Here is a 72,089-nt window from a genome sequence, read left to right on the forward strand (position 1 = left end):
TGAAGCACCTGATACCTGCTAATATCTCATAAACATTAGAGTTAATAGTAAATGAATCTATCTGTATCTCTATTGCGACACTTGTTTTTATACTTCTGCTGCATGCTATGACAAATCAATTTCCCCTCTGGGATTAATAGAATTTCTCTGATCTGATGTGAATACAATGTAAGACGGGAGGTTTGAATACTTTATAATACAGCCTGCACCTCCTAATTATAATGTGGGAAGAAGAAAATGATTTGCCTTTTTTCAAAATCCCTCAGAGGCCTTCATAAACTAAAACTAAAATCATGATATAATATTTTTAATTTTCAGACGCAGAATGATTGTGAAGAGTCACTCGAAGAAGCGTCACATAAACATCTGTGTTTTGCCTTCGTTTTTATTAAATAAATGATGGCATGTTTTGTAGTTCTTCTGAGGCTGCCCTTACCTTATTTGAAGATCTGCTAATGTCCTGATGAGAGCGTGGGCTTTGTGTCCCTCACAGCAGGCATGTTTTCATGCTTTTTACTGACTTCCAGCACTTTGAAAACAGGAATATTTCCATCGGGAACAGCTAACGATGACGGGAAGCTTCAGAGTATTCCCGTGTAGGTGAGAAAATGATTTGAATCGGCTGTTAGATTTTAAGGGAAAGAACCTGAGGAATGAGGAGGAAGTGCCTGCATCAAAGAAAAAGTATGAGAAGAATGAAGTGTGGCGTTGAAGAGGGGCATATGTTCCATCCACAAACTGACATAAATCTCATCCCACCTGTGCTTCACCAGGACATACGGGAAGTGAACGCAGCAGCAGACCTCATCTCGTCTTTGCTGTAAAAAAAAGAGGTTGGGGGTGGAAAAGTGGGGGAAGAGTGTGCAGTGTGACTAATCGTTCTCTCCTTGTACCGCATCTTCAGGAACGCCATCCTCTAATAGAAAGCTGTGGATGTGATGGAGCAGGTCGAGCTCTGCATCCAACTCGCATGCTGAGCGATGGCAATGATGGATTTGGTGGTTAAGGTCAAAGTTAGACCTCAGTGCGAGGAAAGATTGAGAAACCGTGTGGAAACTTGTTAAACAGCCTCCTGTGACAAAGTATCTGGGAATGTGAGAGGAGGAACTGATTAGACTAAATGTCTCGCCAGAATGTACATAGGCTCTGATGGGAGTGGACAAGCAGCAAATCATATCTGGATACACTTTTCCCCCTCCACCAGTCTTACACACTCCGAGTCAAAAGAGTGGATTTCCAACAAGACTTCATGCAGAAAACGACTGCCTGCGCTATCATTTCCCAGAGGATTCCCAAACCACTTTCCACACAAAGCTTCATTTACCAAACACAATCACACTGGTGAAACTGGACAGTTAAAGATCACAAACTTGATCTGTGTTAGAGAACAAAAGGAACCTTAAAATTAAATATAAACTCAGTGGCCTCTTTATTAAGTACACAGTGTTAGCACTCTTCAGACCTGCCTCACAGACTCAACGTGGAGCTGGAAACTTTGTCGGCTGCACATCCCAAAGGTGCTCGATTGCATTGATATCTGGTGACTGTGGAGGCCATTAGTGTAAAAGATACACTGTGACAATAAAGGGATGGGCAGCCACAGGTCTCAGGTGGGTTGTGGCATTTAGTTGCTACCACTGGGCCAAAACGTGTCATCTGAATTTTGCAGTCCTCAGATCAGTTCCCAGTCTTCTGTTGTCCCATTTTGGTGAACCTGTGTGAACTGTAGCCTCAGTTTCCTGTTCTTAGCTGACAGGACAGTGGCACGTGGCATGGTCTTCTGCTGCTGTAGACTCAGAGATGCCCTTCTGCATATTTTGGTTGTAATGAGTGGTTATTTGAGTTACTCTTGCCTTCCCAGCTGACCTCTGGCATCAACAAGGCAGAGAACTGCCGCTCACTGGATGTTTTCTCTTTTTCAGATGGTTCTCTGTAAACACTAGAGATGGCTGCGTGGGAAAATCCCAGTAGATTCAGACCAGCCATGTTTACAATCATTTAAATCTCATTTCTTCCCCACTGTGATGCTCAGTTTGAGCTTCAGCAGGTCATCTTGACCATGTCTACATTCCTAAACTGCAGTACTGCCACATGATTGGCTGATTAGATATATGGATCAACAATCAGCTGCACATTTGTACCTAATAGTGTTTTCTCTAGTCTCGAGTCTGCCTAGGAAGACAGCTGCACAAACTGGAAGTTTTTTATTTAATGGTTTTTGGTTGATGTATTCAATATGAAGAACAACACGGGTGAAAAATAAGTGTTTGATGAAAAAGGAATGAAATGCGATGACTTGTCATTGAGTGAGCGCTGCTGTCTGTTGTTTCCGGGGTTCCCAAAAAACAATAATAACTTGTAGTTAAGAGAAAATGGCTCTCTAAACTCTGACAGTTTAAAAAAAACTAAACAAAACCTCAGACACAAAGCTCCACCCACCTGCTGCTCAAACCTTCTGTTTGTGAGGGGCAGCCAATAAGAAAAATGTTTGCTTAAAGGGAGAGGAGCTAACACAGCTTGTTTCAGCGGCTGCACTGAGGCAGAGTATAAATAATGATTATTCTGAACTGTGAATCGTGTAAAGCTACTTTAGCAGAGTCCAAGAATAAACACGTGAGGCTGAAAATGTCTAACAGATGTTTGTTCTACATTTCTATTTCAGCCATCTGAATGAGATTTCCTGAGGGAATATAATTAAAGGACTCTGTACTTGATTGATGGTGCATCTTGTCTCCAAGTCTCTGGGCTGTGGAAAGGAACGGATTTTCAACACACGACTCTGATATCCTGCTGTTCCTGTGTCAGCGGAGCATTCCTGAGGTTAGCAGCTGATCCGTGGATCAGTGCGATTGTTACGGATGTTTAGGGACACACAAAATTTCAGGTTTGTCAAACAATCAAGCAGTTACACTGATTTAATTTAAAACAAACAAAAAAATAAACCCAACGAAAAAGTGTTATTAGGCGACATAAACCAGTGGGGCAACACTTTATAATACGGCGCATGACTAAGGGCATTACTAGCCAAGACTTCAATGTATTTTATTTGAAAGTACATGTGAAAGTATTACATTAGAATACTATAAGTAATTCTAAGTACTGCGTGACATCCTGGTAATTTCTTACATTGTAAGTACGCTGTACTTCTTGGGTGTGGGCCATATTATGGAGTGTCCTAATCTTGCCTAATTTCCAGGTATTTTACAGGAAAGGTGACAAATTATACTGCAAGTAATTGTAAGTTACTGTAAGTATGTATGGCGTAACACATTTTAAGTAGTGCATAATTACCTGGTGATTTTGTGGAAGAACAATATTTCTCCATTCTACATTGTAAGTATGCTGTATGTTTTGGGGCGGGGCTATATTATGAAGTGACTTGACCATGATTTTTTACATCGTTATTTAATAGTCGATGATGTGCATGGTGGGTTTTCTTTTATTCAGTTGTCCTTTCTTACTTACACTGTACTTAAATATTTCCCTGAAAATACCCAGAGGTTAGACAGGGTCCAGCCACTCCATAACACAGCCCACACCTTAAAGGTACAGCATGCTAAAAAGATAAGATGAAGTATTGTTGGTTTTTCTGCTACATTGCCAGGAAACTATACAGTACTTAAATTTAATGACAATTTCCTGTAAGAACCTGACTTGTTACCTCCTTATTCTAGTGTACAACCTTTAAATATTTGTATCTAAATAGAATTATCTCGCAATTTCAAATAAAATGAACTGAAATTCAATATAATAACAGGGGAATTACACCCTTAGTCGCAGCCGTATTATAAAGTTTTACCCAAATATGTTTAATACATCAACAGATTGAGCTAAAATTCTCTTTTCAATGCTGCTGCAAAACTGATTGTTGCAGGTTTTGAAAGCTTTGTGGACTGAATGTCACTGACTCATAACTGGACTGCTGCATATTTTGTACTCACAGCAGCACAGCAGTCCTACTTTCCACACACACACTTTTAAAAAGAACCAAATGAGGTTCATAAATTTATGCACTTGATTATGGACATTTTTAGAAGCAGCGACTACCTCCTCTCACATCACATGCCCTGCAGATTTATCAATTACTCATAGCGATTTTCACCGAGGCAGTAAATGCTCAACACAGTGTAAATCAGAGCTGCATGAATCCGTGTTTGTTTGAGTGTAGAGCGAGTCTGACGAGGTCACTGATCACTCAAACTTTTCTGTGCTTGTAACTGATCCTGTGACAAACATAGTCTGACTTACAGTTTTGCCTTCCCTGCTAAACACTATCACACAAAATAAGGCAGCAGCTAATTTTTTCCTGAAAGCACACTTCCTCACCCCCAGCTCGCGTTTACCATTTGCACAGCAGACAGACTGTAGCAGCAGCTGCTGAGTGCACAAAATGTAAACCAGTTTTAATGTATGGGATTAGCAAGTCCCTAGACCCAAGCCCCGAGTGAAATACAGGCTCAAATAAACACACGCGCTCCAGCATTTGATATATATGTTATTTTTATTGTAAGGACTGAAAATTATACAATACGAGAATGTAAAACATTCCTCGGGTGGCAAATGAGGAGCTAGAACAGGAAAGGAACGTGTCGAAGAAGCAGTCGAGCGGAGAGGTGGATGGATACATGGATGTGGAGGGGAGACGCTGAACCAACATGCTGGGATCTCTCTTCTGATGCCTGAGGAGGAAGGAAAAAAGCCATTACCAGTACGTCACAATAATGCCCCGCCCCCGTCCTTTGATTAATAAAACAACGTTAGACAATCAAAGACAATTCAGGGCTTTATTAATTGAGCTGAAGTCATTTAATCCATAGAAGCAGTAAGAAATGACACCACTGCCCAGCGCTCTCCCCGTGGAGCTGCAATCATATCACACGCAGACTGAAAAGATTCTCGTGTTTACAACATGTGAATGTTCACATCACTGAACAGCTCCGTGCTTGTCGTGAGGGATAAATGCACAATAAGCAGCGTATCCTTTACATTTGGGTTCAGAACAACTGTATTCAGTGTGGAGAGTTGATGAGATTGATGATAAATAATATGTGGTGGGCTCAACACACTGTCAGCAACAATAGTATATGATATAAAACATCTGTGAGACAGATGTGTGTAGGACCGGACCCAATCGGAGCGTGCCTATTCAAATGAGGAATTTCAGAATGACGACAAACACGTGGAAGCAAACGTTCCTGAGGGAGAAAGCTACACTTGAGATGGCCTTTAGGTGTACGACATTCGATGACCTCCCTGTACCCTTAAAGACGCGTTTCGACACCTCAGCTTTTATCCAAGATGTGGTTTGACCACCATTAGAACAGTTTCTGGGTTTTCCTGCAAACCTCTGATTCAAACTCAGTCATTTTGTTCTTTAAGCAGGTCTGAAATATGACAGAAACCACTCAGTTTAGAAGAGAGCTTCAAGGCTTACTCCTAGTAGGCTTTCAATTTATTTATATAACGCCAAATCACGACAACAGCTGCCCCAAGATGCTTTATGTTGTAAAATAAAAACCCTACAATCAGATGCCCCCCTATGAGCAAGCACTAGGCGACTGAGGGAAGGAAAAACTCCCTTTTAATAGGAGGAAACTGGACTTTAAGTCACCAAACAGGCACCTGTGTTTGCCTCGCCCTCACATGCTTGTGTCCATGGATGTAGCCCTTCGCTCCATACCAGAACTCCAACGTCAGGACCACATCACTGAGTCAACCAGCAACTTTGCCTTAGCTTTGATAGGTGGGACATGTCATCGGCATTGGGAAGAAAGGAATGCTACACAGATTAGGCCAAGACCAATCTCCACATACTTCTGGAGAAGTATGCTAGTGACGGACCACGCTGGTGAGCCAGTCGAATATCTATAACACAGTTGTGGGAGAAATGGTGACCAAAGCTCACTGCAGGCAGCAGGGGGAAAAAGCCCCAGTGCAGCACCAGCAACATCACAACACCTACTTCCAGTTAAAGTAGACATTGACTTTGCACGTATCAACAAGGACGGCCTGACAAGGACCTCTGCAGCGTTTAATCTTTCACAGCTCTCAGACCTCATACGGGACATGACATAATACGCACAGAGGCCCTAATTTGGTCAGTGACACCTCATCGGTCTCATCGCACTAAATCGCGCACACTCCTGCAGCCAATCCAACACTAACACAACAAGCAGCAAGTGATCATTAGGCGTCCAGGTTCACTGGGTAGTGCAGCGAGGGGGTTTGCCCTCTGAGGAAGGAGGCGGTGATGTTTACATTCCTCGGGCAGCGATGGGTGAAACTCTGTGATACTTTGACAGAAACGCAGACCTACGTTGTGTGTTATTATCACACAACGTTACTTCCTACGAAAACACTCAGACAGCTATGTGGGAGTGTGCCAAAGCCAGAAAGTTGTCTAGAGAGCAGTGACAAAATTAACTGTAGTTTTAACTTTTTTTTTTACTCTGAGCAGCTGCATTTCAGTCCAGCGGTTTGATTTGCTAGCTGTTAAACTAATGCTGTTGTGATCTCTGCGTCTGCTTATGCCAAAAAGAAACATGACTTAAAAACCCACTGGAGGGTTTGGGGCTGGTCTATGTCAGCTGTTAGCTCACTGCATGGACAGGCGTTGCCTCTTAAAATCATTTAAAGCCACCTTTGTCAGTCATTCTTTAACGCTCGAAAAGTTCCAAAGTTCAGAAATGATCAGCATACCGTCACTTCGGGAGCGTTTCTACTCGTCAATGTACTCGAAAGGCTCGGGCGGCTCAGGCTCCTGCTCTTCCTCTTCAATTTTTGGGCCGTGAGCTGAGACGGGCTCCACCAGCTCCTCCTCCTCCTCGCTGGTGTCCTTCATGATGATGATCCCGCCTGTATGGAGCTGGTGACATACGGAGGGAAATTAGCACAAGTCTGGAGTAACAGGTTTAAGGTTTGTATACACTTAGTAAAGATTAAAAAATGGGTCAAGCTCAGTGAAACTAAAAACTCAAATAGGAGGCTACCATGGCAACGAGCAGAGCCACCGAATACATGCAGAGCTCCAAATCTCAGCTAGCATTTGGGGTAAGGTTGGTGGTTTGATTCCCGGCCGCTCAAAAACTGTGTGCTTGGAGCTTCATGGCATCGGCTTCCATGACCATACATGTGACCCAGTACTTTTGTCCATGTGGTGCATTATATGTACTTAATACACTTTTACATATTTTTTGTCTTTAAACGCAGGAGCCCAGTACATGACAGAGTCCCACAGTTATGTACGCAAGTCCATATTACAGATGTGCATCCAGTTTCAAACAGAGGGTCAGACACAGAAATGTATTTTAAATTCTCTTCAAGACACATTTAATGAAATATTTACATTCAGTGTAACAGTACATCTATAACAGAAGTGTAGGTATATCAGAAGTATTTCTAAATAAGCAATACTTTTGAGGATTTGCATAATTCAAATTAAAGGTTTACATATGCGCCCAAAAAAGTAAAAGATTACACACAAGCCAAACAGAGACCCAAAGACAGGAAGTCTTGTATTAATCTCCATATAATAAGCCTCTTAACACTGAGCAGATTTCAAGATAAGTCCTGTAAACCTCCCTTCACTTCCTAAACCTGCTTTTGGAACCTAAAACAAACCCTTAAGAGGAAAGCAGCATTACCAAAACCTTAGACAAGCAGGGACACATGTACAGTGTAGTACACCGAGCTTCGCTCGCTGGACAGAAAAATCAAACAGTACTTCCTCTTTACAGGACTGGGGTGAGTGCACGCTGTCCTGCCGTTTACTGTGGAAAACTGTCAGCGTTTACAGGAGAACCGCAGCGCTCGGGTTTATGGGCCTGGACGGGGGAGATTCTGCACTTTTTAATCGAACGAGGCCAAAATCAACCCGCGGCCTGGATCTTAATTTGAACGATTTATATTAGAGGAAAATAATCAGAGATACTGTTACACTGTTAAATTCTGCTCTCTGATGCTTAGCACTCATTTAGAAATATCACGTGTAAATGCTGTGACTCAGGGGACATCTGAGACGTCACAGAAGCACCGATGCTGTAAACAATAAAAAATGAGCAGAATGATTACATTCAACAATCTATTTGGGTGCTGTGTTGTGGTGGAGACCTCATGTTGTTATACTGGAAATAAATTTTGGTGTAATCTGTACATGAAAATAATGACTTTGCTGACTTTATCAGTAAAAGAAGCTATGTTCATATTTTCTGAGAGGGGCCTAAAACCAAATGACTCAGATATTAACAGGAGTGACGGACCGAAGGGGCTTTGACCTTAACTCGATTTGTTTTGTTTGTTTTCTGAAGCATGTCATGTAAAATCTGAACAATCAAGTTCATAAAAAACAGAAAATGTGGATCTCGGTCCACATCTGGTGGATTTTGAGTTACCGGTTTGAAGGGCTGGTAGCGGCAGGTCTCTGGCATCGTGAGGACTTTGAGCTGAGCTGGCATCACTCTGGCTGGGTTCTCCAGGAGCTGGAAATTTGGCTCCACCTCCTTTTTCTTCTCTTCATCCTTCTTCTCTTTCTCACCTTCTTGGACCTCCTGCGAAGGAAGAATGAGGATCAGGGCCACTAGAAGTACTTACAGTATATTCATTTACTGCTTTGTCTGAACAGATCTAGTCCCTGACTCGGAATAATTTCTTTCTACTGTGAATTGGACATTATTGAGGTGTCATGGGTAATAAATTCTACCCTCCCCCCTCCATCTTTCCATTTCTGTGAATCAGCCTGCTCTTCCTGCTCTGGCACCGCTGATGGCAAATGAATTGTCGGGCTGCTCAGCAAATGCTGGAAAACTACGAATGAGGCACAACGAGTACTGATGGATTATGAATAAGCAAGTGAACCGTCTGACCCCAGTTTTAGTGGGTACCTTTCCTTCAACCACCATCTTCGAGTTAAGCCAAATAAAATCAAAAGCCTGAGATGTGAGCGCGTAGGACGTTTCCAGGCTCGTCTCTCAGCACCAGAGCTGAGATGTAGCGTGGCAGAGAGGATCAAACACACGGCCTACACTCAGAGAAAATCCCAATGAAAGTCATACTGGCTCTTTACTGACAGGGGTGTCTGAACGCTGGCTGTGGATGAGTGAAAAGCTCAAGAGACTTTAAGAAAAGAAACAACTGGGTGTATGCTGCGCTACTCCATTCATTTTTCATACAGCTGTCATTTGATTTGACTAACAGGAAAGTTTTCATTTGTTTGATGACAACAAAAGCTACAGGAGAAAAAAAAGCACAAATACTCTAAGTGCAAAAAACACACTAGTAGAAAAGATGGACTGCTGCGTGGTGACTGAAGCCAAAGGCGAAAAGCAAAGACAGACACTATATTATACGCTCACTGGCCACTTTAGTAGGTACACCTTACAAGGACCAGGCTGGACTCGTTCCTTCACAGCTGCCTAATTCTTGGTGGCAAAGATTCAACAAGCACCGCATAGATGCTGCAGTCCAGTTGTGTACAGTGGGATCAGCGTTATGTCTAAGAAACCAGTTTGAGATGACTGGATCTTTCTGAGCATTATCCTGCTGGAACCAGATGGACAAACTGTGGTCATAAAACAATAGACACGGTTAGCAACAACATTCAGGTATGGTGTTTAAATGATGCTCAGTTGGTAGTAAGGGGCCTGAAGTGTGACAAGAAAATATCCCCCACACCCTTACACCACCAGCACCAACCTGAACTGTTGGCATAACTGAGTGCTCAAGTAGAACAGTGCTTCACACACCATGCCTCAATCCCCCCGTCGTTACAAGCACTTTTTCCTGCACCTAAATGCTTTCTAACAGTCGCACTCTGATGAAAATATTGGAGAGCAACCTGGAGTTCAGTATCTTGGCTAAGCTTTCATGTTGTTTACAACTAATTCTGATCCTACCATTTGAATGAGGCAGCAGAAATTGAGACTCAGTCTAGGCCATATTTTTAAGTTTAAACTTTAAACTTGACCAGCCCCAGTGGCCTCAGTTTGTTGCTCCTGGCTGACAGTAGGACCTGGTGCGGTCTTCTGCTGCTGCAGCCTATCTGCTTCAAGGGTCAACGTGTGGTGTGTTGAGAGATGCTCTTCTGCATGCCTCAGCTGTAATGAGTTTATTGCCTTCCTATCAGCTCCACTTTGGCCTTTCTCCTCCAACATAAACAAGGCATTTTCACTTTTTCCAGAATCATCTATAAAACCTAAAGATGGTTGAGTAGAAAAATCCAAATAGATTCTGTAAATAAGCTTCAGACCAGCCTGCCTGGCACAACAACTACGCCACATTCAAAGTCACTTAAATCATTTTCTTCGATATTCTGATGGTTGGTTTGAACTTCAGCATTTTAATCTTAACCATGTCTACAAGCCATCTGATTGGCTGATTAGCTTTTTAACAAGCAGCTAAACAGGTGGACAGCGGCTGCAGCACATCTCGCTACAGCTGAAGAGTTTCACGATTATAAAATATAATAAATGCTTTAACTTCAACTGCAGAAATGAAGGACCTGAGTACCAACAACCATCCTTCTGTTTTCATTTAAGAAAAGCAACCTCAGCGTGGTTACGGTTCGATTTTGTTGGATTTTTCTGTTCCTGGAGGTAAAGCTGCTTTCTCCAATAATAATCAAAACAACTACAAAAAATAGTAATATCTTTAAAAATTAATATTAAACAGGGAAAAAAAAAAACACAATACGATTATTAGCAATGAATCAGGAAAGTTGGGTTGTTTTCCCCACTCACCACTTCCATCTTCTCCTCCTCCTTCTCTTTCTTTTCCTTCTCCTTCTTCTTGGCTTTGGCTGTGATGGAGAGAACAGCGGTGGATACCTGGCATGAGAGAGAGAGAGAGCGAGAGAGCGAGAGAGCGAGCACAGACATTTCCACGACGTCAGACGTTACCACAGACATTAAGACCTTCTACAAACATGGCTTAAAATGTACAAAACTAGTGAACCACAAAATAAATGTCTTTCATTACATTCTCCAAGGGCAGGATTGGATTGTGAAATGAGCAACTGAGAAAAAAAAAAAAAAAAAGGCCAGAGATTCTACAATAATAAACACGACGGGCAGGAAGATGATGAGTCTTTACAGGGAGGGTTCGAAATTATTTGCAAATCAATACGGAGCGGGATCAGCTTTCCTGAACTAATAATTTCAGAAAAAGGGAAAGCAAAACAAGCTGATGTGCTGCGGCGCCTCAGTGCTCACCTTCTCCTTCTCCTTCTCTTTGGGAACCTCCAGAGCTGGTGGGTAGGCGAAGGTGGAGGGCTTACAGTTGGAGCGGTACTGCACCTTAGGCATCTGAAAAAGAGAGGAGAATAAAAAAAACTTTGTAAACATGTTTCATATGTTCACAGTGTAACTGAAAATGAGCTGACTGACGTTCTCGCTACAGTACAGAGCACCTGTTTGAAGCACCCTCTAAGAGACAGCCACTTAGCGTCATCTATTACAGGCTGTATTTTATAATCCTTCCTGAATGATGTTCAAGGACTTGGCACTTCCTATTCCTTCAGTTACTTCAAAACAGACACCTTTAAGCAAGGGAATCCTCTGTTACCTGAAAAAAAATGCTTGCAGAGAGGTTGAAGCTGGAGAAAGCCTGGCTTACATTAGCTCGGTCTGAACCCATTTGAATACTTGACCAGTTACACAAGAGGGGGTTGCTTGTGACAGTGCTTTCCTCCTAATAGCTGCAGACTGAAACTTAAGTGAAAATGAAGAACTGCTCTGTCGGATTTGGCTAGACAAACATTAAAGAGGATCTCCAGCGACAGCAGCACCAGGTCCCTTCTGTTCAGTGTAAGCCTTCACATTATAAAAGCTCACTGAAACTAAATGATTTAAACTGTCTCGATGGTCCAACAGAGCACCCCTGCAGCCTTTAAAAAACACAGGGCAAGTGACAAGGATGTTGTTTTCACCTATGGTAAGGCTCAACGTCTGTGAAGGCTTGTGCTGTGCAGCAGAACTCGACCTGACAAACCTTTCCGGGGTGCGGCGAGTCTGTTAAACCCCGCTGTCCCCGGCCCTGGTTATTCAGGGATTTACACAGAGTATATTCTCTAGTGCTTTGTAACGTTGGGAATTCACAAAACCTCAAAAGGCTGTCAGTGTCCCAGGTGTCCGGTGCTGCTGATTCGGGTAGGACAGAAGAGCTTAAGCTCATCTAATACCAGTTTAACACCACAATATGTCACGCTGATCCTTTGGCACCATAGTGCGAGTGGCAGGCGGCCAGAACAGGCAAAAAGTCAGGAGAGCCTTGTTAGGAGTCGGCTGCTGGTTACAGTTGTTCCCAAGACAAGAGGCTAAATATTTCCTGCACGACATGCAGCAATAACTACAAGCTCAGCAGCCATATCTTAGACCTCATGTTGCTGTTTCCTACATACAAAACAAGGCTCACCTATAAACACATAATAAACACATAGGTGGGACTAATCTACCAGACACCATAGCCCACTTTAAACATGTTGAGGTTGAGGCTTGTAAATAATAAAATGCTTCGGTACCTTGAGGTCTTTGTTGAGGCCGATTATAGCGGTTGGTGTGAAGGCCAAGGACAGGAAGTGGGAAAGAGGGAACCAGAACCAGAACTGAGTGAAGACCAGCAGGCCGACCACTGACGGCATGTGAGTGTGACCCGTCCTGGACTGCAGGAAGATGGACACGTTACGTCCACCTGGACGACAGAAAGCACAAAGGTTAGAGAGCATTTCAGTAAAATGAGACAAGAAAGGCTTAAAGACCATGATGGCAGGTTCTCAAATTTTCTGTCACCTTTGACCCCCTAAGGAAGAACCCCTGATTATGTTAACACTGATTTAGCTGGTCTGGACTCCGATGTTTCTCTATGTTGGAGTTAATACGTTTTTAAGCTGCTGGTTCTTTTTTGATCTTCAGACGGACCCACGTGTTTACAATCATCTCTAATGTTTCTTATGGGCCAAACATAACATGGTCCGCAGCACTGGATATAATTTGCTACCATCATAGCCTAGTGCTAATTCCAAAATTATCAGTCGTACATTTCCAAAAAGACCCCATTTATCGGTGCCCACAACATAAAAGACACACTCATTTATTATTGAACCTACTTCTGCTTTATGTGCTAACCACTGATGAGAGGGAGCTCTTGTCTAAATTACAGGCTCTTGCATAATATCTGAAGGTCTGAAAACAAGGAGAGCACTGAAAAGCAGCAAACCTCAAGCAAGCCGCAATGATACAAATGAAATGCTGAGCGCCGCTGGCCGTCAACACCTAACATAAACAGACTGAAACCCAGGTCACGGGCTAAGTCGAGGGGAAAACGGAAAAGAAAAGGAAACTGTGCTTTGAACAATAACCAGAATGCTGATGGCGAAAACAGCTTTTTTCTTTCATGTGACACAGTTACAGTTGATAGTGAAACACATTATTTGAGACTTGGCAGAGTAATCAGGGAGTAAGAGGTTAACAGGGGTACAGACCAGGATGTTCACCACCCAAAGGAGCTTTGTCCTTCTGGCTTCATTCTGTGTGATCCGTTGATCTCAGGGCAGAATATAAAATATGAGGATGTGCATGGCAAGACAATTACATCCAGGAATGCATTGTCTAAAGCATCCTGCATGACAGGCCTCATTCATTATCATCCGATTTGAGCTGGACATGGCATTAATAAGTGATCTACATCCAAAGAGGTGTCTGCCATCCTGAAAAGATCCCAAATGCCTTTTCCATCTACATCTGAGCAGTTACAGTTTATACACAGCTCAGTTTAATGTTCACCAAATAATAAAAGCAAAGAGTTAAGAGCCTTCCCCTGAGTAATTACTACAATGATTATTATCTCATGCAGCAAGTAGCTTCTCATTTATTAAACAGCCATGTTGGAAGACATCGCCCAAGGAGGTGGGAAAGATGCAATTTGTTCTAGCAGGGTCACGTAAAATGCAAAGACTAAACAGCAGCATTGTGTGGCGAAAAACAAGGTCACCTGACTGTCCGAATATGGTGAATGACCAGATTTTCCTCACGCCAGGTTTCATGGACCGGTTTCCACAGAGCCCACAACTTAACCCCACTGAGAATCTTTTGCATTGTTCTGGAGGACATTTCAGAGGTGCTACTCTCCCATCAATAACACAAGAACTTGGCAACAAAAAATAAAGAAACACTGAAAGGAAATATTATATAATTTTTTAAAAAAATTTTCTTTGTGCAGGCAGTGTATCTCAGCTTGAAGGTTCAAAAACATCAAGATGTTCTGCTGACTTCAACAAAAAGACATCTATTTATATCGTATTTTATTTTTATCTATGAAAATGGCTAGAAGGGTGATTAACAGGGGTCAAGGGTGTAACTTGAAAGAGCAAAAGAATAACAGCCCACCCAAGCAATTCTTGGATAAACAGAAGGGAGGGATGGCAGAAGACAGAAAGAGGAGGAAGAGGAAGCGCAACCAGGATGAATTCATCATTTCTATAGAGATAAAGAGAAAACCACTTCTTTTTTTTAATGACAAGGTTACTAGGGAGTAGCCCTTCCAACTAAAAGTAATATCAGCCTAAACAATAGCACTTAAATCATCTGCTGCCCTCTTCTCCTACAGCGACTCTAACCTGAGGTCACTCGGATGATTTAATTACGGGGCCTTATCTTCAAATCTGAGCCGGTGTACGAGACATTCCAGTCCCATGGGCTCAATGTTGGCCAGAATGAGTAACGAGGCTAGCTCAACGCACCACGAGCGTGTGCTTGAGAGTCTCTTAAATACTTAGAAGAGCTCGAGTGCACTTCAGTAACAGGTTCTCCCCCACCCGCTGTTTTCGCCAACTCTCACTTTGGTGGGCCAATTTTCATTCCAAGGAGTAGGTGAGAGAGGTGCGCAGATCCACTGCGATCCCTTAAAAAGGTGTAACGTGACTACATCAACAGCCGGCCTGCATGTTTGGGTGTGAAGAAACAGCTCCATCGAATAAAAACAACAAGACGTGGCATGATTTGGTTTTTCTTCTTGTTTTTTCTTTTTTTTTTTTTTTTTTTTACATAAGAATGCGAAAGCTAATTACACTTGATTCAGACTGCATCAAATACTGGGAGAAAGCCTGAAAATACAGGCGGGAGGAAAAGACGTGGACGCAAAGTGAGAGAAGGAAAGCAGGAGACTGACGGCTTTCAGGGTAATGAGCACCAGTTATCATGAAACTGAGCTCTAATCGCTTCCGCCAGTCAAATTAAATACAATTACCCCTGCACCTCAAACACTCCCAAGGCCCTGGAAGGACGAGAATACTTAAACATTCGTACCGCATGAGCCTGAGCATGTCTGACATTCAAACGGGAGTAGTGTATATTCTGCACTGAAAACAGGGCTAAGCAGCTTGTGCAGGAAAGAGAGCTGAGGGTGGGAAGAATCAGGGGTTTTGGTCTCAAGCAGGGACATCCTGGCCTGAATTTATTGCGCCTGATCTGAAGCATGATGGAAATCCTGTCGGTCATCAACATGGATAATCTACCCAGAACAAAATGACCGTTAATCAGAGAGCAAGAGGGGCCGAGTTAACAGCGAGCCAATGCTGTGCTTAATGAAGAAAAGAAAAAAGTGTCATGTAAAGGTGCTCGGGTTCACTTTGTGAAGAATGCAACACCTGAGAGTGTATTTCAGTGTGTTTCCCTGCTATTAACACACATACTTGTATTTAGATGAAACCCTTACACTGGGGTTTTCTTTTTGCATACATACGAGTTCTCCATGTGATGATATGCAGCTCTGTAGGACCTCACACACACACACACACACGCACACACACAAGCTGCTTGCTTGTGTCTACAAACAGCCGCACAGACACACAAACACAGAGACTATCAGACAAACAATAATTACCGCAGGGAGACCGACGGGCCATATGGCTGCGAGCAGAGCGGAGCTGAGGTACGGGCTGGCAGGCGCTAATGCACCTTTAGCATGATCTGTTCCAGAAACGCAATGCACGGGTGGTCAGCCAAAGGAGGGGGTTACTGTTTGCTCGAGTGCAAAGGAACTCCAATTAAGGCGCACACAAAACCACAAACCCGCCTAACATGTAGAGCCGTTCACTTGTTTTACCGTGTAATTAAGAATTACACATCTTTTTGTACTCCACTAAGTGGTGAAGGCATGTGAGGCAGGCGGGACCGCATACCCATTCATTCTCTCACTCAGTGACTGACATGGATAAACCCACAGCAACTCTGTTTGGAGACCGACCTGCATCGAGGATTCCCTGGGCCAGGATGGCGCCGAACTTGGCCATGACGTCATCGTGCTTGTCGTTGATCACCTTTGCGTAAAGTTGCCTGAACTGGTTCACCTAGAGTCAAGATGAAATTAGGAAAATTAATTTAAAAATACACTGCAATAAAGCAGGAGGTGCTCAACATATAAAGGAAAGAGCAAAGATTTTAAACGCAGTCGTCGCAGGCTTTAACGCATTTATCAGGTTCACTCAGTATCTGCAGAATATTAACAGCACATCAGCTTTGTGACACCTGTGGTGATGATGATGTACCTGTCAGAGTTCCAACATCAAGAACATAAAGTTTTGTTTTTGCAAATAAGCTAAGTCAATGCTCTGCTAGGTTGCTTTCAACATATTTGGCCTAATTTCACCACCCGCAAACTATTGGCCTGTCTACAACTCCACAGCAGAACTGGAAATTACAATGGTAGGAGGTTGTGTTGGGGGGGGGTGGGGGGGTGGGGTCATAGATATTCAGCTGCTAAAAAAGAAATAAACAACTACCTCTTGCAAAATTCTGCATACTGCCTCGAGGCTTATAGACCTTTGCTGTGCAGATGAAGACTCTTTGAAAATGCATCTGGTATTTCTTAACCGTCTATGACAAAGTATGCGGTGATTCAAGGGTGAGTGCGTGCAGTTATGCTGGGACTAGTCACTCTTCAGTCTTCCATGGCACAGACCTTATTCCTTCTTCATTCACAATACTAATACTTTCTGCTTTCAGTCAAGTCTTCCCACCTTTTTTCCTTCTCACGGTTTATTCAACAAAACCTCTGTCTCATTGGTATCGTATTATGAATCAGCCAAGACCGGCGTGCAATAACAGAGCAGTTTTGTTTTTCTACTCGTGTACATTTTACATCCAAAAGGAAGTTCCTCTGTTTTATAGTTATACTGAAGAGTGCAGACAGTCTCACTGAATGCTGGTCCTGCCAATTACGCCTGCTCACTTACCTTGGGACAGGTGACTTCAGTCTGTTGGACCATGATGAGGGCAGAGGCGATGAGGGCGCCTTGTCTCACGTAATTTACGGGGTCGTTGGTCATGGGCTCCAAGAGATTGATGGCCTCCTGTGACAAGAAACACAGAAGAGTAGGAAACATTGGTTTAAATATACAACATTTTCACTTTTTTCAAACTGCAGGCCTGGAAATTATTCCTTCATATTTAACTCAAATTCACGATTTAAATGATAAAATGTTCTTAGAGGAGCTTTAAGCATTTCTCGAAGATTGGTACTGAAGATTAGACTGTTAAGACAGATGTGACGGTTTTGCTTCTATAAAATAATAAGACAATTTTCAAAAATCAATGGACCGAGCCTTCATAATCTTGAAGGTCTTTTATAATTCAGTCTCTTGCACAGAATGATCTGTAGAACCTCACTGTAAGTTTTAGGTCATCAGGCTGAAAATGCCTCATTTATCTGTTAAAGCCCAAACAATCAGCATATTTTTATGCCGTAAACTTGAAGTACATCATTTTTCACAAAGAGGAGTAAATACAGTGATTTTTGTTAACACGCTAGTAGATGACATCAAATATTTACAAGGAAAAAATGAGCCATGTTTCCTAAAACAATTTAGAGAACTTCTGTGACCTTATTTATGCAGTATTTCTTTCTTTTCCAGAGAAAAACCCAACAACAATAAAATCACCTCTCTGATTTCTTTTGGAAAAAATGCATGCAACTTTTTATTTTAAACTTTAAATGTATTTTATTATGAAAAAGGGAAAAAATCCCAACAGGAAAGATCAGTGCAACAGGGATATTTCTGTTTGGTTAAATACGGGAGAGGCAATTATCAACAGAGGCAACCAGACCTCACAAATTAATGACATTAGTGTCATTCATATCTGGTTGTCCTTGACAACTGTCCAACAATCAGTCTCCTCCCATGATTACTGTGAATGAATGAGTGAGGCAGGACTACCTCGCTGCCTCCTCCTTTCTGCTCTCCCCTGTGTTTTTCAGACAGTCTATCATTGTTACTTTTGTTTCTCCTGAACAGAAATGACTGTAACCTACACCAGCAGGCTCAGAAGGAGGCGTCAGCTCCACCGAGGAAAGAGAAACAAACTAGGATGATGACAGTGGAGGTAAAATAAACCATGTTTCATGAATGTCTTCAGCTCAGCTGGGTGAGACACTCGTGCACCAGGATGATATGTTAAGAGTGGAAAGCCAACACTAGTCCACCACATCCTGCCCGTGATATGTTCTTGGAAGGACATAGTGGTGGGGTGGAGGCGGGGTAATTAAAAGTATTTACTGTCAGATCCAATCAAGTGCAGCGGACTGGTTACTTAAGATCACGTTAATCCATATCCAGGGTTTTCTTCATGTTTGAGCTCCAGTGTGGCTCAGTCTTTAAATTAGATTCATTTGAGCTCTGCTAATAACTGTCTGCAGGCTTGTGCAAATAAATAGAGCAACGCAGAGCACGGTCTAACGCCACGTAACTTCCAGTTTATTACACACTTATAAAACAGTATCACATGACAGGTCTCGTTAGTCTGCTTGGTGTTAAGATTACATTTCCACACATTTTTTTGGTGAACGGTGTTTCCATCAGGTCCACCAAACAAAGTGAACTTTTTCTTTTTTTTAAAGAAACTCACAAACAGCCTCGGTTAAAACATTCCTCAACTTTCCAGTTCATATCTCCTCCTTCAAGTATATAAACAGATCAGGAGCAGCAGCCCAGTAAATATCATCAAACTCCAAGCTGTAAATGACAGCAAACAAATGTGCATCCTCTAAATAGGTGACCCAGTTCTTTGGTCACAACATCATCACTCCTCTAACGTACTCGAGTTCTTATTCGAGGGAAAAACCAAGCGGTGGAGCTTCGGAGCCGATCACGCCTGCAGCACGCCTCTGCGCTGACTTGGTCCAAAATATTCTCCTTAACGCTCGAGTCTCAGTGAGGAAGAGGGTGCAAAGAGGATGCTATCATTCTGCTGTGGCTGCGTCACCCAAGACTGAGCAGCCAACATCTCAGGGAGCGACAGCACTCCTGTCTTCTGTCCTCTTCCCTCCCTCTTTTTGGAGAAGCCAAACAAAATGCATGCTAACTCATCTGCAATTAACCCTTTTCCCTCTGTGCTGAATAGGAGTATCTACAAAGCAGTGTAAGGAAATTGTGGCAGGACATTACTGCACTCTTGAAACAAATGAAGTTCAAATGCAGTCTTCTCCCATGATCTTGGTGTAATTAGTTTTTTGACAATGCCATAAATTTTAGCATTTCGTCTTCTGCCATCATTCTGTGTGACATAAGAAAGCAGACAAGCTCTTGTAGATGCTCCTGCAGAGGTTACAGACGTCAGTCTGTACTCGCTCACCCCAGCCCCACAGGGAAGCTATCAATTTAAAGAGAAACTGTTCATTCAGCATAGACAATCTTTGCATCGCTGATGCACATTACGCCAAGAGGAGAAAGAAGCCGCATGGGACAAATGAAGTCAGCAGGTGTAATGCTGCGTTTGTGGTAAAGGAAATACTATGTAAGCTTTTCTTTGACACATAGTTTAAAAAAAATATTAATTCTAGCTGTGATTACCAACTCCAGGAGGGGTAAGTGCTTTGTAAAGACATATTTAAAAGAGAGAAAAAGTTCAGGTCTAGTTCTATGCTTAAATCAATATAGTTCATAAGACACAGCTGGAAGACTGGACAATTTTTAAAAGGCTGAAGCCCTCTATTAACCTCAAGTAAAGAGAAAACCAGCGACACCATTGTAAGATATTTTCCTCTTTTTTTATAAAAAACATGTTGTTGATAACATATTAGTCTATATTCTAGTGCAAGTCCGGCTAGCAAAATCCAATGTTTCCTGCCAGTTTTTTATTTTGAAGTATTGCAGTATGTGTTGATAGCAGCTGCTCAGAAACAAGACAGAAAAGATTTTTGGAGCAGAAGAAGGAAAAGACACTGACCTTGTTGCCTGTCCCTGCACAGCAGATGCCCAGAGCCATGGCAGCCCCACAGCGTACATGAGGGTTGTAACTTTCTGACAAGAGAGAAACCACACTGGGACACTGCTCTGGGGTCCTGGAGACACAAAGGGGTAGAAAGAAGAGGCACTTGAAGTTAATCACAGACAAATGTCATTAATCAGTTCAGATTGCTGCTGGACTAATCACAGCTTTCTGGATGCTGTGATTTATCAAAGAAAAATTAAACAATCAAAAACTCTCACAAACTTCCCCAAATCTTTACATTTGGTTCTCACTTTGATTAAAAAAAATTGATGTACACACACACACACACACACACACACACACACACACACACACACACACACACACACACACACACACACACACACACACACACACACACACACACACACACACACACCCCTTAGTGAGGACATCCTAACCAAATGGTTTGGGTAAATTGTACAATATTAACCACATGGTAAAAACATTACAAATTCCTACAAATGTGAAGGAATGTGCTAAATAAACACATATTTACCAGCACCGCTTTAGTCATATAGGCACAACCTGCAAGATCATATCAAAATTTAGCTCAGCGGGTGACAGTCGTTATTGTTTTCTGAGTAAAAATTCTCTTAGTTAAAAAAAAACAAAACTAAACAAAAATCACTTTGAAGCAAATTATGCACGGGCACACGCAAACGCACAAAAGAGGAGGGAAAAAACAAAAACATGATGTTGAACATTATCTGATAATTCCCTTGTGATAACAACGGCTCTGCCCGGGCTTGAATTGGTAGGCTGATTGGTGAGATCACGCAGAGTTTTGCATGAAGAGTTGGTCTGCTTTAAACTGCAAACAGATGCCAATCAGTGACTCAAGGATCACAGAGAACGGCCACGTTTAACTAACTGACCCAGCAATGCTATAGTGGAAATAAAGAGGCTGTCCCTGTTTCTCACATAACACTAAAAGCTCAATGATCCACAGAACAAATAGAAAAGCAGGAGAATGAAACAGTGGTGCTAGTTCGTTAAAAAAAAAAAAAAAAAGGCTTTAAACTGTGTTTGTGTATATGCCGAATTATTCTACAAATGTGTTCACAAATTATATGAAAATTATGGTATAAGTTCAGTAAAAACAGTCTTGGAAGCTTTAAAGCTTCACAAAGATGACTTACTTCACTACTGACTGGATGAACTACACTGGGTCCAATAACTGAAGCTATAATCACCTCGTTATGAGCCTTACAACTATAAAGCATAGAAAGAAATGTTTGAATCAGTCTTTTTACTCATCATTAAAAACAGTCGCGTTAATGGACAGAATATATAACCTATTCAACAGAAGTAGAAAACACTATAGACTGGAAAAACTCCATCTTGGAATTAATAAGTTGCCCCTTCAGAAAAATATGTCATAATAAGATTAACACACACACACACAAAAAGCCACAAACTCTTAAACTGTCCATCAATATGGAGGCATGTCCGCAGTGAGTAATCTGCACTGGTCTGTCTGGAATTAAAAGCTAAGCTCGACCATTATATTAGGATTTAGCGAGATCACAAGTGGCAATCACTGAGAGATTTGGATCAGATTTCAGCGTCACCTCCAGAGGGTTTTTTTCTATTCCTGTAGACCGACGGACGGTGTCCTTCAATCTACATTTGGGTGAGAGCCAAACTGTAAAGGGCTCACACAGAATAAGCATTTAGGTTAAATAAAAATATTTATGATGCTTTTTTGAAACTGACTGCACAATAGCTTGAAGCACACCTTGAGAAAACTTTGGCGATTGGTTATCTGAATAGCTCAATCTGAAGCCTTTTCAGCTTTTTTCAGTAAAAGATTACCTTTAACCACCATCAAAATAGAAGAAGTGAGATGGAGAGAAGAAATCAATATTCAGCATTTGTTTCACATGAAAGCCTGTGAAGCTGTGACGCCTGGAATTCGACTTCAAGTTCAATATCCTGGTAATGCGTGATGGACTTAAAAACCTCAGAATTAACTCAAAGGAAAGAGACAAAAAACCGAGCACCAAGTTTATGACTCCACTCAAAGTCAAAGTTGCAGGTGTAGAGCAAAGAAAAAAAATCTTAAAACATGTAATTTTTCTGCATGAAATGTGACTGGCAGTCATTGATGTGGTCTTGCTGTATGACTGCAGATCACATTCGGTTGCTTCCTGTCTGTTACAGGAAGCAGTTGTAAAATACATCATGAAAAACACCTGGACAATGTTAATTTTAGACAAGAGGTCATGTGGCTTTTATAGTTTACGCTAAAAGGTAATCAAAATTCATCCAAAGAGTAAACAAAACAAACACGTGTGAGTATACTGCTATAATAATAAGTGATAAGCAGCTGCCAAAGGGCAGACTGTTAACTTGTTAAACTGCTTAAACTGGGAGAAAAAAAAAAAAAAGTGTCACGTCTAATGGTACATAATGTTTTTATTTCCTTTAATGTTGCAGCAGTTTAAAAGTTGGCAAACATGCAGATCCCAAGAAATAAGATTAGTTATCATACTGAAAACATGTTCGGGTAAAAGCAGCTGTTGGAGAGATAGATGCTGCCTCTAATCACAGTGCTACACCTGATGTGATGATTTAAGCATTTAAAAAATTTCAACTTCTGGGACTGAAGAGATTAAACTTCATTAAAGGATAAGCAAAGTAAAAGAGAGCAGATTATCTTATGCATGTACTGCCACCTTGACAGAAACAAGGGGCATGTATCATCTAAAATATCCAAGGGTACACTCTGAACTTCTCACTTAAAAAATAAATAAATAAATAAATAAATAAATCTGCTTTTAAAAGCAAAAAATCAAAGCAACATCATGACTACAAGCAAAAAAAATCTATAGAGAAAACAAAAATATACATAAATAGGGGATAATTTCTTAAAATCTATATCATCTATTAAAAAAAGGTTTCCTGAGATTTTCTCAATGTGAGCTCACTGAGGACAAAAGGCTTTAACAGCTATGTAGTATAAGTACATTTTCAAGCATGTACCTCTACACAAAAGGTTCCCCCCATACAGTGCTCCTACCTCCCCTCTTCTTCGAGCAGAGGAGTGAACAGAAAGTGACAAATATAAACAGTAGGACGGCGGTGTTGAAGGAAATTACCTCCCAGAACAACTGGCATGTTGCCATCATGAAGACATTCATCTGTTTTGTATAGAGTCTGAGTCACTTGCAAGCAGAAGGGGGAGGGAGGGGACGAGAGAGAGCGAGCGTGAGCTGATCGCAGGCTGCAGACGAGAGGCAACGAGTGAGAACGGGAGAGCACCAGAGGAGCAACAACATCTGAAAGTTTTAAACCTGTGATCGCGGTAGGTGACGCGCAGCGAGACTGGAAGTTCCTCCAACATGTGGAAGCGAATAAATTCCACATCACGGACCGCTTCAGACTAAGACAGATTTAGGATTCGCTGCTGAGGGAGGGCGTTCTCTGTCACATTCTTCTATGGGAAGGGAAGAAATTTAAAGATGAGATAGGAGACATTAAAAGAGACCAAGCTGTCCCACCTTACAAGGTGTGCAAAGAGTGAAATGCACGGGGTGTCAAGCGGCTCTCTTTTCCCAGCTCAGAATACTGTTTTAGTGTTCAACAGCGTTAAGACGTAAAGGTTTGGGAAAAGACTTAAAGAGCTGAAAACACAAAAGGAGAAGGACAGCTAACATTACCTTGGGAAACAGGTAAGAAACTTTTGCAAAACTATCACAATACTAGTTTATTTTTTTTATTTGAAAATGGGTTTCGACATCATTTAAACCACTGCTTTGGAAGGTATATAAATTCAAAATCCTACACATTCATCTACTAATTTTAATCAACAAATATCAGCTGAAACACTGCGTACAAACAACTTGCATCTTTTATTAACCTTTAACTGTATAACAGAAGAAATCTGAAAAGCTTTTAAGCCATCACTCTGTTTTCCCAGCTTGGCATTCACATAACTCATGAACTGACTGTCTTTGCTCTATTTATTACTTACCATTGCTGCATTTTGTCATTATTCGGGTAAAGAAAATGACTAATCACTACCCCTTTAACAGACCTATTTCTTCTTTGAAGTGGATGTCAAGAGTGTCAGCTGCCTGGGAAAGTGAGGACCCCTGCTCACTTGCGGAACATCGCACTGTGGAGCTACTAATCGTGTTGGGATTATTGCCAGCTTTGGATTTTATAAGAACAAAGACCATCTTCGTTTGGCTTTTACGGGATGCAGGATCTTGTGTGCCGCCCCTGAACTGTCTCACCCTACCCTGTGCCCTTGCCTGTGGGACCCAGTGACCATGCTGACCGAGTCTCCCAGACCAGAAAGATTAGAGCCCCGACCTACACTCAAGCCCGCTGTATGCTCAGCAGCACCCTGTCTCAGCCAGCCATGGCACAGCTCGAGGCTAACAGCTCACACGCAGGCAAAGTGTCTGAGCTTCAGCTGAAATGGGCTGCCTTGCTCATTGTCATGGTCATCATCCCCACGATCGGAGGAAACATCCTGGTCATTCTCGCTGTGTCGCTGGAGAAAAAGCTGCAGAATGCTACCAACTACTTTCTAATGTCACTTGCTGTAGCCGATCTGCTGGTGGGACTCCTAGTGATGCCCATTGCATTGGTCACTGTTCTCTACAGTAAGTTTAGCACGGAGCTTTGGCTTTGACAGCTTCATTGCACATATACTGCATATGCTTTTTTACATTATATGGGTAGTATTAAAGCTGCACAGGTAAAAATCCTAGAAACCCAAGCATAACATTTCTTATTTTTTCCCTTTTAAAAGGTCGTTTACATTTATTTAAAAAAAAAAAAAAAAAAAAAAAAAAAAATCACAATATTTTTTATTATGCTTACAAAATAAACAGTATTTAAACTCCAGACGCTCCCCCAGCAAACAACTGCCAACATTACCTCACCCATGTCTAAGGTGTGACTCTGAACAAAGCACCATTGGAATGATTATATTTCTTTCTTTAATATAGTAAATGGCCTGTATTTGTATAGCGCTTTACACATCCAGTCACCCATTCACACACACAGACACTGGCGCCACCGGGCCCTCTGACCACCACCAGTAGGCAACGGGTGAAGTGTCTTGCCCAAGGACACAACGACCGAGACTGTCCAAGCCGGGGCTCGAACCGATTACAAGGCGAACGCCCAACTCTTGAGCCACGATCGCCCCGACAGATCATAATCTGTCATAATATCCAGAAGAACACTGAAAATTGATGTCCAAACCACCAACAAATTTTGAAAACAATTTTTTAAAGTGAGTTCAAGCGTGACCGAAGTGATTTAATGAAGAATGTCCCCTAATTCACAGCAAACTTGTATTAAACCTTCATTAGGCGTTAATATCTGCATAACGACCAGAAGACTTGGGGATAACAGAAGAGGAGAAAAACAATTTGAGAGGCAGTATTAGATCCAATCAAGACTATCTCTAAACAAATTATTCTAGATGAAATAGAACGAGAGATAGTGGACGGTGAACAGTCTACTTTCTCTGGCAAAGGTTTGGTGCCAGGTCCACAGCTTGGACTGAACGACTTGCCTCTGGGACTATTACCAATGGAAAGCCATTTTTCCATTAATTCCATTAATAGTGTTGTGCAAATACAGCTGCACAGGAACTGATTTAGACTTGTATCATCTTTTTTTCCTCTTCATACCACAACAAAATACAGAGCTATGGCAAAGCTCCGCATTATTCTCCATTAGTTCAATTGAAAGATAATGAGCTGGATTATAATTATGCCTAACACACAAGAGCGCAGATGTGGATGTGTCACACTGAAAGCTGCACAAGTAAGATTGCTCAGAGATGCTGCTTAAGCGCTTACCTTAATGCAGAATCTAATTAAAGAAGGGCTTTACAATTAATCTGCCATTGCATCTATTTCTGTAACAAATCTGTGTCTGGAAACATGCTATTTAAATTCTGACTGGATCGCTGGATTGAAAAGGATACCAGCTATAAGGGTTTTACATCACTCTCCACATTAGAAACATATAAAGCCTGTTCATCAGTCTACCAGGAAGCTTAATCCCCTTTCACATTGCTATAATTGAGCACACTGAGCCCAAAATTCACCCAGTAAACCCTCCAAAGAAGTTTTAGTCACAGCCAAAGGAGAAATCATCAGTAAAATTAGTATTTTAAACCACACTTATTTTGGGTTCATCATCAAGCATAATAAACAGTTTAATTTATCAAACAGCCACATATAACAACAAAACTCACAGATTTCTGTTCAACAAGCCTGTGCAGATTTTGTCCTTTCATATCATTCATTTTTGTATGCGCGCTTAAGTAGACACCGAAAGGCCCATTCTGATCCATGAAAAACCTGGGTATTGAGCTAAAAGCAGCTGGCTTTGAAACATAAAAGAAACTGAAAAGGTATTGATTTCTTTTTTCTTTGTTCAAACCATCACTTCAATACGGCAACCTCTAAAGCAATTTATCTAGGCCGAAAATATTTAGTCCTAAGAACTAGTCCAGTCACGTAACTGAGAGAAAACACCAACTGTGATTAAAATGTATTTCTTTAATTTTTCCAGCAGTATTTCTATCTGCTAAAAGGTTACAAAGGTCTACAAAAACAAAAAACAGACTCCTAAAATATTCTCTGCTTTTGTGAAATATATTTTAAGACCCAGGCAGCTGTCATCCTCTCCTATTTAGAGAGAGATGAAGCGCTGAGGTGAACTGGAAGAGGTCATGAGGACACAGACAGAAACAGTGTGTTAGTGTGAAGGATAGCTAACGACGGTGCAGACAGTCATGCTGTGCCAACAACCTTTAGCGAAATAAACAAAGTCACATAGACAAGGTTATAGTACATTGGTACACTAATACCACAAATGTCAACACAACTAAACTAAATATTTCAGTGAAATCAGTGATACAACTGTAAGGTGGGGTCGATGAGCTGTGCTGGGCTTGAAATAATCAGAAACAATAAAAACACATGTAAGCTGACAGACTAATAAAGCTGTGCGTGTGTTGTGTAAATTAAGACTGTTATCATTGTTAATTAAGGCTAGAGATGTGCTGGTCCGGTGTCCAGAGGTGTTTGCTTTGTAGCCGTGTGCAAATGATGAAGGTGGTTGAAGTCCAATTTATCTTTTTAACCTTTATCCCCCTTCTTATAATCTAATAACAGGTGAGGAAGGTGCAGAGAGGCTAACAGCTAGTCCTTTGAAGTTCGTTAGTTAGTTACATTTCTTTTTCTTTTCAGCTCTATACAATGTCACTATAATTATTAGGCCTTTACCTTTAGCGATCCAATCACATATAAAACAAAATTGATTTCTCTATTAACCAAAGTGTCTCCAGTTGAACAGCTATAACCTCCTTTTATCTTTGATCATCCGTTCAGACTTGCTCGTGGAGTAAAGTAGTAGGGCAGGTAGAGCTGGCTGCAGCTGGCAGAGAAACCCACTTTACTTTGAATTAAAATATATAGGTTTCAAAGAAAAGATGATGCAACACACCCAATCCAGAAAATGTTTCTAGTATTCAGCCACTCTTCCACATCTGCTGAGCAGAAGTATACAGACACCTGGAAAATGTAAGAGGTCCTCTTGTTTAAAATATGAGCTATGTGAACAGAAACTCTTGTAAACTTAAAATAAACCAACTTGTAGCCAAAAAAGAAAAAAGAAAAGCCTAAGTGAGAAGCCAGCTCTCTACTAACCAATAATGTGGTAATTTAATACATTAGATTTTCTGAACTCCTCTATTCTATTTTTTTTTTTTATTTAAAGAGATGTGGATATTGTAGCTGTTTCTACTGTGCAATGTGCTATAAACACATTCTTTCTTATACTTGCCAGAAATGCAAATTATTCTTATTCTTTTTTAAGTAATAACACTTCATCCCCATATTTTTTTAATAAAAGTCCTGCACTGTTGACTCTTAGACACCCACATCTGTTCAAATAGCAGTTTTGTAATCCTTATAAACCAAAAAAAAGAAAAGAAAAAACATTGCAAATGACTTTGAGGTGCTGACACGAGCCTTGTATAACTAGGAACTACAGGAGAGCTCTGCTTTATGCTCCAAGTTTTTAATGGGCTGCCACGTGGTGGAACTAGGATGTTTTCAAAGGCAACCATAAAACAAAAAACTATAAAAAAAAAATAAGCTTACAAGGGCAGGATTGCTTTAGTAACATTGTAAAACTAATATAACAAATAAACACTTTCCAAAAGTGTCAATCATTTGTCATTTGGGGGGAGAAAAGCTTCCATGTCAAACTTAATCAAAACAGAGTACGAGAAAGCAGCGCAGTAAGGAGGCGGAGGAGACGGGCATAACACAGGAAAATTCCAACAACTGTCTTTTACTATGTTAATGGATGACGAGACAAAAGCCAGAACAACTACTTGCCAGTTTTATACCCAGAACTCAAAATAAACACTACTGTTGAGCGCAGTCTCTGCCACATCTACATAAAGAGCTCCGAGCTCCATAAACACTCGGCGAACCCTCCTTTTTCCAGTAAAGTGATTCCTCACAGATAAACAAACAGCAATCATTTGCACGAGTGCTACTTCAAACCCGTTGCCATTGTCTGATATCTACCCTAACGGGCAGAGAGTATGACCGCATTCTTTTTGGCAAGAAAACGAGTTACACCACAAGTATATTAAACTATCTGCCAACTCTAATTTCCATCTCATCTTCTCTTTAGACTCTGGATGGCCTCTTCCTGAGTTTCTCTGCCCCATCTGGCTCTTCCTTGATGTGCTTTTTTCTACTGCATCCATCATGCACCTTTGTGCCATTTCACTGGATCGCTACATTGCCATCAAGAAGCCGATTCAACACAGCCAGTACAAATCCAGAGCAAAAGCGCTGGTCAAGATCGCACTGGTGTGGCTCATATCCATTTGTAAGTTTGTCAGTTCAGCCTTCAGCTCTACAGCAGTCTTTAAAGTCAAAACTCAAAACATAAAAGCCCCAACAAGACCTGGTTTACACTCAGAAATGCATGCCAGATGACATAAAACAGCAACATATATATAAACAGCACTGATGTGATTTAAAGTCCACTGTGACTTTTTTACAGTAAGCTGTAAACACAAAGATGCTGCAATCAGTCATGCCTTGTTATTGGAGACACGTTTCAGTAAAAGCAGCTCTTTCTCTCAAATGAAAAATTACTGCATTTGCAGAAAAAACAAAACAAATGCAAGCCAGTAAGCTGTTCATCCAATGAGTAATAATAATAATAATAATAATAATAATAATAATAATAATGGATACTTTATTGATCCCCATGGGGAAATTACTTGTTTTTCTCTGCATTTGACCCATTCACTCAGTGAAGCAGTGGGCAGCCCACTAAGCAGGCGCCCGGGGAGCAGTGTGGTAATAACCAGTGTTTCCCAGTATTTAATGTTGTTGTCGTTTTTCTAGGTATTGCAATTCCAATTCCTATTAGGGGCCTTAAGAACTACCACCTTCCCAACAACATCACCTTCAACAGCAACCACACGTGCCTGCTGAAACCAACCACCTTCTGGGATTTTATCATATTTGGCTCTTTATCAGCATTCTTCATCCCTTTGACTATCATGATGGTCATCTATCTACTCACTGTCCATGTGTTGCGCAAAAAGGTTTATTTGCTCAGGTCAAAGGTCACTCAGCGTTTTAGCTCTCCGGCGGTGTCCACAGTTTTTCAAAGGGAGCAGTCTATGGCTTCAACTGAAGCCGAGCAAATGAATGTGCTGGAAAGCAGACTTCCCCGGATGCAGGAAAAGCCAAATGCAGGCACCACGATCGCTCACACGCCATACGAACAGTCCTTTCGCAGGATGTCAACTATGGGCAAGAAGTCCATGCAGACTCTGAGCAACGAGCAGCGTGCATCCAAGGTACTGGGCATAGTCTTCCTCCTGTTTGTAGTCATGTGGTGCCCTTTCTTTATTACAAATATCACCTCAGTGCTATGCAAAGGGTGTGATCCCAACGTCATTGCCCAGCTCATGGAGATCTTTGTTTGGGTGGGTTACGTGTCATCAGGTATTAACCCGCTGGTCTACACCCTATTCAACAAAACTTTCAGGCAGGCGTTCACACGTTACATCACCTGTAATTACAGGAGCTGTGCCAGTAACCTGTCAGGAGGACATCTGAGGCCATCAACTGCAGAGTGGACTCTAACAAGGATTTCAATCAAATCTTCCATGGCAGAGAACTCTAAGCTATTCATGAAACGGGGAATGAAGAACGGCATTGGAGCTGTGGCCTACCAAAGTCCGCTGAGGTGTCGGCAACCACCTGTACAGTCATCTAGTGGTGTTGTGCTAGACACAATACTTCTGACTGAAAATGAAGATGATAAGCAGGAGGAACATGTTAGCTGTGTATAGACTATGGACACGCAAAGCAAATGAATATAAATCGGGGGGGGGGTGGGGGGGGGGGGGTACTTAAAGTGGATAAAATTTATGTTGCAAATTTGAGTTCTTTCAAGACAAAGGCTTGTCACGAACAGATGTTTCTGTCAATTGGATACATTTAATGGCAAGACAACAAACCCCAAACTGTTCATAGTCTTTTGTAGCGCACACCTAGAGGGCAAAACACCAAAATGCTGGCTAACTCAGAGCATCAGAGCACCAGAGAACTCGTTTTTAATATGTTACAAGCTGCAAATGTCCAGATCAACTTTCAAAAACACTGATATTTAAAATACTGCATGTTTTTCCATACTTGTAAAGTGTACATTGCACAAGCTGCAGTCCATTTGGCAATATTTGCAATATGTAACAATATCCCCCCAGTGCACTTACACTGCCACCAGCACATACACAAAAAACCCCAAAACAAAAACAACAGTAGGTGCAGGTGTATCTATTTTTGATTGAGATGGGTCACTAATGCCACGTTTGGAAGGTGAAACTCATCTGTTAAGCTTATAATAATGTAATATAATTTAGCCTTTGGTGGGATTTGGCTGCTGTTTTTGTACGGCAGCCTCAGGAGAGGTGTGTTAGCATTTAGTGCCATTATCTTTACTTGCCCAGCAGCTGTAAACAACTGAGCGGCTTGTGAACATTAGCTGGCATTTTGGTTTAATAACTCTGGTGAAAGTAAAGCACATGAAGTCTAAGGAAGGCTTGTTTTGCCCTCCAGGGTTCAAGGTGGTGACCTCACTTAGAAACTAGTAAGTGATCGCTAATGTTTGTTTACATCAGTTACACAAGGATCTATTTTCAACTATGAACACTACATCCACAAAGTTCAGGACATCATGATGACCTGGAAACTCCCTGAATGCAGCATACAGTACATTTCCTATTCTGATGCTTTCAACTTTTGCTGTCTAAATATGCTGTAAACCATCTACATGCTTATATTTTGTCAAGACAACACAGACAGACATAAACGCCTTGCACTCTTGAAACGATACTTAATGTATTTGCTGGACCTTTGAAAAGCACTCTTGTACGTGTATCGCAGCCTGCTGTTTTGACATGTTAAAAAGATGTCCACTTAAAAAGATTGTACATAGAAAATGTTCACTTTAAATGGAAATCTACATGTGTTTAATAAAATATTTCTTGTGTTCCTGATAAAAAGGCCAAATTCTAACTATCTGTGTGTTATGCTGTTGATCTCCACATTCATATGTTACTGTAATGTGATCGGAAAAAATGGCCTCTATCATAAATAAGGGCTGGGCAAAACAAAACACAGCATAACAGCCACAGTAAGACAAACAAAACAAAACAAAACAAAAAAGGCTATTCACTTTTCCCCAAATCATAAACACCAAAGCAGATAACAGAGTTTGGCAATAAAAACCACTGCTATTTACACTGAAAAAGAAAAATACGAATACTGTAACGACAGCATATTTAAGGAGCAATTCCTGATTTCTCTGTTTAAAAATATCCAGGAAAACATTCAACTAAACTAAAATCCTAATTAGTTATATTCCTGTATAGACTGTGTCACTGTTAAACAAAAGACAAACAAACAAACAAACAAACTGGAACTCTGCTGATTTAGTATGAAAAAGCTGAAACGTAAGGCATTCAAACCTGGCTCTTCTTGTGAGGCGGAGTGCATGCAGTTATTCTTAAGGCATTAGGGTGAGAAATCAGAGAAGAGCAGGCAAACTAAATAGCTCTGGTTCACAAGTCTTTCTAAACACAGAGAAAATTTACACAAGGTTTATGTAGCGGCCGATTGATCACAGGATATCACATGGCCTTTTTGGGCTTAAAAATGCACACCCTGATGTTTGTGAAGTGGCCAGGCAGTCTGTTTAGCACGAGCCCTGCTCTATGGTGGGTAAACACTGATGTTAGTGGGATAAATGCCTGTAAATAACTGGAGAAGACAGTTAAAGTGATAAGGACCTCAGTGGTGTCATTGTCTGACAGAGGAACATCATTCATGAAGACCAGTAACTACTACTAAACTAAATTTTGACAACTCATTACACAAAATATAAAAAACACAAGGTCAGCCAGGAAAACTGAAGCAAAAAAGAAAGAAAACCAAACTGTTTCTGTGTCAGTAGTGACGTAGTGAATAACAAGAACCTGACTGGTTAAAGCCAACTAAGCTCCAGGACATCTGCATGGAAATGACATTCACTGGTTTCATTCATTTGCCAGCTGCTACATTAACACTTTTGTGTTAGCCAATCAACCAACAACACTTCACTTCACAAGTTAAAATCCCAAACAAGCTAACTGTAGTAAAGCTAAATAAAACTCCCACAAGTAACCAAGAGATCAGCTGCTTGTAATGATGGAAAAACTGGTAAACTCCCTGTTCTCCTTCTAGTTTGTGGGGGACACCAGAGTATCCACAGGTATCGGCTTTATAAAGTTACTGTGGCAGCTAATGCTATTAACCTTAATACGGATGGCTATAGTTGTGCCATTTTCTTTTGCCGTAAGCATTCTGCAAGTCTTTTTTTAAGGTAATGATTTTTATTTATTAATTTACATATAACAAGCATCTAAAATCACACTGAGTTTCTACTATAATGCACGTGCCTCTTTGTGGAGGTTGTTGTTCGTGTGCCAGCTGCGTTTAAGATAGACAGCCAGTTAGCGGCAGATGTGACACACACTGAAATCAACAACCATAAACCATCTAGCTTTAATTCTACCTCCCCTCAGCAAACAAAGATAACTGTGCAACTGTTTAAAATAAACGGACGGACAGCAAACTGAGCACTGGTTGGTTGTCATTATATAACTTTTTTTAAAACTCTTCAAAAGATTAACATAAAGAAGCATCATTTGTAATAACAATGATATTTAGAAAACCCTTCAGAATACCTTCCTTTTACCAGATGCATGATTTGATCTGCTCAAATAAGTATGTCTTTGTTCAAAGGTTGTGTTTTGCATAAAGCTGGAATTTTGGCACAAGTATTGAGGTTTTAAAGAGAAAGGCCTTTGGTGCATGCGGAAAAAACCAAAACAGAGCGTTCATAGTTTAAAGAATGGGGTCTGGCTTACCTGAACAAGATGAAGCCAATGGACTCGACAGCAGCCCGTCTGACATCATCATTCACATCACTCACCTTAATAGACAAAAGAAAGGCAGTCAATTAAACGGGACTTGATTTAATCTTAAAAATGCACATCCCCTACTACTCAGAGTAAAAGAAATATGCTCTACTATTAAGCTGTCTAATAAATTCAGTTAGCACCAAGTGCCACCTGCAGGACAAAAGTGGTTCACACCTCTGCAGTGATTTCTGTTAGCAAAGAGTTTTGCAAGATCATCCCTGAAAGAATACAGTGCTTTAAATAACTGGCACTAGTTTAATAACAGCAGCTACTAAAGCTTTGAAAAAAAAGACAGATTAAGGGAGAAAATAAACAATCATACTTTTGACAATATTATGACTAGCAGCTATTATGAGGCCGGCCATTAGTGGATCTTCCATCCGCTTCAGTGCCATCATTATAAACCTGCACTCCCTTCAGTGACAGTGTTGTAAAGAAGGAAAAAAGGAAGCACTCACAGCGACATGTAGCAGGCGTCGGATGGCCTTGTTGTTCCCAGAGCCACAGTATGCCATTGCCACAGTGTACATACCAGAGCGCCGCAGGATGGGGTCCTACCGTAGACAGTGAAAGAAAGCAGAGCTTTAAGACTGTGTCTGGATACACAACTAAGATCAACATAATTTGAGTAATTTCCCACATCTAGATCTTGGCACAAAGTACAGAGGAAGAGTCTCACATGTGATGGGAAATACACACAACCTGAGGTTCAGTAAGTGCAGACGGGATTTGATACATCAAATATCGGCACAGTGAATTGTGAGCTTTACGGAGAGTAGTGACCTTTATGAAGCAGACTGAGATTCTTTCCATTAAAGAATCAAACTTCTATTATTTTCTAGATATTGGTAAGTTGACCCTATGGCAAAGACAATTGTCACTTTTTTGACAGAAGTTTCAACCTGATGGTGTACATAATTTGATTTTTGAGTGTTTTTTAGTCATACCTTGTCTCTACAGAGGCTTTCAATGAGGGCATCAGCCTCCTCCATACGTCCATACATGACCATGGCAATTCCTACTGCCAGGCCACGCAAGATCTTCTCGTGCTGCGTCTCCTGAGCGTAGCCCACCATGTCCTCGATCGCCTGAGCCGACTTGGAGCCCAGCATGACGAGACCAAGAGCCAACCCTGCAGCTTCACCTGGGAGGTCGCAGAAGCAGAAAAAATAAACAATAAACATGTGGAAGAGCATTCAGCTCTAACTTTATTGCACACACACAGCTAGGCCTCTGAGAAAGGGGGTGACAAAGCGGGGGAAATTCCACAGGTGTGAAGCCTTTTGTTCTGTGTTTTTGAGGATGGGGGAAGAGACAAGGGGCAATCACGGTAAGAAGAGATAAGGTTATAAAAAATCTCCCACATTCTGGAGAGGGTTAACAGCTGTGAAAGTACTTTTGTCTGACTGTATTTAAACCAGGGCTGTGCTGTTCATTGGTAGAGAGACTGCTGTCAGTGCCCCATGATGGCAGCTCTCTCCAAGCATGCTTGTGTTTATTATTAAAAGTTGTTGGCCTACTGCTCACTGTGTCTGTAGGCTTTGTTAATTAAAATTCCATAACACATCACACAGGATTAAAAACAAACAAAAAACCCTGCTTTTTTTTGGTCCACATACAATTAAAAAACATAACAAAACACATATTTAAAACGTCTGAAAGTTCTACTCTAATAAGGGACGTAGCAAAGATGCTCAAAACAAACAAAAATAAAAAACCAAATCCTTCTTTGTCATATTTGTAGAAACATTATTATTAGTAAGCAGAACAGTAAAAAGCAAACTGGGGCTTTAAAATTCAAAAAGCCCCTTCACTGACAGGGCCTACGTACCAGTGACAGCATCATCCTGGTAGAGGTTCGACTTGAGCAGATCGTAGACATCCTGCCTAGCCGTGCCCAATGCAGCCAAGCCCAGGCCAAGAGCACCGCCATGACGGACAATCTGTGACCGTGGAACAGAAAGCACACCATCAGTGAGAGCATAAAACTGACACAGAGACTTAAACTAGCTCCTGCTCTCTAAAAAGCTTTAGCTGGGGCACAAGTGTAACATTTATCTGACAACCAAGCATGAAACCAAACCTAAAAACTCACATCATTGCTGGCGTTCTTGAGTTGACTGAGCAGGTAGTCAATGATGTCCCCGCCATGGTTGGCATGAATGAGGCCCAGGGCATACAGCCCGCCTCCTTCCTGGTAGGCAGACCCAGGGGAGGTATCTTTGGGCAAGTAGGTGGCCATTAACTGGAGCGCCTCTTTTTCATGACCCTGAAAGAAAGCATTTTCAACATTTTGAACATTAGAAACATTTTAATCTTTGTCTAAAACATTCTGAGCAGGCAGTAAGATTAGAAAAGCATAACATTAGAACAAAATCCTTTCTGGTTTTCTTAGTATTACCATCATTGTGCCAGAACTCTACCTTGTGGATGACACCCAGACTTGCTGTCGCTGTGAATTTTGCCCAGTTTGTTGCTCTTGCCAGCCATTCTAAGTTTTCTCTACAAGAACAAAAAACACTGGGGTTATAGTCACTCGAAAACAACACGTTTATCAATATCCCTCTGTAATCTTTTCAGTGTTTTATCATCCTCCCAGCACAGTTACCTGAGGAACTGGTCACTTGTGGTTCCTGTGTGCATGAAGGAGTTGGCTATAACCGTAGCTGTGTGGCACACTGAATTTCGAACCGCGTCCTGGAGTAAAAGGAGGCACAAAAATCAGGGAGTTTCAGGAAGTGGTCGCTACGGCACATTAAGTGACCTCAAGCAAAATGCAGTTCATCTGGTTGTAAACAATCTTCTTCAAAACTGCACATTACACTGGCAGCGAACGTTACCTTTGTGTTTTTCAGAATCATTAGATCTGTATTGTTATTTCGAATTAAGAATTGTAGGTGAAGCTCAATGGCCATCTCCCCACTCAGGATCTTGATCATCTTTGCATTCTGGTCTTTGGACTCATCTTTCTGTAAAAAGACAGAAGGACAATGTGACAGGATATATTAAAGGCAGCAAATCAGAGTGTATTTATTTAACCCCCCTCCCCCAAAAACCCCCCCAAAACTACTGTTCAATTGATTTTCTTCTTTCTACTTTCAACTTTAACTTGAAGTTTTATATTCATTCCTCCCTCCCAGCATTCAATAACACTATCAAGACTGCAGCTAAAGGCCACACTGAGTTAGTATTGATATTTAGTAAGGTAGTACTAATGATGTGCAATCTGCATTTTTTCTTTGAACTTTTCTTCTCGACTTTGAATGCTTAACTAGACTACACTGCTATATATACACTTGGCAAACACGATTCTGATTCTGACTCTAATAAACTCCTTTTAACTCGCAGTATATTTTAGAATTCCTCATCAAGTTTCAGGATTACTTTTTGTTATTCCTGTGAGAACCGTGTGGCTCTAGACTTTTCCAGATGATGCCAACGCAACCAGTTTTATGTGCATGTATACAAACTGCTTAGCGTGACTGTGATTGTTAGCCTTGATCACATGACAAAGCTGTACTGATTATGGTGAACATGCTTTGTTGTGCAGGCTCCAGTTATCAAAGATATACTGCAGTTAAAACCCCCAAAAATCCAAACTGCTAACCGTTTCTGCAGGCTTTCCAGCAGGTGAGCTGCCAGCTTTGTCATCGGTCTCCATTGCATCACTATAAAACATACAAGAGACAAGTTTCAGTCTGTAAGATGTGTGTGTATTAGACTCAATTCAAACTCAATCTTTTGTATTTCTTTACTTTAGTTTGGTTCATTTCAGAAGGTTTAAGATGCCCACCAGAAACTTAGTGGGCTTTATTCTCACTGACAAAGGGTCAAAAGGTTTTCCCACAATACAGCATTTTAAAATAACTCTTCTGCAGAGAAATGCCTTAAATCAGAGCCACTATCTCTGAAAAAGCCCAAGACCTATAAACATGAACCAAGACAAAGTGCTTCAGAATTAGTCACTCTTTGTCCCTGCCTACCTCTCTTTGTCTGGCGTGGGCACAGTGCCTGTATTTGTGGAACCAGGGACTGCAGGAATAGGTGTCCCAACGGTACGCAGGTTCTGAATGACAGAGGACAGAAACTGCTGGCTGGCACTCTCATAGAGGTCAAAACAGATCTGGTAGGCCATTAGCAGGTTGTCCTCCTTCACCAGCTTCTCCAGGATATCACTCACAGCCTGCGGATCATCCAGGAATATCAGGCACTGGAGTGGGGAGAGAGAGAGATAAGTGGAGAGGGATGTTAGTTTGAAATAGTTTGGGAAAATCTATTAAATTAAAGCTGTACATGTGATCAACATACAGCAGTACTATCAACTATTTTAAAAAAATCACACAAATAACTCTGAGCATGACTCAGGGCAGATGTTGGCTTGGTTGACTGATCGTTAGAGATTCTTATCTAACAAAAAATACCTGCTATAATGGGCACCTTTTTCCTCTTATTATACCAGCTAGAGAGAACGCTCATCATTTACTGTTGTTTTTTTGCTATAAAGTGAACTTTATAGCAAAAAACCTCTCTGGAATCATGAAGATTGTGATTACATATAAATTTTGATCTTATCATTTGGAGTTTTCATTTTTCATAACGTCATTTTAGTGGCTTTCAGCAGCCTTCTCCAGAGACATTAAACCTAACCATAACTTGGCAATCTTTGGATGCTCCGTAGAAACCCTTGGGTTTTCACCTGGCATCCAGATTCATCTGTATGAAGGAATTATGCTTGCCAAGAAACATATAAATTGGAAGTCTACCTCTTCTACGAAACTAGATTAAGGATGTTATCTTTTCTACAACTGGAAGAATTATGCATGTGTAAACCAGATATTCAGGGGAGATTTAATAGGAGATGAGGGCCTTTTCTTCAATAATACCATATTATCTCTTACAAGCTGTGATCTTTACTTTTTTCTCGGCCCCATAAGATGCAAAAATGTTTTTAATATATTTTTGTTATATTCTTGACAGGTTTTCTTCATGTTTGAGAACTTCGAGAGTCGCACTGTCTTAAATTCCCTCCGTATGTTTTCGTGCCTGAAAGCCTTTTATTTCTTTTCTGTGTTTGTGTATGCTGTCACAAACAACAAATCAATGGATAAAACATTGGAGGGGGAAAAAAAGAAGTGAAAGCACGATCACCCGCGCCAGTTTCCTTGGCTCAGGTGTTTGAACAATTCATTTGTTACCTGACAGACATTGATGAAATCGGGTTTTTCCAGGTTCATGTAGAGTTTGACCAGCACCCTCAGCACGTCGTTACGGAACTTCTTGTTCTGCATCAGGGACATGCACACCTTCAAGCTGTAGGCAAGGAGGCCACTCACATCATTCTGGAAGGGAAGTGAAAAGAAAGAAATTCTTAAGATGAAACGTTAATAACCTTGAACAATCAACAGCAGTAACCAAAGCGTAAATCTTATTAAAACTTGTTATAAAGATCCAAAATAATCTCAAGTTAGCAGAAAACTGCACTGACTGATTCTAAGATGGTTTTCTCAAACATGTCCAGACGTCTTGTTTCCAGGGCGATGCCAATGGCCTGTTTATACTTGTGATCGTCAAGGCAACGCAGGAACATCTTGTTGACAATGCCCTCGAGACGGGGGTCTATGGTTTTCTTCTCTTCGCCCTCTGGCAGCTCGGTATTCTCCACCCGCAGCTTGGTGTAATGGTCGATGCATTTGGCTGCATCCACAAAAATAACAAGTTATGTAGGTAAATATATTTATTTCATACATACTTTTCATTAGAAAGCAACGGAGGATAAACCTTACGTCCAACATTACATCTTTATTTTACTTTGCACTGGTAAGAAGAGAAGAAGTCCCCCCCCCCACTCACCAATGATGGTCTCCACATATTCTGAGTCATCTGTGACACTGAAAAGATCTCCTGCACCAAGAGCATAATTTAGAGACTCTTCAAAGGCTCCAAGATGGTAGAAAACCTTGGAGGCCACCAAGGCTGCAAATTCTCTACTCCGGAAAGACTCATCCTCATATAGGACTTCACTGTGAGGAGACAACAACAAGTTACATAAAACAAAACTGTCAGGAGCCATTTTTCTAATCACCATTGAGTAAATTGTAGATCAGATCAGAGATGATCAAAATCATTCAGTTCTGCATTTATTACTGAACTATGAGGGAGCTTTGAGGGAGAGTAAATACTGATGCCAGTGTCTCAGCATTTACAGGGAAAGTCAGTTAAATCTTTAACCCTACAACAGACATAGAAATAAACAATGAGCTTAAGTTCCTGCTGACTTATGTTACAGTACTGTAATAACTATAATATAAGCTCTTCGCTACTTACATCTTATCCACGGATCCTGAAATCTCAGCCCAAAAGTCATTCACAATGGCATCTAGCTTGTGCAGAGCAAACTCCTGCAAGAAAAACAGACGTGTTGTTTAAATATTCATCTTTGTATTCACTTTTATGTAATACTGCATACACCAAATGAGTTTACATTTATGTCACGTAGAAAATTAAAACATTGACCAAAACTTGATGGGCCACACTGACAATTCATAAAAGTCAAGAGACTTTATCTCTGCAACTGTATCTCTTGTGGTGAGATAACAAGACATGAAAATCTCCCGTTACCCGAATATTCAATTGACTACCCTACAGCCAACTCTTACCTTAAGCTGGGGCTCATCCTCATCAAGGAGAGAAATAATTCCAGCTAGAAAACAAAAGAAATTATTAAATGGATGTTTACTTCATAAAATCCAAATACTTTTCTTTTGATCCAACGGTCATTTCAAATACTAAATACATTTGCAAATCAAAGACAATACATTCTAAGAATACATTACATTACAATACGGTCTGAGGAGATACAGAAGCTTATTGAGGATCAAATATAATGTTAGCCCAAAATCTGGCAATTTGAAGATTGTTTATAGCAATACTAAGATGACAGCAGCATTTAGGATGTATTCAAACACATAACGTCATCGGAAATTACGTCTCAGATGAAAGCAAAAATGAACATGTTTATCTATAAAGATCCATGCTGTTGCCATTACTGTAATTTATTTCCGCTTCCTCCATTTAAACAGCCTTGTAGTGATTAAAACCATTTCTGAAGCACGGGAAATCCACAATGAAATGTGTTTCTCCTTACTATAACTACTTTAGTAATTTTATATGTGATCAACGGTCTATGGTGGGCTGCCAAGTACTAGCCGTGTGACTCAGCTAAATCAATGGCAACGGCTAACAAAATAAAGCTACCTTTAACTACTTACCGGCAGATGTTATCATGATTGGCTCTTCGGTCCCTCCTCGGTCCCGCGTATCCTAGTGTGACGGCGAAATTTCGTGTGATTTGTGAGAAGTTAAAGAAAAGATTTGCAATATTTGGATATGTTTAACCACCGAACTGAACGCAGCCGCTGCTAACTTCTTTTTGTTCAACACCGCAAGTCCCTGTCTGAAGGACCCTCGGGTTGGCCAGCTGTAACTATGCCTGATTAAAAACGTAAAAAAATCTATACAATTCACGCTGGATTCATCAGTTGGACCAACATATTCCAGTTTTATAACTAATTAACATAAAGATAACGTAAATATTATTTGAAAAAATGTGGGGAATTTGTAAATGTAGTTGAATGTATCCGATTTTTACACTGGCACCTCAAATGGCGACCTGCCAGCCCAGCAGCTCTTCTACTAGTGTTGGGATTTCCGACTCTTTTTAGAGAACCGGCTCTTTCGGCTCTACTCACTAAAAAGATCCGGTGCTTTCGGCTCCCAACCGACTCTTCAGGTTGTTTTGTTGCTTTAATTAATTTATTATTAACCATAATATAAAATTATGCACAAAAGGAATTACTATTGTAAAGGATTTCAACTTTTAACTATTTAAATTTTCAGCTTTTTCCTTTTAAACAATTTTAAAGTGAAACAACACAAAACACTGCAAACCACAACACAATTAAATATAAATTAAAATATGAAAACAAAAAGAAGATACACATTCTCTGTCTTATGGGCCTGCATGAATAAACTTTCTGAATCCTTTATCATCTGCAACTGCACAAGGCTCGTGTGCGGAGTGGAGTGGAGAAAAAGTGCGAGAGAGAGGGTGAGAGAAAGAAAAAAAAACAAACCCCACGGTTCCCAATAAGGAGTTGGCTCATGTCGTTCACTTCAAAGAGGCGGCTCTAAGAGCCGTTTCATTCGCGACCGACACATCACTATCTTCTACGTTTCTGTCAAGACAAGGCAGGTCGCTTACAAACAGTAAATTAGCACATCTGGCCATTAAATGAAGATCGTGGAAGCCAAGGGGCGGCGTGTTTTTCATGCAAAGTTGTATGACAATACAGCTTTCGATGACTACTAGTTGTCACCCAGGCAGTTTTTACTTTATTGAAAGAATAGGCAAGGAGTATGTGTTTTAAAACAAAGCTGAACACTCAGGCAAGTCCAATGATGTTTATTTAAAGGGATGAATAAGTCAGTAGGCTACATAAATACAAGTGACATAAATCTCGTTACAAATATTGGTGGTCCTAAAAGTTGTCTCTAAGACACAAAATCCTAATGAAAATGAAAAATAAAATCTTAAGTAAAGCACCCAGGGTCCCTGTTATCCAATTAATACGGTTTTCCGGAAAATTAGTGCAGTGCTTCTAGGCGAGAACGTGACCTGGATTCAGGTAAACTGTGCGAGATTTCACATTTTAAGGCTTTTATCATGTCAGTTGATTTTGTTCTTTAATTCCCTGTATTTGATATACACAAGTTCCCTGACAAACAGTGAGCCAGGAATCAAGTCCTGTATCATTTTATAAGAGTACTTATGCTGTAAGCCGTCTAACGCTTTCTCAACACGTAACAAACTAATGCATGTTTCAAACCTGACAGTGTTTAGGTGGCTTTGACGTGACAAGAAGTATGCTGGCTCATAAGAAGTGGGTCCCTGAGCATCACAAAGAAAAATTGTAACACTGTAGCAAAGCACTGAGGTCAGCTTCTCTTTTCACAGTCTAAAAAGCACACAGGTTACATTAGCCGTCTCCTCCAGATGGATCTCCATTCAGAGTTGGTCCAGTAGACAAGGCACAGGCTTTCAGAGGGATGCCCTCTTCTGCACTTTCAGCGTCACCTGAAAAAAGACAACTTGTGAGCTTGCAGTGAAAATAAGTGACTGCAGGACTGTGGTGCAGTTCAGGCATTTCTCTGCTGAAGTTACTTTGCAGCTACCTCTTTGCTCGCTGCTTGAACCTCGGTCTTCTCTTCTCCTGTGGCTGAACCAACGTTGCAATGGCCAGAAAACTGGGTTCCCTTCATCCCTAGTATTATCTGAAAGGCGATAAGAAGCGTTTAACAATGTGGCAGCTTTTCTAAGGGGGCGACCGTTTTGTGAATGCTCCCATTGTTTCCTGGCCTTTGCAGCCCTGCCTGGGAAGAAAAATGTGTGCAGTGTGGTCTTGTGAGTGTCATGAAGTGGCCTACACAAGAGTGAGCTCTCTCATTAAAGTACATTAAAGTATGTCCTGTATGGACTTGAATTGAAGTAGTGCTCATTGGTGAGCATATTATGAGTAGTGGAGGCTTCGGTATAATAGTTAACATATTATATCTTGGACAAATTATGCTGTTTGCCTCTTGCTGATCTAATATGCTGTACATTGTACAATATTCCCATGCTGGCCTGGTTAAATGTGCCAGGGTTCAAACTCCATGTTTACAAGCATGTGTCCTGCTGACATGGGTGTGTGCGGTTGTTGCAGATGGTCACACTAAAACATTTTTTTTCCTACACACTGCATGAAATAAATAAGCTTTTCTGAGGTTTTGCTACAAGTGGAATGTGTGTACACCTGCTGCTTGAGATGAATGTATAACTCTGCAGACGTTTTTCTTGATGCTGAGCATTAGGGTGTCTGTCTTCGGGATGAAGCAGCCGACCCATATCGCCTCTGATGCATGGTTGTGGAACACCGAGCGGATCAGACGCTCCAGAAGCTGGGCGCACCGGCGCGTCTCGGCGCTCTCGTCGGTTGTGTGGATTAATCCAATCAGAGCTGGCCGAGCGATTGTAGCGCGTTTCGTGCGTGCCTTTACATCCTTGAGGATCTCTTTTAAGCACACCTCGTTTGGAGCTCGGCCGATGAAAGTCTGTCTGAAGATGAATATGATGACAGGGGAGTCTATCGCTCGCTTCAGGCTGTGACTGTTCGCCCTCCTCGTTGCTGTCCTCTGAGCATTGCTACTACCCGCTGGTCGTCTCTTTTTCTCTCTGTCCTCTCCCAATTCCAAGTCCTTGGGCCTCGCTGTTAGATAATTTTCATTGCCCTTTCCAGTCTCCGCCTCGCTGGAAACGTGGTTTGTACTTGCTTTACCGCCATGATCGCTCGTCGGACTTGACTGGGGGCCACCATGACCGTTTGCCACCAGACTGCCGTCGTGAAACATGTCGCGTACGAACTCCTGCAATATTTTGGCGTCATCTCCGTCCAAATCTTTACTTCTGCAGACATCACTCACCAAATAAATCCTCTCGCTACCTCCAATTTTCGCTATAGCCTTCTGAAACTCCCTCTCCTCGTCCGGTAGCGTGTCCTTCAGTGACTCCTCGTCCGCCATCCTTGCGCAATTTAAGCTGCGTCGATCTGTTTTATTTACATGAATCGTCAATCCATTGCCGGAGGGTGAACCGGTGAAACTTGTTCACGGTCATCAGCGGGAAGGGGGTGTGTGTGTGTGAGGAGGAGGGTGGGGGGGATCTACTCGCATTTGTATTGGCTGATCCTTTTAGTGGGCGTGGCTAACCGTCATTAACCAAACGACAGTGGCTTGATAATGAAGTTAATCTTTAATGGATAACTAGACAGAAATACATATTGGAAATACATTACTACCAATTATCCTAGAATATCATTTAACAGCAGTCAGAGGGGATGAAAGGGGAAAAATAGTACAGTTTTTTTTTATTTTCTAAGAATTTCTTAGAAGTATTGTGGGGTAAATGGTGGATATTTAAACCTCAGGGTGTAGACTTCACTTTCTTTATTCCCACTATTCACATGGAAAACAGTCTCGACTTCTCTCCAGAGTCATAAATTCTTATCTAAGTGGAAAAAAAGAAATGACAGAGAGCACAAAAGTTTATTTGTCTGACCCACATTTGATAAAACAGCCCATTTCTGGAAATATTTGACTTCATTATGAGATCAAAAAATGACTTTCACACTCAAACTCCTCTCTACTTCAACAAGCTCATGAGTACTTCAGACTAATCCTTTAATCCACCCACGTTTGTTCCTCAAATTAAAAGGTGCCGTCATCCTAAAATGCCATTGAGTTCATTAACTGAAATCCAAATGGAATAACTTCATCTGCTGAGTTTGTGTGAGATTGTTTACTGATGGATAATAAACTATAAAGTTGGACCAAAATCAATGCAGAGGTTTCAGCCTTTGACCTTTAGACTAGCTGAACACTGATTAGGTGGGTGGTGCACTTGCTTCGTCATGTCTTTGCAGTGTAACTGAACAGTACAGCTTTAAGTGTTTTTTAGTTAAAACCTGTTATGTACAAAATACACACAATACTGTTACTTTTTATGCTTATAGCACAACCACCAACATTTCTCTTCCAGCAAATTCAAGGCGTACATTTCAACACTTTGGACAGTTCCCACACTACGTTTGTTGTGTATGCTGGAGTCAGTCTACTGACCTTTTCAAACCATAAAAGGAGAGACTCGGGGTCAGGAAGCCCACTTTGACCAGAGAGAGAGACACAGAGACACAGGCGAACTGCAATAACATGAAGTCCAAAGCAAAATTCAAAACAAGAAATGGCACTGTTATCACCCTTGAAAAACTTTTTACATATTGTTGAAAGAAACCTCATTTCCAGATAAAGTTCTGTGCAGAAGTCTTGAGCCATCCGTCATCAGCCTTTCTAAATTTCTAAAATGGCAGTGATAACACAGTTTGATTAGTCTGAGGAAACTGGAAAGGCGAAGGACCGAAGAAGACGCTGAACATCTAAAAATATCTACAACAGATTAAAAGCAGTTGAAAGTCATGCCAATGAGAGATAAGAAAAAAACAAATGCCAAATTGCACAAGAACTGCACTGAAAATCAGTGCAACATGCTTTACGGATGATGAAGCCATATTTGAGAGGTTTTTTTGTTTTTGTTTTTTTTGTCAAATCATCATCAGTATGCATGGAGGAGGTCAGAGGACCAAGGGCACCAGTAAAATACAGTGGAGGCTCTGTCATGGGGGTCTTGTCAAAATAATGGAATTATGAAAAAAGGAAAGTACCATCAGATTTTGATCCACCATTCAATACAATTTAGAAAACATCTGATTGGCAACAGCTTCATGTTTCAGCAGGAAACGGATGCCAAACACGCTGCAAATGCAGTAAAAGCATACCTGGATAGACAAATGTGTGCATCTGGTTATTAGATATTGAAAATAAGCCTGTTTATTTACTCTTCTTTTTACATGCCTCACTGTAACTCTTCAACACATTTTCTTAAAAATGAAAGAAATCAACAGCTTTTCATTCCAGCTTACTGACTCAAGTCAGGTCACTCATTTCACGAGAACATGATGCTTTTTCTAGTAATAATAAACCCAGTGATAAACAATGAGACTTCACTCTTTCTGCACTCTGAACGCAGCTGGTCTTTAAAAGTATTTTTCCTCTGAAAGTACACAGTTATCCTGCAACATTTCTTCTTGTGATTTTATTTTCGTTTTTTTTAATCATGTAATAAGAAACTTTGGAGTTTTTCTTATTTCTCTTCTTCCAAACACAATATAAAAATTGAGTTTTTATGGGGGTTGGAGTGGATTTATTCAATAGAGACAGAGGACATGAGTTGAATGTGAGCAGGCCAATGACTTGCAGTAAAGGGGACACGCTGCTCAGGTCAGTCGAGATAGTCTTTGTTTTGCCGCCATCTTGTGGATAAATGTTTTACCTGGGTGCAAATTTTGTGCTCATGAGGTTTTTTTTTGGCTGTATGAATTTTATCTTAAAATAATACTAACAGGAATTTGAGAACAAACATAATCAGTGTATATTTTTTCTCAAATTTTCTTTCTTAAAAAAACAATGTCAAAGTAAGCAGAGAGAAATGTCACAGGTGAATTTGCTAAAAATGATTTTAAACTATTCATTGAACTGAAGAAATTCATTGTAAGTTTCTCAAGTATGGCATGAATGAGAACTTACTGATCCACCTTACAAAGATTTGAAGTGAGGATAATGTGATGTCGTTCACATAAGTTAGGTGTGGCTCAATGGTTACAAAGAGAGGGGAGGTGATCCGGGCTGAAGCGGTTGATAGGAGCCAGAATATACAGGGCAACTACAAGTAACTGAGTATCCCAGAAGCCAGTGGGAACCGTGATAAAGACGCACAAAGGCGAGTCACAGCCAGGTATTAGGATCTATAAGCAATGGAAAGAGGGAGCCACAATCCAGGATGTAACAAAAAGCGCCTGTGAATACATCAAGACGCCTGCCCAAGATGAGCTGCTCAAGAAAGCCTCAGGCAGCTGAACAGGAAGAGGAACTATCATGGACGAGCAAGCGCTTTGAGAGAAGACAGATGAGAGCCGTTCAGGATGTTTGGAGGCAAAACTGAGTCATCAGCAGGTGTAGAGCTTCGTCTTGCTCTGTGGACGTCCTTCTCTGTCACATTGGTTTCATATTGACTCTGCAATGGTGCCAGCAATACTCTGGACACATTTCAGAGAAGACAAAACATTTCATTGCAGTTTTAACACTTTTAGAAAACAAACTCTTACTCTATACTGTAAAGCTTTGCTAATACTAACTAATATGGACCTATGTTTTCCTTGAGGTAAGTAAGGACAGACCTGTTGAAGAAGAATTCTGCAGGAGTGGTGAGTCACCCAGTGATGTGGAGGCAATTCCTCTCCGTGGCCCTGATTTCCACACATGACACAATTTGTTTAAATGCACTTTAAATCAGCAGAATATCACTTAGAAACTTCTCTGATCCTGTTACTCCACAAATGTTTAATGTTAGCCACAAACTAGGTATATTATAATTAACACAGTATGGATTTTAACATTCCAGATTATAATGGGAGAAAAAAAACAAAGAAAAGAAGAATAGCATGACAATGACCCATTTTGTTTTAGGAGACAGTTACTGAATAATTGCAGAAATTTAAATTCTATAAAACTGCATCATTTCCTTCCTTTTTTCCAGCTTTTCTCATTTTAAGTAAGGTACTTACAGTTTATTTTGTGGTTTAGGATACATCGATTATCAAACAGCTCACCTTGTTTGACCCTTCAGCTAGAAATACAGTCATGTAAAAACTAAGTACACCCTTACTGTTTCCATAGGAAATAAGGCAAAGAGTGAAGCTAGGTGCTGCTAATTAAATGTACCTGATTAACTGATCATCAGCAAATTCATCTCAAGGTCAGAACATGCAAACCTCAGAGAAAGTGCAAAATACCCAAGAGCTACATCTAATATTCCTCAAGTTTCAGTTAACATGTTTAATGTTAAAGTGCACGACAGTTAGAAAAAGACTAATCACGTATGATCTGTTCGGAGGGGTTGTCAGAAGAAAGCCTCTCCTCTCTGAAAAGAACATGGCAGCACAGCTTAGGTTAGGAAAATTACACCTGAACAAACCACAAGACTTCAGGAACAATGTCCTTTAGACAGACGAGACCAAAGGTAGGTTTGTGGTAGGTTTACATCTCTCTGTGCACCACCACGGTGGATTTTAAACAGTCAATATGGGATTGAAGTGAAGACTTCAACTTTAATTCAAAGAGTTTAGCAAAATTATTGGATCGACTGTTTAGGATTAACCGCCATTCGTTTTAGATAGTTCCCCATGTTTAGAGGCTGTTTTTCAGGGTACAAGGTTACTGATAAGCAGCGCAATGGGCAGGTGAGTTATTTGGTATCTTTTCATCAAAACTTTCAATATGAGGTGCAAACAGAAGTTAATGCAAGCGAAGGAGACCATAATTAGGCTAAAAAAACAAAAGAAAAGAAAAAAACCTATCAGAAACATGGCAAAAAGTCTGGTGTGTGAAGAAAAATTGTGCACTAGCTCAGTAACAGCAAAAATCCCGAAAGACCACAGATGGATGATGACAGAATTATTTCCATGATTAAGATAAAAAACCTTAGAACATTTAACAAATCAAGAACACTCTTGAGGAGGCAGGAGTATCACTGTCAAAGCCTGAAATCATAAAAAGTAAAGAAGACGAAGAAGAAAAGTCCTACTCTTATGTGGATATGCTCACATTTACAAAGACAAAATCAAAAGCCAGAAAGAAAATCTGTCACTTGTTATGTGTGTCCCATATAATACAGTGGTTCTCAAAATTTTCAGGCTTCCTTCACCCCCAGCACATCACATAACCATAGGGCAAGAATCCAAACTGAATATAGCCATTATAGCGCCACTATATACTTTTTTGCTGCATAAATCATCTCCTTTCAGCTTTGGTAAGGTGCTCACTGATGTCCAACTCAACCCCTCTCCCTCCAACTGGTATAATTTTATAATTTTATATCCATAGCTGATAATTTTTAATTAAAGAATTTATCACACCAGAATTGGACACTAGAAGTGTGGAAAATGCTGCCCTGTCTGACAAGTCTTGATTTCAGCAGGACATCAGAATTTAATGTGAACAACATAAATGCATGGAATAATCCTGCCTGTTGGTATAGTGGTGTAATATGTGGGGGATATTTTCTTGGCACACTTTGGGCCCATTATTACCAAGTGAGCATCATTTATTCTCAACTGGTTTCTTGAACATAAACGCTGTGATCTTCTGTGGCCTTCATAGCCACCATAGAATGGACAATTTACATCATGGATGTGCAGCTGACAAATTGGCAACAACTGTGTGATGCTATCATGACGTTATGGACAAGAATTTCTGAGAAATGTTTCCAGCACCTTGTTGAATCTGTGCCATGAAAAGTAATGGGCAGCTCTGTAGGCAAAATGTGTATTCCTAAATTCAGACCTTAAAAACAAGCATGACTTTTATGCATTTCTATCCAGAATTAAGGCGGAAACATTTGCATATTTTTACTGCAGCAGTGAGTAAGTTTCAGTTTTAGCGTTACAGTGATGAATTGCAGAAGGCAATAAAATAAAAAAATAAAAGCCTTTGGATGGAATTTTCGTCAGCATTAAACATTTGTGCAGACTTATGTCCACTAGATGGCAGTATTTTACAACTAAGGGTGATATTTTATACACAGCCTGGCCAAGTCTCTGGTAGTCAACTACCACCCAAGAAGCATCATGTACTGCATTTCATTAAATATATCACCCAGCACCATTGCGCACTGTTTTGCTCAATGAATGTCAGAGCGGAACAAAATATTCAGTCACTCAAAACAAGCTGCGTGGAGTAGAGGAATAATGAATACAACGAATGAGTAAATGGGATGCACATTCAGCGTCTGAGCCATCTCGTCTTATTTGCGGTGTCATTACTACAGGATGACACATCACTCTTTGAGAACACCCTGGCTGTGTGTGTGTGTGTGTGGACACTGGCGCACCATCTGTTAGGGCTTTGGTACTCGGTTTAGCTGGTTAAGCTGTTGATTTGTACACTGATCGTCAGATATGATTCAAACCACGCAGACGTCACTGATTTCCCTGCAAACGTCGTTTGTCAATTTCATGGTCTACCTCAAGTGTCATTCACATGTCAGCGGGCTGACAGTAAACGCTGCGGCTGTTTGGGGGGAACTTCAGGCATGCGTATGACTGAAAAAATGAAAGACAGGCGGATGTGCACTTGCGCGTTTTCTGCGAGTTGTGCTCAGAAGTTGCATTGTCGAAGGTAATCATACGTCACCTCTGCGCTCATATAGCTGGTTTGGTCCTTTGGAAAAAACAAAAACACGTAAACAACTAGAGGCTGCACTCCGACACCAAACACCCCGGTGCTTGGTGCAGGGGTAAAGTGCAATATTTTAGTACTGCATGAAGTATTTGTGCTATTTGGTATTATTCTCACAGCTGTACCGGCTAATTTGCAGATTAAGATTGTACGTAGCAAACTTTTGATCTGTGTCTCTTATATCACAATATTTTAGTGATTAAACCTAAAGACATGAAGAAGTAAGTAGTTACTCCTCAGCCAAATACAACAGAAATATTTAGCTAACACATTAATGCACTGGTCATCATAATGACATGTTATTGCGGGTGGTGTGCTTAAAAAGTGCGTTTTCCGTTTTGATAACTTGCGTGTAAATTATGCTATTACGGTAACTTTTACTTTGCTAAAAGGCCCTGAATACTTATTCTACTACAACACAAAGCTGAGCACTGACAGATGAAGTGAATATTTATCATTTCATTACCTTGCGTTGCTCTGCTCCAAAACTTTGGGTACTAGCATTTATGTGGATATTACTTTCATTTGTACACACCTAGGTAACAGTGCTCCCCAACGGCAGCTGCCAGCAGGACATTGTACCACGCTGCATGGCAAAAACTGGCCCCCAGAGTATCCGCAATCTTATCTAGCGTCCACAAGATGAACCAGAGCAAGTTTGATCCCAAGAGGACCAATAAATCAGAGCTCTTTAGTGAGATGAGGAGGATTTTCTCAACATTGGGCAAGTGGTTTTAATGTTGTGGCTGCCTGGTGTATTTTGGATGGTTTATTGCACAGACACGTGTCATTATCATTGTGAATGTGTTGTAACCTCTTGAAATGTCTTGGTTACAAGATGTTGCCATCACATTGTGTTCTTTAAATGACTCCTATACGCCACCATGAAAATACATTTAAATGTCAATCAAATCACAAAAGTGAGTTAAGGAAATTTTGAAACCAGCAAAATGATGACTGCACTTTCAAAAATCTGTCTCAGCATTTCCATATTAAGCCTGTCTGCTGCCGTTGGTATTGCCCCTCGTCTTGGCCACCTTGCTTGGAGTGTTATGAAGGCTGGTATGGCAGCATGTTGGTAACAACAACTGAGATCTCTAGTTTGGATTAAATTACACAGTTTGGACCATGAGAACTGATAATGCAGTCAGTTCTTAACTGTAACTGTGGCAATATGGCCACAAAAAGTCAGTAAAAAAGTAAATAAATAGAAATACACAATTTTAAGATTTGGAAATGCCCGCAAGCGGGTTGGAGCCCATTTGCTGGTTGGACCCTTTGTTGGGTCTGTTTTGACCTGTGAACTATATGTTGACACTTGAGATCTGAATATATGTTGCAGTAAAAAATAAAATAAAATAAAGAGTTAGCGCTGCACAAAAGCAATCAAACAATCAGAAACACACAAAGAGGTCAACGGTCATTGTGTTACAAGTTAAATCATAGGTGCCCTCTGGAGCTCGGTTAACCAAGGAAAAGAAAAAAAGAGAAAACGCAAGTGTCCTCCAGGAGCCCTGCTACTCCTCCGTCCAACCTTTCTCCTGGGCTTAGCCAAACAAACAGTCCACTGTAAGCAACTTTTCCAGTCCAGTGGGCCTGGACACAGAGGACTTGTCCACACAGAAACCAGAGGTTGGGGGTGGGAGCACAGATGGCTACACCTTGAATACGTCAGACTAAACCCACGGTGCGTGACAGGTCAGGGGGTCAGCAAAGTTGACTTGCCACACAAACCTGATTGGATGAGAAGAGAAAGGGTCTGCATGACCTTCCTGAGCCCAACCTCTGAGATGCTGCTCCTGTAACTGTAAAACACTGGAAAAACCTTACAGAAGCTGCTGGACGAGAACAGGAAATAAAAACACACGTTTCACTACGTAACTGCACACAATCACCTTTGCAGTGACCGATTAGATAGGCTTATTTTTGTATTCAGTTAGACTCAGTGTAACAGTGCAAGAACCAGGTTCAGATTGGCTTTAATTTCAGCGCTGAACATGAATTTTTATCAGCTGTTTAAATGTGAAACATTCTTTATTTTTCTCACTTTCTTACCTGTCGGCTGTGATTTCAGCAAGCTTAACGTAAAGGTGACACACATGCACACCTTTTCAATCCCATCAGACTCTGACATTGTACAGTTATGAAGAATTTACATAATAAAACAAAGAGGACATGTCATTTTTGAGGTAAAGGCCTTGTCTGAAAAGAACATATATATTTTATTTTGCAGATTTAAAAGCATAAAAAATGTCACAGGACCTTCAGCTGTGCCACAGAGTTTTATGATGCAAATCTCTCCGATGAAAAGGTTTTGAAATGCAGGCCTTGGCCGCGTTAATTGAATTATCTCTACTGAGCTGGCGGCACAGAGTCACATAAAGAAAGGCGTCAGAGAGGAATAAGAAAAGGCAGTGACCATGGCCAACCTTCCCCTTCAGTAACTAAATATCACTTTGTATTTTCAGAAGGCCCACGGTTGGGAGAAATGACGCACAGCACAATGAATTAAAAAGAGTGACGCAAAAATATTCCATGTAAAAGTGCCAGTTGCACAAGTATTCAGCTGCTTGACTTCTAGAAAGTGAGGACTACATGTAGCAACATAGCTAATTCTCCAATTACTACCTCCTAATTGCTGCCTTGTGAATAGAGGTTAAAGAGATGACGCAGTGCCTCCCTGGGTGCTGCTGACTGGCTCTCTGCCAAAATGTCATCAATCCTGGAGCCTAATCGAGTTATCATATCAACAAATCTCCCATCAGGGGCTCGTGGTTGACACTCCCAAAGAGACGCTCAGAGGGGGACGACAAATTTCTAGCAGCAGGGCACCAGGAGAAACAGCCTGCCTGCCCGGGGGACCATGAAAGCTACCTGCAGCTGCTGGTCAACCTCCACTCTGGGATGACACTTAAATGGGACACTAAAGCACCGATCCTGCAGCCTCGGGCGTCTAGTGAGAGCCAATGTGTTTGTGCTTAGAATGCACAATACGTGGCATCTTTCAGAGTTTAGAGGGGAGAGTGGTGACTGTGGGACCCCTGCAGTAGTTTGAAGGGACCGGGGTCAGATTTTTAAGAGATGTACTGGCCTCACCTAGGGAGAGGGTTAATGTACTGTTAATATGGGGTCAGATATGCCCCTTCACAGTCTTATATCACTACTGACAGCACCAAGTCATACATTGGTGCTATACAGCTGAATTACCGTCTCTGTTCAGAAGAAAAACCTCCGTAAACAAACAAAAAACCCAATCTCTATTCAGCGGCTTCCCTGAATGACTCAAGTGTCTTAAGTGATAACAGCTGAGAAGAAAGTGATCAAATAAAAGGCATTTCAGATGCCTTTGATCTGCTGTGATTAGGTTTATTAATGATAATTATCTGAATGTCTTCTGTTTGTATTGATTTGAATTCTCACTCTGTGTTTTGCACATAACTGGCTAAGTTTGAGTAAATTAGTAGAAATATACTCAAGTAATTAATAATTTTATTCAATAAGGCTGAACACGTGAGTCAGACCCATGAATCAATGTCAAAAACAAGATGAGCTTGTCAGAAACTCGAATTTCACATCTCATGATTAGTTTGAGGTGCTGACAGAGCAGAGGCCTGAAAGCAAACGTTCCCTGGATGCACAGGGGTGTCAAAATAAGGTGATAGGGGTGATATCTGGCTCAGCACAGATCCAAATGTTTGCCTCCAAAGGCATGCTTACTTACATATCCGCGCATATGCACGCACCTTCTTATGACTCACACCCCCATCAACAATGCTGAAAGCTGAGATGTCATCAAAGGGCTTTTGTTGTGAGCCCGCGATAAGATTTTTATCCTGCCGAGGTGCTGAGATGTGGCCTTGTAAATCACAGAGCGGAGCCTCCGACCCGCTTTGCTCGTTATTCCCTCTCATGAGCCCGTTAATCGAATTACCTATTCATCGAAAAGTGGAGAGTGGACTGAATTAGTCTCTCCGCTCTGTTACCTCTCAATCTTAAGAGTCTCCTTAGTAGCGTGCTGACTAGTTTCCATTGTATGTGGCTGTGTCTCTAGAGGCCTGTGAGAGTGGAGGGGTTGGGGGGGACAGGGCAGGTATGGAGCAGCCCACAGGGGGGCTAACCTTTGACCCTGATCTGGAGAGGGACTTGGGTCTATCGAGCAACACAATACTTCCAGCATACAGCCCGCGGTGGCTGCCTGCTGCTACCCACAAAGAAGCCCTTTGGTGGGGTCTCTCTGGGCAGAAAGGCCCCCTGGAGCGCTGACTGCCATCCGGAGGTTTTTCACGGCTTTACCCCCCATCTGTGTCCGGCCTTCGCCTGGAAAGAGTGGAAAAACTCAATAACAGAGAAGATACAAGAGACACAATAGTCTTTAGAGAGTATCTTAACCCGCAACAAACAGTGTCAACATCTGTGAGGAGGCAACGGATAGACAGACACAGTGTCGGCCACAGACAGAAAGGGTCCTTTCCTTGTGGGCAGTCACACTGAAAAGGCTACAGTGTTGTTTTGTTGTGCATGAGAGGGATTTGGTCCCCGTCTCTTTTCAGCTGCAGTTGAACCACACTGTGGTCCCGGTGAAACGATTTTGTCTCGCTGGAGAGCCGGGGCAAAAGATGAAGCAAAGCTTCGAGAGAAGGGCCTTTCTTCACATGGCCCGCTCCTTTGGAGGGGTGAAAAAGATTATTGTCGTACACATCAAGCAAAAAAATGCATCAAAGTCGGCGGAGAGTGTGGCCCGGATTGAAAAAGCGAAGGGTTGATGTTACAAGGAGGGGATGAACATGGACCCATGTAGCGTGTGTGTGTGTGTGTGTTTGCGGAGGCCACACACAAGCCCAGACGCGTGGGAGTGTATTGGATCCTCGTGGGTTGTCTGGGAAAGACACTGTCCTTCTCTCTCTTTTTCTGTCTCATTCTCTCCGAAGCGTGTGGTCTCCTCTCATGTGAACACACTGCCAGCATAAAGGATCTCTTCATCTTTCTTTTTGGGCTCTCTTTTGCATCCCGATGTAAAAAGGGTTTATTCACCGAGGCCACTGCGTCTAACTCCCGCTCATCTCAATTTATCTGTTACTGCCAATTGGACCTAACTAGGAGCTTGTGGTAATCCAGGTGCTTATCATTAATGCTGCCTCTTTGTGGTCTGTGAGAATATGAGAGAGCAACTATGTCATGTTCCTGCACGTCTGCAAGGGCTTCGCCAAACCATGCGTCTCCTTTATACAGACTCTTCGTCAAATCACAATGTACAGTAACCCATAAATAGCTCTCAAGTGCTTATATTACACCGCCACTGCATACAGACCTGCCAGACTTCTGTTTCTTCACCGACACATGGTTTTGGTCATCTTACACTAATATTGTGATTTCATCAACGGCTTTCAACTTCAGCAGGATGAGCGTATAGTTTCACGTCTGAATGCGAAGACACATTTGCAAACCATCAAAGGAGACGGGGCTACCGACAAACAAAGACAGACTGTGGCTAACTATCATCTGAGATCTAAATCCCCCAGAAAACCCACATCCTGAAAACTCACTCATATGTATAACCCTGGTTAGACTTCCTGTCATAAGTTTTAGAAGTGACACAAACAGACGCAGTCATGCCGAGATCAAAGCCAAAGTCCTGAAACTGTCTGAGCAGACAGAGCGCTCATGGTTCACACTCAGCATTTTTTTTTCACTCAGGGAATAAATTATACATAAAAAAAATAATCAGTTAAGATGCTCAAAGTTGTTGGGAGCACACAACTCCAAATGTCTTCATTTCACATCGCCTTGCTCTTGAGATGGTGTTATATTATTGTGTTATTCTTTCATTGACTTTAAACTGGATGAGCTTCTTGTTCTATTCCTTGTGTAAAGAATTTTGCATCATAAGAAGAAGTGAGTTCCATAAATAAAGATTATTATAATTATTTCTATTAAGATCTATTAGTTTACTGAATGCAAAGGTCTACATATATGTGCATGCACTTTTTATTCCATGTGTGTAATTATTCCCGTTGCCATCCTATTCTGTCACCTTCCTACTGAAAGACACTTGAGTGGATAACAGAAGACCAGCTGCCGTGAATGAGAGACCATGACATGGTTTCCAAGCAGATACAACATGCATTGCTGTCTGGCTTGCCAACACATAATTGAAGTCAAAATTGAAAAAATGCTGTTTCATTATTTCCCCATTCACATTGAAAAAACACCAGATCAGTGGCATATGGGATGAAAAAAGGGAATGCGCGCTTGAATGAGGCATCCCATTTCCTGTGGCCTGGGCAACAACAGGATGGACACTCCAAAAAGTGAAAGGATTTCAGAAAGAAAACACTTTCTCTGAGGTTTGCCACCCTGTATGGAGACCGCAGGGGGTGTAGCGTCTTTAGCTTCTCAGTGAACCAGTCTGTAATGTTCATTAGTACACCTGGGGAGAGAGCGTGAGACATGAATGGGAAGTGCAGCTTTGTTCTGTAAATCTGTGCCAGTAAAGGTCCGGTAACATTACATATGGCTGACCTGAGGTGAATGTTGGCTTTGGTGAGTGGAGGCGGACGTCATAGTGGGGGGTGAAGAGAGTAGGACAGAATGTGCCCTGCAGACCAATAATCTCTTGTATTTCTTCCCCCTCGGTGCTCCTTATTTCCAGCACGCCGCCCCCTTTCCTTACCCTCGTTGGTTAAGCTACTTATAGCCAAATTACAATTATTGCATGTGGAGCTCTCCCCCCAGTGTTCCTACCATCTTAGGGTCCAGTCAGTAAAAAGCTTGCCTGTAATACACATCTACTCAGTGCTTCTTTGAACTGCACCGATTACACTGACTCACCAGGATTTTTTTCACTTCGTAGGAGATTATTTAAAGAGAATTTTTTTGTTTTGTTTGGCACAGCAACAGTCGAGTCCAACTTTTATTGAGTGTAATTCCAGTTGTGACGTGTAAATGGTGTAAAAATCATAAATTCATAGAACAGGAATTTTTTCACAGTTCTAGTAACTGTGGGAGCAGCATCCCTTTTTTCTTTGCACACACTGCAATAACTGGAGTCAAGCGCTGTTCTTCAAACTCAGTTTATAAGCTCTTATTATGGAGTAAGGTCCTTCTCAGGATAAAGGGAACTTTGGTTAAGTGAGGTTATTGCAGTCTTGTAGGTGTGCTGTGATTGGTCCAGATGTAAGCGCATATTTATTTACTCAAATCACAAAAAGTGTAAACAACACAGCATAACCCCTGAAGTCCAGGTTTTATAGAGCCTCTTTGTGGGTACTTACCCCGAAACTGTTCCCAGTACTGTTTGATCAAATACTCCTGCTAATGCATTACATCCAATTTTAGAACAAAGGTAGGGGAAAAATTGGAGCCAAAACAGTTAAAGGTCACTTTCACAAGGAGCACAAATTTGTTGTTTGTGATGACTGTAAACACTGGGCTGTAAAGCTCTGCCTAATGCTGGGAAGAGAAACTACAAACGTAGCAGTTGTTTCTGGAGCTATTTTATATGCCACAACAAATGGCAATTTAAATGCCTGAACATGACAACCAACCCAATCAGCGCTTCCTTTCCTCTCTTTCTTCCCTTCCAGGCAAGCAGCTAGCGGTTTAAAGCATGTTCACATGGGCTGGAAATACACACTGCGTCAGACTCGGTCCTAAACCGCAGAGCCCTCCTGTTAGGACAGACCTTAATGAGGCAGGAGGTGTGTATGTGCACATGTATGCATGTGCGCTCAGGCAGAGGATAACACCTGGACCAGCTGCTAGCTATAAAGCACTAACGCTGTTAGGGACTATTAAAGCACCTTGCGGGCAGCCATCTTTCTTCCTTCCCCTTAATCTCCAGTGAAGCCTCCAAAATCACTTAACAGCATCCTCCATTAATAGGCCTCCAACAGGCTGAAAGCAGGGGCACGCATTTAACGTACACATGCACACTCAGAGCTGCAGAATGCTCTCACACTCACATATTAAGCTGCAAACATACAAACACCCTCAGGTGAGTGAAATCTCCTTTTTCCCCCCCTCATACTTCTCACAGCAGAAGCAGGCAGCGGGTGGCAGAACGATGAGCGTGCATGTGTGTGCAGACACAGTGTGAGGAAGTGTAGAGCAGGCTTATCTGGCTCAGCATCAGCACTGGGATGATTTGCACACAGTCAGCGTTGTGCTGGTGCAGAGAGAGAGCCTTTGTCCTCCTGGCAGAGGGCAGGCTGGGATCCTGTCTCAACAGCCACCAGCTCCCAGAGTCAAAATCATTTAATTACCATGTAAAATTTAAAGGAATCCATCGCGATTGTGTTAGTGCAGACATAAACAGACGACGAATGGCGCACACTGTTCTTTTCAGGCCTGGTTACATCATTCGTAAAGTCTTATGAACACAGAGTAGATGCACTGCTATCCTCTTACTGGAAAATGTGGGAGGCAAAATGTTTTAACAATGCCACCAAAGTACCTAAGCCTTCATGAGATGGCATGCCATCAGGTATTTGTACGAATATATATCAGTGCTGGCCACAGACGGAGTAAATATACATGCGTGATGACAAAAATGCAAAAAAGCTGAAGTGGTGATTCTTAAGTAAACGTATGATAAAACATAATATTCTCAAGTAAATGTCACAAAATGAAGATGATCATTATAACAGGAGATACGTGCTGGACTTGCACAGAACCAAAGCGAACTAGAGATTTCCAGAGAACACAGGATACGACTTTCTAAAAATAAGTTTAAATACTTTACTGCTTGTGTCTGACACTTGACCTTATGTGAAATGTGGTAAAGCCCCGCACCTGGCACTCCATTAGGGAAAAACAAACAGTGAGAATTATTTGCAAATGTTATTTGACTCTGATCTGCTCAGCAACCCAGCTGGGTGTACGCCATCCGCAAGAACATGTCAGCGTGAGGAAGATTTACTGCCTCTGAGCCAGGGGCCCGTTTAGCTAAAGAGCGAGATGCTGATTGACTGAGTACGTGCTGGAATTGTGTGAACGTGAGCATTTGTGCATGTGAGTTTTTCTGTGACGGCGAGTGGTGGCGGGGGGGGGGGGGGGATGATGCGACTACTTTCTTTCTCGGCAAACATATGAATTCCACTTTGTGTGAAGGTGTGAGACTGTATATATATTTGTGTAGTGTTGGAAGCCAGGAGGCAGGGGTTACTGCCGCGCTTTGGGCTGGAGCTGAGTTAACAGCTCATTAACACCAATTCATTACGGGCCACTTCTACTTCCCTCGTGGTGCTCTGCAATAAGGCACAGCCAGCCGCCCCTCTTTCACACACGGTGTAAATCACTGAGACCAAAGTCTCCAAGACAGAGGGGGAGCTGGGCCAGATACGTAGCCTCCTGGTGAGAAATACTACCTGTGTGTTTGTGTTTTTTTGAGTGCGTGTTCATGCACATGTGTAGAGGCACTGCTACAAATCCCAGCCTCCTGACAGCAGGACCCTTAGGACACTTGAGGCTTATTGACTAAAGAGCTATCATTGGCTCAACAAACCAGAAGAATTGGCTGTAGGTGTGGATGTGAGAATGTGTGCTTGTCTGTCTCTCTGTGTTAGTCCTGTGATAGACCGCTGATCCGTGCAGGGTGTACTCCGCTTCTGGAGAGGTTCCAAGCTTAAGCTTTACCTATTATACTTACTCTTTTTTTAAAGCCATATTTACCCTTACAAAGGTGTACACGTTCATATTCATGCTCAGAATAATGACTAAAGTTTCAAATAACGAGGTCAGCGCATGTACAGGAGACCCTGGGGGACCTGAAGCTCGGGATTCAGACTGGTTTGAAACAGCTTTTTTCTACTCTTGATCTGTGTGCCATTATAGAGGAAGGGTATCTTTGACCTCCTCAGCCCCTGGCTCCTCATATGGGGACATTGCATTTTGGCTTTTCTGCACTGTATACTTCATTCAGCTTCTTTGACTTTATTCTATGATGCTGTAAAATAAACACACTGTCCTTATATTCCTTTCTGTTCAAAAGTGATGCTTTTTATGCTTATCGGGTCCATCTAATCAAGTAGCAAAACAAAATGAAGAATCCCTCCCGGGAGCTTGGGTCTCGGATGCTATCATGGTCATCTTGAGCCCACCGTTTAGCAGTGAGAATATGCAAAGGTGTAACATAAAAAGAGCTGAAGTGAAACTGAATATTGAAAACAAAAGTGTTGGTTGTTTTTCTGTTGTTTTTTAGTAATTCACACTTTGTGGTGACCTATACTGTGGCCCCCATTTCTGTTCAGCATTCGACCTTTGCTTATGGTGCATTCCACAGAAAGTCGCAAGCTGGAATTTCCGAGTTCCTTGTTGAAATTTTCATCTGGAACACCCCATCAACTCAGATTTCCCACTTCGAAAGTCGGAGCAGCCCCACTAATCTTGAGTTAACAATTCAAGATGGCTGCAGTGAGCATAAACAGGAGATTGAATTGATTGAACAATGGACTGTGAGGTCAGATCCTTGGTCATTTATATGCAAATTGTCATGACCATTGATCAAAACACTGATCAAACTTTCTCCCACTGAAAATGTCCAGATGAACAGAATCAACCTTTGGGATTTACTTACCTTGTTGATTGCCCATGCATCAGGACGTAAACAGGAGTAAAACTGTAAAACTTTTTATCTGTGTTGCTACTGTTGTGTATTTGTGTATTCAGGCTCTATTGATACAAATGCTGGAGTGGTGTGAAAAACAAGATTATTATTCTGTATTTCTAATGACACAAGTAATAATTTTCTTCCAAAATTTAGTTTTTACAACATCCGACTTCCGAGACCGAATCATCCACCATCATCCACGAGCTAATGGTTTTTCAGAGGACTGCACGCAAGCAGGTCTGTGTATGTTACTCACCCAGAATCCTTCACTCCGCGCAGCTAAACACTAAACCAAATCCGGCACAAGACACTGTATTAGACAAATATGGATTATTTTGAACACTAAGTCATGCAAAGCTAGTCTAATGAAATAAACGTGTCAAGCTTTTGATGATTAACAAAAATTTGGGGTTCCTATAAGAAAAACTGATAAATTATTGTAAATATTTAAAGTTTAAACTGTGCTGCCTCTCAAATCTTGTCCGAGATCACTTTTCGCTGTGAAATGTGAGACTGGCCAAATAAAAATACACATCAACACACATCATATAATGATGTCAACAGGACAATGAATGAGGTAAAAAAAAAAACAACAACCAGGTCCAACAAGCCTTTGGGTGTAATTGCCAAAAAAGAAAGAAACAAAATCACAGAAAAGTGATTTATATTTGTATGAATGAATAAAGATAGCACAGACAGTCCATCGCTGACAAATGATGATGTTAGGGAGGTTTTGCGACACAGCTGTGCAGAGAGGCTCTCGGATGATGATTGAAAACCCTGACGCACAGCGGATGGACCTGTGGAGAATCACTGAAGGACTATATGTATTTGTATGTCAGCGGTCTGGCCCTTGATACGATGACCCTCTCAGCACCTCCATTTGTAACACAAGACAGGAGGGGCTGCTGATGGAGATCAGAGAAGTTACAGAGATCATGCTCAAAGATACGCATGTTAGAAGATCGTGACTCGAGCCCTTATTTTTACACATTAAATAAAAAGATAAACTCTGTAACACCCGTTTTGAAAGTTGGTTTATTTCATTCTCATTCAAAAAATATTCTTATTGTTTTAAAGAAGCACAGAAGTGGCGAGTTCAAAGATCAGGCTTCATTGCACCCACAGAGAACATTTGCACAATAACCACATGTGCACGTTTGGTTTTTGTTTTTACCCACAGGGCACATGGGACTTTGTATTTCTGTCATCAGTCATAAATTTTTGGGTATCTCTCAGTTACCACAAGGGCAGCCAACGGCACTCCCTAGATGGCTCCGGCTATCATCTGTCCCTGCTTCAAAAGCTGCTCTTTGTGGAGCGAGCAGAGAAGAAAGGAACACAATCCTCTTATTATCACACAAATAAATAGCAGCATAAGGACTTGCCACTCACAATCCTTTCCTAGCAGCTTTATATTGAGCTTTGGCCATCAATTCATTGCAAAATGTGTTTAGACTTCAGCAGAGGGGTTGATGAGGTGAGGGATAGTTACCACCTCAGGATTTTTCTTTTGAAGCTCCCATTTCTCTGACCTTTGAAAATGGAGAGAAGAAAAGCCATAAAACCTATTTTCCATTACGTCTCTTTAAAGTGGTGCCCGTGAGTGAAGGGATGGAGGACGGCGCATGAGAGAGAGAAAAGAAATTTGGCTTCTGGATACTGTTTACATCACTCAAATGTCAATGCAAATAAGGTGATCTGGCCGCTTAGCACTTCGTTTGCCCCCCAAACACGGCGCAACAACAAGGTTCTTTGTATCTTAGATGGTGCGATGAATGTGTTTGTGCCCATATATCTCCTCTCCTTCTTAATTACAATAAGTTGGTGCCATAATAGGATTGTCAACTACCAAGGAGTGACAGCTTAAAAGAAATGCTTTCCAGTTGAAATGTGCCTTTGAGGGCCGATTTTCCAGAGCTTTCTTGCTTCACTTTAAAGCTCCATCCAGTTCAGCGGTCCTTTCAGTGTAGCTGGGATACAAATCCATGCCGCTGCAGCTATCACAGGCCCAGAATGAGCATAAAAAAGCTGCATTACATCTTGCTTCGTTTTAAAGGTTCCCTTTGGCTTCTCATGTGCAGGAGCCCTCTATAGCGCAAAGCGTCCCACTTTGGTCTGCCAAGTGTCTGTGTTACTGGGATTCGTCATAGGGAAGTCAAAGAATTGCTATGCAGACAATGTTAGTGGCCATCATTTCATCGTGGTGCTGGCTCTCTATCTTATTTTAGAAACGCCACGGTCATGCTGCGGCGAGCTACCAATCACGTGCCTGCAGGGGGGATTTTTTTTATTTTTATTTTTTTTTAGGTGGCCATTGTGCTTTCAAGGTGCTGCACTAAAATGTAATTTCATCAGCGTATCAAGGGCCAGACTGCTCATTTCAGCAGTGCTCTTTCTTAAGCCTTTGTATCTTGGAGGCAGTGATAGCTGTTCACAGCCAAGGGCTACTGAAACGCTGTGTGGGTGATTTCAAGTTACGCTCTGGCCATCACGCAACATTAGCCCTCCAAGTCCCTCTCCCCAAAACCTTGCTATAATTTTGTTTAGAAAAAAACTGGTCAGTGTTTTGTTGATAGCGTGGAAGAATAGAAAGATGTAGGGAAGGAGAGAAAATGAGGCCCAGTAGCAACCACACAAGTAAAAAACCTTGAGGATATCTTCAGCCAGAGGAGGGTACATTTTAAAATCTATATCTGGAATCTGTAGAGTAAGAACAAAATGACTTTTCACCCATCCATCCATCTGAAGCTTATGGCATCACAGTGGCAGCATACTCAACAATCGCTACAAATATCCTTCTCTTCAGCAACGCTTTCCAGTTCCTGCTTGAAGATCCCAAGGAGCTCTTAGGCAAGATGAGATATATAATCTCACCAGTGAATACTTGGACTCCCCCTTGGTGGATGTGCCTCCAGAAGCAAAAGTCTGTACCACCTCAACTGACTCTTCACCCACTGGAGGAAACATATATTATATATGCCACATATATTCGCCACCTCACCCTCTCAGCCATTACCCAGCTCTCATGACCACAGGTGTGGGTTAGAACGTAGATCGACTGGCAAATCAGACACTTCACCTTCCAGCTCAGCTCCGTCTTGACCACGTCAGCTTACATTACCGATGATGCCGCAGCAGCCTGCCCACCCGCTGCTTGTTTCACTCTTTACACACAATATGATAACACTCACAGAAACACAGCACTCAAAATCAGTTTAATATAAAAAAGCGGATATCTATGAGTCAGAGTTTACTGTGCTATTGAACAGGAGGAGGTGGAAACACAGTGAAGGAGCTGCAAATGTAAAATGCTGTTTTCCAGCTTGGCAAATATCAAATTCAGGAAGGAAACACTGCTGTGGGCATAATCTATAAGACACACACTAAACCAGAGCCCATATGACATATGCTTCAGATTATGTTTTTTTTACCTAGAGCCCAAATACCAAAAGGATTTGGGAGAGAAAGTTCCCAGCACCTCATTTACTTCTCACTCCCCTCCTTCTTCCCCGTCCACAGCTCTGATAAAGCAGGGAGGCCCAGTGGCTGCACTGCTTTCTCCCCACTGAACCAGACCTGGGAATGAGAGAGGAACTCGTAAAACATAATCACGCTTTATGAGGGCCCCTCAAGTGGTCTGCTTAGGGAAAGGTCATTTCTGTCTTGCAGCTATTCTCTGGTGTAATTTGGAGCAGGAGACTGGAGTGCTCAGGCTACCAAAGATCACAGTATTGCTGCACACAAGCCACCAGGGACAAAGTCTTTCATATAAACATCTTGGATATTTATTTATTTCAGCCGTGCAGCAGTCCATAAGGTGTTTTAAACAATCCCAATCCACATAACGCTGTGATAAAAGGATTATGGATAAATAAAGTATTTTGTATCATATCATATCATACGAGACGCAAAGGCACGAGCCAAGTGACAAGACGGCAAATTAAGAGATTTGAATTTGCAGCTTTTATATTGTTTTCCCCAGAAAATACTGATAGATGTTGAGTAAAGTTTTTACAGATGACATTAATTCCTACACTTAAAACCCCCCAAATCATTTCTCCTGGCTTCTGTGTTGGGTTGTTGAGCTCTTAATAAGCAGGTTTCTTGGAATCAAGATAAAAACTAGGTAGCATCCAAAGTCCTGCCTCTGGTTTATTTCATGTTTATACAAAAATAAGGTTAATCAGGCAAAATCAGAAGTACAAATAAACAGAAATTAAACCTAGAAATCCTCATATCAACTATAAAGCAGTGCATAATATGAAATAGGTTTCAGTTTCTTCCTAATCACCTAACTCTCATTTTTATTGGAGTTTGTGTATTTCAGTAAGGAAAAACTTCACAGACATTCAGCAGCAAGACAGAATGCGATTTAAAACGGAAAAAAAACCCAACGTTCCTTTGAACAAATTGCTACTGGCAGCACAAAACTTGTATCAATCCAAGCGGCACCATTTGCATTTGAAATGGACCTCATACATGCCCAATCAAGGACAGGATAAAAAGAGACAAAAGATAAAAGAGGCAGGAGGGCAAAAATGAAAGGCATAATGCTGAAAGAAAAGACGAGCAAACAGAGAGGGGAGAAGTACGTGAGAGAGCAGTAAACAAAGAGAGCGGCCCGAAAAAGAGAAAGGGAAAAGAAAAAATTGACTGTGTGAGTGAGTTGGTGGTGCTGAAGAGGAGCCAAACCCTGCGGCCCTCACCTCAGCCACATCTTCATAAGCTGCAGCGCCTCCCTCTCCCCAGTCCAGCCTCTGGCCCTGCAATAAATACATTTTCAATTACAAGCAGTGGGGAACAAAAAAAAGGAAGAGTAGGAGGAGGAGAGGAAGGAGGAGGCCCCTCGGGGAAGTTTCGGTGAATCCCCTAGATGACACCTCTGGCCACGAGGCTCAGATGTGCTTCAGAAAAGGCCCCGCCATCATGCCCTGGCACACGCGTGCAGTTTAATCACTGGCTGGCTCTTTGCAGCCAGTCAGGCATTTGAAGGAGCCAGGGTCTGAGTCCAGAAGTGCACCAGCCAGCACTTTGAAGGAACACCTGCAGTGAAATGGGATCTTTACTGGACAGACTGCAACCTGAACCTCACACAGATGGTCCCGCCGCGGAGTCGGAGGCAAGACTGTCGGTTGGACGCCAGACATACCAGCACCACTGGCTTTGAAGATTATTACAGGTGGCTGTTGTCAAGACTAATATAAGGTTAACGTCAGTGCCACTGTATGTAGGGGTGATATCACTGACACAGCGCACGGCCCTCCTGTGTACCGCAGCCTTGATCTGGGTTTAGATCTATCCTGCATTTTATCTGCCTCTCTGTCTAGAGTCTGATCAAAGTGTCTGTGAGAGTGAGCACCGTGGTAATCCATGGAGGGTTCTATAAAACACACAATATTAATCAATTTTCTCTTTCTGTTGTAGTGTCCAAGCTCCAAATTCAGACTACATTCACCTTGGAGTCAATGAAGTCTGCTCCATTTTATATAACCTTTATTAAAACTGGTTTCAGTGGGCAAAAAAGCAAGACATCAGCTGTCTGCAAAAAGTACAAACAAATAACAGACTTGTCTTATTTAGAACTTGATGAGCCAGCAAAGATGTGAGAGATACATCTAACTACTATGGGGGTTTATAGCTGGAGGAAAAACCAAACAGAACTGTTCAACCACATACAGTACAGTGTAGGAATAATACAAGGGCCGCACACAACTGACTGAATAGACAAACTGTTTCTGAGGGACTCACAAGACAGTATTTGCTAGCATGTGAGTATTAAGTCATTTTCAGAGATTTTGACAGAAAGTTGTGGAAAGAAAAATGTGGTATTGCAATGCACAGTGCTTTTATTTTGAAATTACCTCATATTTTTTGGTTTTCACAAAGAAAATAATGATATATTGGCCTATATTTTTATAAATATGTGGTTTTCCAAGTTTGACGTCATTGCTGCTGTCCTCACAGCTTTGTGAATCACGCACAACACGTTTCACTGTGTCAGACACCGTGTGACAAACATCAGAACCACCCAGCAACCAAAAAGAGCAAATCAAGGATTAAATGTTCCAAACTTCCCGTCATCGAAATATACACCAAGCAGAAGACAGTGAATAAAAAGCTGGCCAAAATATTTCACATTTAACACAATGCACATCCACCCAGCATTCCATGGGAATGTTAGGTATTCCCAATGCGACATAATACACCAGTCAGCAGGCATTATACCCACAAGATAGGGGCTGCCGCAGAGAAGTCAGTGATGAATTTGTCGGCAGGTCTGGTTTCGGCAGCACAAAGCGGAGCGCCGCCTCGGCTACACAGCCTGTCACTTTGCACCGCCCAGGGTCACGGTCTCTGTTCTGAGCACCGTGACCGCTGCGGTAATTATCTAAATTGGTGGAAAAAAAAGGCTCTAGCATTCCGGGAGTGTCACAAGGGGTGAGTTTGTGTGGGCAGAATATGAGTTGGATTCTCTGAATTCAGGGTGGATGTGAAGGGATTTAAGCACTCAGGAATTTTCCCCTTTCCTTATGCTCCCCTGTCACCATCCCACCCATCACCCCACCCACCCCTTGATCTGCCTCTGCTTCCCAACAGGGGATGAGAAAAAGGGTAGGAGCAGAGGGACCCGCTGGAGGTCAAGTGATTTATGCTTCGCTGGTCAGAGCAGGTCAGTGGGTTGGGTAACCTTGTAGTTAGGCCACGTTGTCATACTTGCTGATACTGTAACAATATGGAATCAGATCAACTTATCAGCTTGTTCTTAAATAATGAGGTCATGGTGATGTAATAGGTTAAGCATACCGTGTTTGTTTCAGTCCTTGGCCTCAGACCTGTTTATATTTCACTGTTACTTTCCCAGCCTCCTGGCAGTAGCAGCAGCAGCCAAGCATGCTCCCCGGAGACAGCAGAGCTAGCTAGCGTCATCAGGGCTAACAAGCACCACACTTTTGCTATTTCCACCAGGCCTGCCAACAGTTTCCAGACAGGGCCCCATTTCACGGCTGCCTGAACAAGGTGTGGGACCAAGTGGAGGCCCCGTGCTTGGTTGGGGGTATGCAAGAGGAATAATGTGTGCTCACCAGAAGATCTTGATGGATATATGGGTCATTGCTGGCTGACATTAGCCTATCACAGAACTATTAGCACAGAACTATGTGCCAGTATTAATACTTTTTTAAAAGGTATTAATGAGGAAAAATGATGCACGGGAGATTTTAGAAACAGAACGATTCTATTTGTTGCATTACTCACTGTCTGCAGCACAGGGTGGTGCACGGTCAAGTGGTGTTTTTACAGTAGACTGCTAACCAGTTTGTGTAGTACACTGCTATCAAAGTTCCCTAACAATTCTAACAATTAATCTTTCTTTTTCAAGTACTGCTCTCTTGCTCATTTGAAATATGAGCACAAATATATTTATAAATATCAGTAAATATATATTTCTGCCCCCCCAAATCCTGCATCACTTGGTTTCTATACTTTAGCTGCAGTTTTTGGGTAAGTAGTGGCTGAGTGTTTCATAGTGGAACATCCATGTCATTTTCAAATGTCTAGGCTGGAGGGTGCCCTCCCTCCAGCCTAGACATGCAGGGGGTTATGGGAAACACGGTCTAACTGCAGGAGCTGATGTGATTTAGGCCTCGCTTCAAGAGAACACACAACTATTTTGACAGACGCTGGCCTCCTTTTAAGACTGACATCTGCAATTACACAGGATATAAACGTGGTGCGCTGCGGCCGGCCTGGAGCAGGACAGGCTGGAGCTCAGAGGGCCCCTGGGAACGGCTCTGTGGAGGCCGCAGAGGCCTTGGCAGGCACGGCCATTGCGTGACTGTGGGAGAGGGATGACTTGTGCGTAACACAGCAGAGCTATGCTGTGAGAGATTGGCTGTCTGGGATACACAAACAATTTCGATGTCTTGTGCAATAATGCAGGATGTAAATAGAAATGAGCAGGTATGTGACTACAGCATGATGACACAAATAATCTAGGCATGTTGTACATGCATTCTGGATAAATTTCCATATTTAGGAAACATCTAGCCCCACAGACTTTCTTATCAAACCACTTAACCTCCTGTTAGCCGACACAACTCACTTTCTGTCCTATTAACCCACATCAGGCCTTAACTTTCTCCTCAATAAACAGCGTAAAACAGGGGTGTCAAAACATAAGCCTGGGGGCTGAAAATTGACCCGGCAAAAACTCCAATCAGGCCCTCTGGATGACTTTGAAAAATGTTAAGGAGAACAGAAATTTTGGACTTTTAATTGCACTTTTATACTGTTTAAAGCTTTCCTTTCCTATAAAGACCTCCCTCATTCGACATCAAAGTAATTATGTAACAGATTTCTGTAATTTTACACATTTACTTCTTAGAATTTTATTCCAAAGGATCATGTTGACATGACATGTTGTCCCCCCCCCCAAAAAAAAGACTCCCCAATGCTCACCAGGGCCCGTGTTCGGTTTCCTACCCAGTGAGGAAGCTCCACTGGGCTTAAAACAATTACCCATTTAAGTGGGCTAAATCAACTTGCATTGTGGAAACAATACGACGGCTGCCACTGTTATTTACTGTAATGAACCGGGCCCCATTGTGAGCGTGGCGCTCTTTGGGGACCTCTCATTGAGCCGTGCTGAATGCAACAAGCCTTGAATGGATGTCAGGCTACATAAAAGTTTTTGAGCAACAGTGAGAGTGTTGCCTTGTGGATAAAAAGAGCAGCGGTGAGATCATATTTACCCACCATTCAACCTGCTTTATATACGCCCATCGACCACATCCTATTCGGATAAATCAGGGACAGAAGGAGCGGCCAGCAGACTAGAGTGGATTCTCCACAGTCAATTCAGAGTGGGACCTGACACAAGCATGGGAAAGCAAATAACCAGGATTAGGCTTCTTCAAAGCCCTGGCCCTGTGAAAAATGGGAGTAGGAGGAGCAGACAAAGGTGGGAGTTAGTGGTATAAATACACACACACTTACTGTTATGACAGTAAGGCACACACACACACGCAGAAATTTGAGATTGCGTCTGAAAACAAATCCAACAGAGGTGAGGGTTTGTTTGACTGTTTTAGAGTTTTTCTAAGATGGTGGATCAGGGACATTAAGAAGAAGAAGATGGCTGGGTGTGTGTAAGAAAAAAAACAAGGTACTGGAGGGTATGATGGGGGCAGAGGGAGGAATGCATGTTGAGGCATCTACAGCAGGATCAAGCTTCACTTCACCTGCTTGGTGTGTGAGTCTTTCGTTAAGCAGAGCCAAGCCAGGCTTGCCAGACTACCACTGCCAGGGTGTTTGTACATGTGCATTTGTGTGTGGAAACTTATTATCCCATCTTTGAGTGCAACCAAAGTTCAACAAAGGATGTCTGTGTTCCATTAAAACCATCAGCTGCAGACAAACACGGACAATTATGAAGCCAGTTTCCCCGAAAACGTGAGGGAATCTGACTGCTGCAGCTTTGAGCAGCTCGTTGAGATTCTCCGCAGCAATTTATAATGTACACACATTTAAGGAGCACACGCCATGCATTACTTCAAACCACAACAATATTAATGGTGCAGCAGGCTAATTCCTCTATGACGGGGCGGTTAGGAAAGTCAGTGCTCCTTTGACATGAAATCATGTTACACAGATGTGCTACATACTCCTGCACACGGTCTTTAGTGCTGACATGACTCGCACTCAAAGACAACCCTATTCAGCATCAGGAATGTTCACAGCTGTGTGTGTGTGTGTGTGTTTGCAATAGGGGTTATTTCCTTCTCTCTCCATGCTTCAGTTCAATTCTCCCCCTCTTTTCTCACTATCTTTTCATATCAAAATGCTTACCCTCTTTTCCCAAGACTCATGGTAGCCTCCCAAATGTACACTTGCACACATTCAGATACTGGGAGGCATGCAGAGGACATAATGCACCCACACACACACACACGCGCGCACACACACATACACATGCAGGCACGCTGCACTCCACTCCCTCAGGCGGTCTGGCTGTAAGATGATACTTCGTTTCTGAGCATTTCGCACATGCCTTCCCGGACAGTTCCCACACTCTCGGCTGCCTCAGCCTGTCTGACCTTTGCCAAGCCCGCCACCCTCCCCACTGCCCCCCTGTGCCTCCTTCCTCTTTCCCCAGTCCTCCCTCCTCCTCCTCCTGCCTGTCTTCTCCCAGGGCCTGCGGTTTGGACAGCTGCGGCCAAGCTGGCTGCTCGGCTTGTGGAAAACATCCGCTACACATGGAGGACCGCACTGATCCTTCTTGGCCTTTGCTGGCTGCCTGGGTGAGTGGTTGCCTGTTTCCCAATCCCATGAACGCATTATTTGACTCATTCACCACTACTTACGTCCCTACACTCATCCAACTCGGAGATCTCGCTCACTGAAAATAAGGGATTGTTTTGGGGGCATTTTATAGCCACAAGGTGAAATAAAATGGAGAAAATCTGGAGCGAGAGAGAGACAAAAAACAAAAAAACGTCAGGGAACATAAATTTGCTCTTTTTTTTCTTTTTTTTTGCACGAGCTGTACATTTTGCCAACAACCTGAACCTGATACATCAGATGGTTTGTTACATAGAACCATCTGTGCAGTTGTCCTTGTACTCTTTGGAAAAAGGCTAGCATTTAAAAAAATATATATACTTGGCAGGTGAATGAATAAATCATTCGTCTACTATGGGCTAAATTTAACCAATTAGATCCACAAACCTGCGGATGA

General features: G+C 41.8%; 3 protein-coding genes across 5 annotated transcripts; 1 reads left to right on the forward strand and 2 right to left on the reverse strand.

The window, feature by feature from the left end:
- Positions 1-4,482: 4,482 nt before the first annotated feature.
- psmd1 (proteasome 26S subunit, non-ATPase 1) lies at positions 4,483-41,278 on the reverse strand. Its single transcript, XM_026194258.1, has 25 exons — positions 41,073-41,278; positions 40,461-40,504; positions 40,129-40,202; positions 39,655-39,824; positions 39,290-39,498; positions 39,000-39,143; positions 37,788-38,014; positions 37,412-37,472; positions 36,645-36,773; positions 36,413-36,501; positions 36,228-36,306; positions 35,900-36,073; positions 35,636-35,747; positions 34,752-34,948; positions 34,263-34,358; positions 33,751-33,815; positions 20,211-20,325; positions 17,222-17,338; positions 16,234-16,336; positions 12,512-12,681; positions 11,205-11,297; positions 10,734-10,820; positions 8,391-8,546; positions 6,700-6,865; positions 4,483-4,679 (listed from the first exon to the last, which is right to left on the reverse strand). Exons 1-24 carry the CDS (start codon positions 41,086-41,088, stop codon positions 6,719-6,721), a joined length of 2,874 nt encoding a protein of 957 aa, XP_026050043.1. The 5' UTR covers positions 41,089-41,278; the 3' UTR covers positions 4,483-4,679; positions 6,700-6,718.
- On the forward strand, positions 23,127-31,845 carry htr2b (5-hydroxytryptamine (serotonin) receptor 2B, G protein-coupled). 3 transcript variants are annotated; one of them, XM_026194257.1, is made up of 5 exons: positions 23,127-23,932; positions 24,296-24,874; positions 28,947-29,147; positions 29,675-30,135; positions 30,363-30,430. In XM_026194257.1, exons 2-5 carry the CDS (start codon positions 24,598-24,600, stop codon positions 30,375-30,377), a joined length of 954 nt encoding a protein of 317 aa, XP_026050042.1. In that variant the 5' UTR covers positions 23,127-23,932; positions 24,296-24,597; the 3' UTR covers positions 30,378-30,430. The 3 variants fall into 3 exon arrangements, with proteins under 3 accessions (XP_026050042.1, XP_026050040.1, XP_026050041.1); XM_026194255.1 differs by having other exon boundaries at positions 29,675-31,845; XM_026194256.1 differs by having other exon boundaries at positions 24,315-24,874; positions 29,675-31,845.
- A 971-nt stretch (positions 41,279-42,249) lies between the features above and the next one.
- On the reverse strand, positions 42,250-44,540 carry LOC113037627 (uncharacterized protein C2orf72). Its single transcript, XM_026194897.1, has 3 exons — positions 43,656-44,540; positions 43,036-43,134; positions 42,250-42,937 (listed from the first exon to the last, which is right to left on the reverse strand). Exons 1-3 carry the CDS (start codon positions 44,419-44,421, stop codon positions 42,840-42,842), a joined length of 963 nt encoding a protein of 320 aa, XP_026050682.1. The 5' UTR covers positions 44,422-44,540; the 3' UTR covers positions 42,250-42,839.
- Between the last annotated feature and the right edge of the window lie 27,549 nt (positions 44,541-72,089).

Source organism: Astatotilapia calliptera, chromosome 15 (genome assembly GCF_900246225.1).
Source record: "Astatotilapia calliptera chromosome 15, fAstCal1.2, whole genome shotgun sequence".
NCBI lineage: Eukaryota > Metazoa > Chordata > Actinopteri > Cichliformes > Cichlidae > Astatotilapia > Astatotilapia calliptera.

Bases quoted from the DNA above. Each gene is read 5' to 3' on its own strand.
- htr2b (XM_026194255.1), top strand. From the start codon at position 24,598: ATGCTCAGCAGCACCCTGTCTCAGCCAGCCATGGCACAGCTCGAGGCT. The intron at 24,875-28,946 runs GTAAGTTTAGCA...TCTTCTCTTTAG, and splicing joins ATTGGTCACTGTTCTCTACA to ACTCTGGATGGCCTCTTCCT. The intron at 29,148-29,674 runs GTAAGTTTGTCA...TCGTTTTTCTAG, and splicing joins GGTGTGGCTCATATCCATTT to GTATTGCAATTCCAATTCCT.
- psmd1 (XM_026194258.1), bottom strand. The intron at 33,816-34,262 runs GTGAGTGCTTCC...TTGTCTATTAAG, and splicing joins GACGCCTGCTACATGTCGCT to GTGAGTGATGTGAATGATGA. The intron at 8,547-10,733 runs GTGAGTGGGGAA...CTTCCTTCGCAG, and splicing joins AGGAGGAGAAGATGGAAGTG to GAGGTCCAAGAAGGTGAGAA.
- LOC113037627 (XM_026194897.1), bottom strand. From the start codon at position 44,421: ATGGCGGACGAGGAGTCACTGAAGGACACGCTACCGGACGAGGAGAGG. The intron at 43,135-43,655 runs GTGTACACACAT...ATCGCCTTTCAG, and splicing joins ACATTCATCTCAAGCAGCAG to ATAATACTAGGGATGAAGGG. The intron at 42,938-43,035 runs GTAGCTGCAAAG...GTCTTTTTTCAG, and splicing joins TTCAAGCAGCGAGCAAAGAG to GTGACGCTGAAAGTGCAGAA.